Source organism: Aotus nancymaae, unplaced genomic scaffold, assembly GCF_030222135.1.
Source record: "Aotus nancymaae isolate 86718 unplaced genomic scaffold, 86718_ANA_hifiasm-v0.15.2.pri h1tg000001l, whole genome shotgun sequence".
In the NCBI taxonomy this organism is placed as follows: Eukaryota; Metazoa; Chordata; class Mammalia; order Primates; family Aotidae; genus Aotus; species Aotus nancymaae.
This window is the reverse complement of record NW_026988412.1, coordinates 1,827,324-1,899,412: the sequence shown is the minus strand read 5'-3', so window position 1 is coordinate 1,899,412 and position 72,089 is coordinate 1,827,324. Positions and strand designations below refer to the sequence as shown.

The 72,089-nt window shown below is 44.0% G+C and overlaps 1 protein-coding gene across 1 annotated transcript; it reads left to right on the top strand.

Annotated features, from left to right (window-relative positions):
* The first annotated feature begins 32,766 nt into the window (after positions 1-32,766).
* LOC105728318 (protein strawberry notch homolog 1-like) lies at positions 32,767-33,927 on the top strand. Its single transcript, XM_064376692.1, is given in 3 exon segments — positions 32,767-32,837; positions 33,166-33,380; positions 33,383-33,927. Coding segments are annotated over 3 exon segments (831 nt in total).
* The last annotated feature ends 38,162 nt before the right edge of the window (positions 33,928-72,089 follow it).

Genomic DNA, 72,089 nt, shown 5'->3' with positions numbered 1-72,089 from the left:
GGAGGTGAGCGAATAGTCCCTGGAAGGAGGGCATGTTGATAAGCCAATTACCACCATCACCTGGAGCTTAATCACTCGGGGATACCTAGGAAAGGTATAGATTTTACCACACCTGGGAAGTCTCTCATCAGACAGTATTACGGGTAAGACGAAGTCCAGACAAAAGATGTGAAATTCTAGCCCTGCTACCTGTGAGTGTGACTTATTTGGAAACAGAGTCTTTGCAGTTGCAATCAAGTTCGATGGCATCAACAGAGTGAGCCAAATCCAAGAACTGCTGTCTTTATAGGAAAGCATGACCCTGATGTTGATGAGAAGAGAAGTCTGTGAAACAGAGACACAGATGGAAGCAGGCCGTGTGATGTGGCCATAAGCCTAAGCCGGAAGAGGCAAGGAAGGAACCCCCAGAGGCTTTGGGGCAGCACAGCTCTGACAACTCCTTACTTGTGGACTTTCAGCCTCTAGATTGAGAGATGTGAGTGTCTATTGTTTAAGCCGCCCACGCATAGCACTCTGTTACAGAGGGCTGTGCTGTGTGGGCTGTCTATTCCTAGCTCCCCGGTCCTTGGTTGATGGCTTCTATTGAGAGAATGCTCATTTCCAGGCACCTCTGGGCTCAGGCCCAGGGCAAGGCCTCTGAGGTTCTAGAAGGAGCTTCCTGGCATAGAGATGCATCCAGTGGCCACTGTAAGTTGACAGAGCACAGAAAGGGTCTGGGAGACATGGGCAGGGCATGGGTAGGAGCTGCTGTCCCTCCTTGACCAGGCCCAAAGGATGTGGTCCTTGAGCCAAGCATTTGGGATGAGAGACAAGGTCTCAGGGAGCAAAGAAAAGAGGGATTTGTGGGAATGGGAATGGGTGCAAATCAGTTACTACTTGAATATTTACCCTTAAGAGACTTCCACCCCAACATCCTGCCCCCAAGTCTCCAGGTGGTCAGTTGTCCCTGCCCTTTGCTCCTGAATCTCTCCCCAGCCCCCAGCACATGCCATTGCATTGCAGTCATCTGTATTCCTGATGCCTTCCCCTCTCGAATTGTCATGCAGGGGTGAATGCACACCTCATCTTTTTGCTCCCACATTGTTAGGCATTGGTATCTATTTTACTATTTCAATTTCAGGGCAACAAACACCCAGTCAGTGAAATGCAGGGACCCACGGAGGGCCGTGCAGTTGATCAGGCTCAAGGTGCTTAGGGAGAGGATGGTGGCCAGGGCTGCTCCCACAGGAAAATGGGTGCTGTGCCTGTACATGGTGCTCCTGGTGTCCCAGGCTGCATGGCTGCCTGTTCCTCTTTCCTGTCCTGTCCTTCCTCAGTGAGGATGAGGAGCAGCTAACCCAGCTCCATGTAAGTAGCTCAAGGCCTGTTCTCCCTGTTGCACTGAAGCAGAATTTTTCTCAACCCCTTTGCTGGGCTCCCAGCAGGAGATGCCCCATCGACTCAGCCCGCCTAGCCATGCCTAAAGGCAAGCCTCTGGTGTGGATCTTGTGCTGCCACAACTGTGTGCTCAGCCTCTGGCTGGAGGGAACATGTCAGCGAAGGAGTATGGGGTCTGGCCAGCCACTCTGAGCACAGACACAGGAGCAGGCTCTTTGCAAGGCTCACACCAGACCAGGTGTGTCACCTCGAGGGGAACGTGGTGGTGCCCAGGCAGGGGTGCCCGTGACCCCAAAGCCCCAGAGGAGGTGTTACAGTGTGCTAATTAGCTATTTTAGTTCCACTGTCCACAGCCTGATGAATGGCATGGTGTTAGCAGCTCAGTCAGACCCTTTCCCCACTCTGGCCCGCCACTCTGGGACTGGCTCGGCCACACTGCTGTTTCTGTTGTATGGGGCAGCTGTCCTCCACTGTGAGGAGAGAGGAACACAGTGCTACAGCCTTTCTGGGTACCCATGTTTGGTGGGTCCCAGGCTCTTGTCCCTCATCCAAGAAGAATGAGGTCATGTCAACAGTTGAAAGGTGTTGAGGGCGGAGAGTTTTATTGAGCAACAAAAAGTTCTCAGTGGAGAGGGAGCAGAGAGATTGTCTCTCATCCGAAATCAGGTTGTCTGCCCAGTGTGGCTGAGTCTGGGGCTTTTATAGACACAGGATAGAGGAGGCATGGGCTGAGGCTAGCATTGGAAAAGGCAACATTTGATTGGTTAAAAAGCATTATTCAGAAAGCACCAACTGGGGAAGGGTGGGCAAACAGGAACTGAAGTTCTCACTCCGGGTCGTGGGTTTCATCCGGAACCAGCAGTCCAGGGTGTTTTGGCTTGAAGGTGCAATTTCACCAGGGAGCCACCCCTATCTGCCTAGACATTTGACTGCCTGCTGTCACTATCAGCACTGGTACCTGAATAGGCCATCCTCCTGCAGTCAGAGCCACCCTCCTGCCTGCACTGGAACCAAGAAAGTTTCCACAAAGATTTAGTCTTGATTTTTATTTTTCTCTTTCCCATTCAAATCATGAAGTTATCTTTTTAAGACCACTTAGCTTCTAAGTCTCAAGATAAAATATCTCTTCCTAAAGCACAAACCCCATCACTTCTCTTCCTCCTAACCCCAGAGAACACCCTCATCAGTGATATACCACTCTGCTGGGTTTCATAAGGAGGTATCCCTGGAATGCATCTGGGGGAGTTGTGTACATTCTAACCTTTCCTTCCATTTTTTTTTCCTATTTCACAATTGCTATTTTTTTATTTTTATTCATTATAAAAATTAACATTCGCACAAGCAGGCATGCATCTAAAATCCAATAGCCTTCAGAAACACAGCACACTGTAGTCACACGGTCTTTGGTCTGGGGTCTGACACCCTGTGGGAAAGCCTGTCCCCACCTCTGGCTGCCATGTGACCCTGAGCAAATCACCCCCATCCCTCCCCAGCTTCTTTGCCTGTTGGTGGGTGGGGTGGTGTACATCCCATTCACTTCATTCTGAAGATCAAAGGAGAGGTCCTATGTAGCAGGAATTTCAGCTGTCTGGCATTTGGTGCTTCAGTAAACATCACCTAGAAGATTAGACACGGCCAGCATTATACATAAATTCACTCCACTCCACACATGTGGGTAGGTCCTGAGAGACCGAGGGGCATGCAAACCCTTACCTACATGAAACCTTTAACTATCCAGAGCATATTTAATCAAGTGAAGCAAGACCTTTTTCACATGTTGTCTCTGCCTTGCAATTTACTGCTATCTGAATAAAAGTTTATAAATTTTACATGGCTAACAGCAAGAGCCTTAAAGAAATCTCTCTTTGCAATAGCTGCTTTGGCCCTTGGACATCAACACAACAGACGATGCCGAATGAGGTAGAATCGTTAGTACTGAGGGTCCTGACATCCAGCAGTGTCAGGCAGTCGTGGACTTTATTGATCCTTTTTGCCACTAGCTCTGGGACCTCAAGCAAGTCACTTCATTTTTCTTTCCCTCAATTTTCACAGCTGTAAGATGGGATCAATACCAGCTCCTGCCTGACAAAGTAAAGTGGGAAGTTCTCTGAGCTTAAGTATCAAGGAAATACACCATAGGCTGTCCCAAGAGCACCTCACAGAATCATCCCTCCCATTTGCCTCCATCACCAGACTATGAGCTCCCTCCCACCTCACCTGAGAGCCGTGAGGGTGGGGCCATGTCCTGGGGTATGGCTCCCCACAGTCCCTGGAGTAGGTCTTCGCACACAGCCTCAAGACCCTCCTTGGCTGCCCTCCTCCCTGGCACTCCGTCCTGTGCTGGGGCCTTCTCCTCCCAGCTGCACACATCTGCTGGCCCCAGCATTTCTCCTGCAAGGAGATTCAGGTCTTTCCCCAGCAGGGTTACTCTGACAGCCTGTGAATGCACACCTGTGGTCTAAATTCTCCTGACAATTCTGCTAATCCTCCTTTGCTTCTGGGATTCTGCAGGTAGATTTGGATCCAGACCCTGTCTACTTGGCTCCTTCCTCACCAAGGCAGTGGAATGAAGTTGACCTTCTTGGGAAGTCAATCTGCCAAGAGAGAGCAGATTGTTGAAGATGGGAGCAGATGGTGATGCAGAATGTACCAGACCCACAAGTGCCAGGGGCCAGTCCTTATCTGGGCTGAATTCCAGGAGAGATGGCTTGTGGGCCAGAGGTACATGGTCTGGGATGGGCTCACTGGTCAGCCCCAAACAGGCCTCCTCAGAGAGTGCCCTCTGGACCAGCACTGCGCCCATGACAGCTGCCCTCTCCTCCTCCCTAAGTCAAAAATGTCAGCCAGCCCACCCCAAAATAGGAAGAAGCCAGTTTTCTTAAAAAGGTGACTTGCCTTCTTCTACAGTTTTCTTCCAATACTGTTCAGAGAGCCATCAAGTCCTGCTGAACCCAGATTCCTGCCATGAAAAGCCTTCACTTTCGCCCCCACATATGACCTTCAAAAGACAGTGTGGCTGTTTTGTAAGTGAAGACTTAGCTTGGAGGGTGTTTGAATAATACTAAACATAAAATGGCAACATCAATAGTAAGAATGACAGTGGCCAGGGCTGCCCTCCTGTGTGGCCTCCTCTGAGCCTGGCACACATGCCAGTCCCTTTGAGTGCCCCAGTCCCTGAGGTGAGTCTTGTGCTCACTGTCTCCCGCTCATAGGACATCCCAGGATGCAGCAGGACCTAGCCAGGGTGTGAGTGCGGGCTGGTGTCCCAGGCAACCTCCTACCACACACACGTTCCAGGCCTCGGGGGCTAATGGCTCATGGGGGCACTCACTGAAGAGGACTTGAGGGGGCCCTGCCTCTGTGCCAGGTGCAATCTGTTCCTGTCCCACCTCCTACCCCTCAGCCAGCAGCATTCACAGGAAGCTGGGATGGACTGTCCCCCCTCTGCTGACCGAACCCCCCTCAATGTGCCTCTCTGCCTTGCTACTGGGGAGCCTCCTCTGCACAGGTGTAAACTCGCTTAGCCGAAGTGCAAAGCACCTGGATTTTATGTGCTGGAGAAAACCTTCAACTGAGGTTAAGCGGGAGTCCTTGGATAAATCAACATGCCTTCCTCGTCTTGTTGGGACAATTTTGAGCTGCATCCTATGCAGTTCCTCAGAGGTCCCAGCAGAGTTGGGCCCCATTGCCCATGGCAGTAACAGGTTCACCAACACAGCCTTCCCTTCTCACTCTGCCCACCCCTCATTCCCAGGATTCCCCAACCCCCCCCCCTTGCCCTCACCGCCAAGAAACTATCTGCTCATACATCCTGGTGTCTGCTTTTAGGGGATAAATTTTACATAGATAAATTAAGACATCTGTCTCTGTAAAACATGGTCTGGTTATGATATTAGAATTGTGTGTGACTATTTTCCCTATAGCTGACTTGCATTTAAATAGCCAACTGTCATAGGTTCTGATGTCTATAAAGACATTAAAAGTCCCTACTTCCATGGTCATCCATTACGCTTAGTATCATGGAGCTAGAATGTTTCCTAGACATAATTTGGTTTAGTGATGTTTAATCTTGTCTGAGCTTCATATCTCTTATAGAAATTTAAGGAAAGCTACAGACCCACCCTTGGAAAATTGGCGATGCATACAACACTGCCTTCAATTTCAAGGTGTTCTTGGAACATTTAGATCCAAGCAGCGGTGTATCTGTGCTTGATTCCCCTGACTCTGGTCCAATGGCTCAGTACACAGATGGGTAAACTGAGGTCTGGGTTGGAGAAGAGCCTGCCCACACCACCCAGTCAGTGAGCTGATGTGAAGTCTCTTGACTCCCAATCTAGCCATCTTTCCACCCCACAGCATCCACATCGCCACCTTTATTTCTGTCTGTTGCGTTCTTACAATCCAGTGAGCCAGGCACTGTAGTAGTCCCAGCTACTTGGGAGGCGGAGAAAGAGGACTTCTTAAGCCCCTGAGTTCAAGGCCAGCCGGGTGCATGTAGTGAGACCTCCCCCATCTCTAAAAATAAAAATAAAAACAACTAACTGCACAACCATAAGGCAGTTTCAGCATCATCAATATAAGTTTATTACACTTTATTGATCATGATAAATATATGCATATTCTCTGCCCAACTTCCCTGTTCAGTGTGCACTTCAGCTCCTGAGCAGTATTTCACACCTCAGCCATTATCTTATAATCCTTACAGTCCCGCCCGCATTCACTCTCATCCTTCCTGCCCCGATTAGCCCCACAGGCCTGTTCTTTACCTGCTCAATTATTCAGCTCTTAGCTCTGCTTAGATACATTTTCAGGGTGTTTTTATCTCCACCCTCCACATTTTCTGCTCTTCTGGGGACATCTTTTTTATTTTTTTAAAAAGTTAGTGTCTGTTATTTATAACCCACCCTCCTGGCAATTTCAGGATGGTTTTTCTTTGCAATGATGAAAACTTAGATTAGGATACTGAGGAAACTCATTTTTCACCCTTCTTAAAAACTGTCTCTGGGAATATTTTTCTCTGAATGAGTTTGCTCTCCAAGCATCTAAGTCAGACCTTGTTTTCTACAAAGACGATTGCTTTTTATAAATCACTAATTATATTACTTGTCATGTCATTGCTATTCATGTTTCTTGTTTTTGTTCTTGATTTTGAGCAGTCCTCCTCTGCTGATGTGTATAAAGTGTTATTTTACCTTAAGAGCCCGATGCATGATGGGTGACAATTAGACATTCTTCATCGCCTACTGAGGCAGGTGAGGAGGGTCGCCCCACCGCACTGGCTCACATTGAACTAATTCCCTTGGGAACTTCAGGGCAATGTTAGACAGTGTTTTCCAAAGGTGAGATGGGGAAGGCATGAGAGAAGGAGGTTAGGAATGGAAGTCGTATCTGTGTGGATGGGAACGCTTGGCAGTCAGCAACTTGTATAGCACCGGGTCATGGAATTCTGCCTCACCCAGCGATGCAGTGACTTTGTAACTTTGGCCCACAGAGCTTGATCATGGAGTCTTGGAGCTGGAAAGGAAATTGGAACTCCTGCCACCCGCTGGATTCTTGCAACCTCTCTAGAACTCTCTGCTAGCAGACTAGCCAATCAGCTCGTGTTTGAACCGTTTCAGGTGGCCTTGGACCTTTGATGTGTTGGAAACAGAGGGAGTCAGAGCAGACCAATAGCAAGGACATGATACAGACTGCTAATCAGAAGGGCAGAGAACTCCCATCCCCCAAGACAAGGGAAAAGAGGTAAGGAGGGGAGGACTGTGGGTAAGGCTTCAGGTCCAGAGGGGGGCGGGGGGGCTGGAAGTTGAGGACGTTAATGCCTGGGTGTCTCAACTCCGTAGCGAATTCTGAGTCACAGTTGACCACTGAGAATTAATTGATCCTAGTTAGCAGGAGGCTAGAGGGAAAAAAATGAATATTTAAAAATAAAAGAGAAATCTCAATAAGAAAAGAGAAAAATGAACAGATAGCTTTAGAGAACCGACTGAAGTTGGGGTGATTTTGTGGCTCTACCCTGTACAGTTATGGGCTTTTCTCCAAAATTAGTGACCATAACCCAGGGTAGGGATTTTTTAGGGGCAGAAGGAAAATGGTACAAAGGGAATCAAAAATGCTTAATTTAAATGACTGACTTCAGTAGAGTTTAGATAAGAAAAGAAAGTCCTGGAGCATTTGAAGATGGAAAACCCAAGATAGTGAGTAACCAGATACCCCAATGAGATCACAGAAAACTTGTACAAGAATGTGAGAGAGAAAAAGCCCGGAAGATAGATGCTTCTTCAAAGAGCCGAACTTGGGTTTATGATACCTTCAGCAGAGCCATGCTGAGTGAGAACAGGTCTTGCCTTTATTTGTGTCACTCAGTGTAAATATATTTGGTCCTTTTTTTTTTTTCAAAAGAATAACATTCCCAATCGGTTTTTTTTTTTTTAGTTTATTTATTTTGCCTTTTGAAAATTGTCTTTCCAACACTGTTTGATACCTATTTGGAAAAGTGTTACCCATGAAAGTGTTAGAAATCACATGTATAGGAAATAGTAACAACAGAAATCATAATGACATCTAGGTGAAATGAATCCCTGCCCTGAATGGAATTCTGAAGCGGTCACTTCCTGCTGAACAAGGGGAGGGGAGACATACGCTGCAGCTCGCGCCACCTTACACTTGGTACAGCAGGGAAAACACGACAGCAATTCAATGAAGACAAGCAAACTCTGGTTCCTGTTCACTGAGAACAAAAACAAAAACGAAACCCTGGCACCCCAGCCTTCCTGCAGCATCCCCTCCCATCTGTTCAAGTCGGACTACGTGCTGACTAGCAGCCAGGACAGGTCATCTCCCGGCCCTTCCCTTCTACGACCTGAAGCTTGGAGCTGGCTCCTGCACTGCACTAAAGGTTCTCCTGCTCTGGCCCCCGGGTCACCACAGGGAGTGCAGCTGCTGGAAAGCACTGCTTCTCTGCTCATCCTCCTCAGTGCAGATTCACCTGATGGGCTCAGACTTTTCCATCTCTTGCTTTTGTTTCACTTTCTTTTCCTCCATAGTCCATGTTCCCAGAGAATTTACCAAACTTTCTAGAGCCTATTTCTGGACAATCTAAATTAAGCTGCACCCAACCCTGCACCCAAGAAAATCCCATTGCTCTTGTGAAAATCCAGCCAGTCTCAAAAACCAAGTCTAGACTGCCGGATGTGATTCTCTTCCCCCGAGGGTGAATTCACTCCCTTCACAAGCACAGTGGCAGTCTGGCCAGAGTCCTTTTCCTGAAAACCTGACTCTGAATAGGCGTTGGTTCTGAAGCCCATTCATCAGCTTCACCGGGTGCAGCCATCTTGACATAAAGATCAGTTTCAGAGCACACCTGTGAACTGTGCTGCTGTGAAGCTTCCTGAAAACGTACACACACCTCTTTTCTATTTGTTGGCAATGGCCTGGATAAAGGCTAGAAGAGAACTAGTACTTTCCCGAAGTCTCACCTGATCCAGGATTTTAAGAACGATTTCCATACATTCTAGAGCACTTGACGCAGCCCCGGAGCCACGGCTGTGGTCCTTCACAGGGGAAGCAGACAGGGCTGCTCAGAGACTGTGGCTGGCTCCCCTGGTTTCAGTGGTCATGTTGACATTCTTCAGTCTTCTCAGCATTACTTCTTGCCTCCACTGCTGCTCACGTGACCACAGTCTCCAACTGACCGCCCAGGTGCACACTTGAGCTGGGTCAAGTGCCTCTCACTTCTTCCCCCAGCCCCCAGGTTCTCTGATCCAGCTGCATGGAATGTACAGAATGTACAGGACACCCACTAGACCCTCAGTGCACTCAATGCAGAAGTGCTAGGCTGTGTTCCAGTCACTACAGCTGCGTAACAATTATCTCAAGGCATAGCAGCTTAAAGTAACCACCTTCCTTTTGATCAAGGGCCTGCAGTCTAGCAGCTGATGCAGCAGTCGGCAGGGACCTCAGCTGGGGACGCCTCTCAGAACACCTACACCTGGCCTCTCCTTGCTTGGGCTTCCTCACAGCATGGTGGCTGGGCTCCCAGGGTGGGGAGAGAAAGAGAGGAAGGCATATACCTTTTATGAACTGGCCTCACAAGCCACCCAGCATCATTTCCACAGCATTCCATTGGCCAAAGCTGCCACAAAGTCCCACCAAGTTTTGAGGGAAGGAACATAGGCCTGACGTTTCTTGATGGGGAGTAGCGAGGTTTTGAAAGAGCAAGTGGATCTAGAAATTTTGCTGTGTCACTTTTAGAAAATAAAATCTACCGCAAGGAGGTAACACATGATGATGTAACTCTTGATCAACGGGGAGCAAAAGCAATGGAAAATCTGTTTCCTCATCTTCTCCTGGAAGGCCGTCCTGAGGAAGCGATTCCGCAGCGTCCACCCATGGTAGTAGCCGTCCCTTGAATGGTGAATCTTGGCATTAGTCTCTCCCCCTTCCATGCCCAATACTTCTGACACTCCATTCTAAGGTCATACTTCCAGATAAAGTAGTCACACATAAGCCTTTGTCCCAAACATTGATTTTGGGGAATCATAAGCTCAGGCAATTGGTACCACGTGCGTCCCTGGAGAACAGTCTCAGGGTTAGTTTTGTTTTTCTTTGAGACAGAGTCTTCCACTGTAGTCCAGGCTGCAGTGCAGTGGTGCAATCTTGGCTCACTGCAACCTCCACCACTCGGGTCCCAGTTCAAGTCATTCTCCCGCCTCAGCCTCCCGAGCAGCTGGAATTATAGGCATGTGCCACCATGCCCAGTTAATTTTTGTATATTTAGTAGAGATGGAGTTTCATCATGTTGGCCGGGCTGGTCTTGAGCTCCTGACCTCGTGATCCACCTTCCTTGGCCTCCCAAAGTGCTGGGATTACAGACATGAGCCACTGCTCCCGGCCAGGATTAGTTTTTAAGGCTGGGTAAGTCAACACGCATCACTAAGGACCCTGTTCGTAGTTATTGGCTGTGATAACTTTGGCACAGGCAGCATCAGTTAGTAAGGCTATGGTTGATGGACATGAGGTGCAGATTGAAGGTAAAATTTGGGGAGTCAGTTGGCTTTTGAAACTGAGTTAATAACCTTGGAAGAGAGAGGCTCAGATACCCCCTCTGTCAACTCCAGGCATGTTTGAAGGACTGAGGGCTCATCCCCTGAAGCTGCAAGGTACACACCCCCTTATTTCTCCTGGGTTAAATGTCAGGGCACTTGTAGAGATGAATGGGAACTGAAAACACAGAGCAGAAACTTGATGTGAATGAGCCTGGAAATCCAACCTCTAGAGCTCCCTGAATCCTTTGTGCTGGTAGATGAAGACCACAGTTCTGACGGAAGAGAACAGCCTCTTCTGTGGCAGTGGAGAGGGGAGGACTCGTCAATATGCAGTCCTTACCCCTGGCAGGAACTGAACTTCAGTGAGGGACCCTGTGCAGTCCTTACCCCTGGGCAGGAACTGAACTTCAGTGAGGGACCCTGTGCTGGGACAAGGCAAGAGGATATGCACGGGTATGAGGTGGAGGTGTGGAAACTGACCTGGCACAGACGCAAGGAAGGCTTTAGACATCCAGAGAGCACTCCCTCCACTGAGCAGCAGGGGAGCCTGCGAGCGGACACTGGTGTGGCACTGGCTGTCCTGGGAGGCTGGGGTCAATGGGGAGAGATGCTGCCGAGGGCAAGTGAAACGGTTTGTGGAGTAACCAAGGCCAGAGGTGAGAAGGGAATGATTTACCACAATGGGAAGTGAAGCCAGAAAGAGAACTAGGAATGCTGACCAGCAAAGATCAGTGGTGACAGCTCACAGGGGATAGAAGGGAAATTAACTATTTCCTCACTGATCAGTTCGCAGACCCAGAGCCCAGCATGGAAGGGAATGGCAGGCCCCTTAAGGCAGGACCTGCAGAGCCTCCCAGGCGTAGGTGGTGGCTACCCCGGCAGTCCATCCGCACTGTGCATGGGTGTTTTAAGGACTGTTGCCCATCAGAGATCTGAGTTGTCATCACACACCCCTCCAGTTGGAGGGGAGGTTCACAGAGTTCAGGTGACAGGTGGATACCTACCTGCTGGAGCTCACCCCGCACAGGGTCTGCTGACTGCAGCCACTTCCCACACCCCAGAATGAAAGGATGATGATGAGTACACTCAGGACCCGACAGAACTTCACATCCATCCCCTGTCCTGTGGAGGAAGGGTCAGAAGAAATGGAAAGATGAAACGGAAACCCACAAACCACCACCAGGCCCTCATTTGGGTCCAAAGTAAATCAGAATTTAAATCATATTCTGAGGGTGTCCAAAACGATGTGAGGGAAACAGGAAGCAGGAGGAGGGAGACGCTGGCCTGTGATGCTTCGGCACTGAGGCCTCGACTGACACAGGGTCCTGATTCCACAGAGGCAAAGGGCCCTGGCCTCGAACGCTGCCTCCAGGAGGTGGGGCATGCGGGACTCCCGCAGAGAGAGGCCTGAAGGCAGTCCCAGAAGGCCTCAGCTGTGAGCCGTGGGCAGCCACCCGGTCCAGCTGCTGGGCCTGCGTTTGGAAGAGGGTCTGAGTGACAGCCAGCATCCAGGACCCATGCAAATGCCTGGAAGTCCCTGGGGAGAGGGAAGCAGGTGAACCTCGGCTCCAGCCTTGGTTGTAGGGTCCGTGGCAACTTGACCCCGTTGGGCTTCCAGAATGGACTAGGGCATGATGTGCATTGGAACTGTGATCCGTTTTGATGCTCAATAAATGGTAACTCATTACTAATGTTTTCATTATTATCACTCATATAAAAAACTCCAGCGGAGGGCCAAGGAACCCGGAGCAGGCTCTCATCTTCTGCAGCAGCCAGAGCAGGGTGAAGCACCTGGGCTGCCGATGTGGCTGAGGAAGGGTCCCCAGTTCCCTCCTGCTGGATCTTTCTGGAAACACACACAGGCACACACACGCTCTCACACACACACACTCTTCCTCTCTCTTCTTACTTTTACTTTGATTCATTCTGTCAAAAATTGGCAAGGAAAAGGAAGATGAAAACAGCTTGAGTTTTGTGATGCACCAGAGTGCCCGTTAGGAGCTGTTAGGGGTCTTCTCTTTCCCAATACGTTTCCCAATCTAAGAAGACAGTCTGCAAACCATGTCTCTGACCACAGCTATCCTGGAGGACTTGGGCTCTGACAGCTGCTGTGTAGGGTCTGCAGCCCTTTCTCCAAACATAACATCCTGACAGGGCTTGACGGGGTCCCCTGACTCACACTTGCTCCCATTCTCCTTCATCCTGCTATCTCTTTGCCACTCCTTCTTCCCTTCAGTCTCTCAGCAAATTGCATTACGTGTGTATAGAATATGTCCATGTAGCTCCCCACACTCTCACCATTACACGTCGGGGTCTTTCTCCTGGGTGGGGTCCAGGGCAGCCCAGAAGTTTCAAAAGTCCTCAGGCAGTGACAGTGGGGAGAGGGCGGGTCAACTCTGAGACTGTTCCAGGCTGCTTCCTGGGAGCCCAGTGGGAATGAGGCTGGCTGCCCCTGTGAGCACGCTCTTTCACCCTCCTGCCCTTCCCTGGCTCCCCGTACCCCGTGCCTGTGCTCTCTGGGACCAGCTCCCAAAGACACCCCCAGCTTTACATCCTCATACCAGGTTCTGCTTCATATCACACCAAACCAAGACAGAAGTGTTTGGGACAAATTCACGCATGGATATTGGCCTTAATTTTAAATAGCCTGAAGTGTAGAAAGTAGATAAGAAGGCACAAAGGCATCTATAATGTAAAACAAACCCTGATTAAAAATAATAGTCTAAAACAAGACAAAATCCCCACAGTTGTAGTTACCTGGGACTTTTTTCAAACCAGAGAAAAAACTGAACACCATAAATTGACAGAGTGTCTTGCGAACATATAATAATGCTCACCTTGTGTACCAAGACAGCACAGTTTTCACAACGATTTCACACCTTCAAATGATTTGGATCTTTACAAAAGCTTGGACAAGTAGGGTGGATATTATGGAGCCCATTTCACAGAGGAAGAAATGGAGAACCAAAGTCACAAGGAAAGATGGAGGCCCAGCCGGACCTGGACTCCATGGGCCGTCACCCGACCCAGCCACTTGTGTGGTCTAGTTCCAGCTACCTCCTCCAGGAAAGCAGCCCATCCCCCAGGATAACACGTTCTCCAAACCTTTCCACCTTTGTGTCTACACTGCTATTTAGGCACTTTCATTCTCTCTTTTTTTTTTTTAATGATGAACACATCTCTTTCAGGAGTATCTTGGCAGGATATTTCCCACTTAATAACTGCAGGGACTCATGTTAGCTGCCCAGCACCTGGTCCTGCTTCTTGGGGTGCATTGGCAGATGAAGAGGCTCATTCCCTGTTGATCCTGCGCTGCCCATGCCTGGCCTGTTCCCCAACCACATAGGTCCTGGCCTGGGCTTTTTAGACTCTCACCTCTTCCACCCTTTCTCCTCCTTGCCCTGCTCTGCAAACCCTCCCTTCTTTTGTTACTCAAAGTAGCAGAAATGCGTGACATTGGAGGTCATGGAAGTGGGTTAGACTACATACAGAACAGGAAAATAACAGAACGTGTGCACCAGCATCACCGTTCTATAAAATTCCTCAACGCTGCGAGCTGTGGGGATTTTCCAGGCTACAAGGTACAGTGGCATGCCTTCCCACGGATGGGCCCGACTTCTTTTGCTAAAGCCCTCTTCTGCCTCCTGCAAAGCTTTTCCTCTCAAGCTGCTTGGAGACCATTTTCAATTTAACATAATTTTCTTTTTCACAGCCAATCACCTGTGTGTGTGTCTCACTCTTCTCCCTCCTGCTGGCACCCACACGCTCTTTCCTGTTACAGCGTCAAAAGCTCTGCAGGGGCCGGGCACAGTGGCTCACGCCTGTAATCCCAGCACTTTGGGAGGTCGAGGCGAGTGGATCACGAGGTCAAGAGATCGAGACCATCCTATCCTGGTCAACATGGTGAAACCCCGTCTCTACTGAAAATACAAAAAATTAGCTGGGCATGGTGGTGCATGCCTGTGATCCCAGCTACTCAGGAGGCTGAGGTGGGAGAATTGCCTGAACCCAGGAGGCGGAGGTTGCGGTGAGCTGAGATCGCACCATTGCACTCCAGCCTGGGTAACAAGAGCGAAACTCCGTCTCAAAAAAAAAAAAAAAAAAAAAAAGCTCTGCAGGGGCTCACTAAATGCAAGGAGAGGTGCTCTTGCTAAGAGGAGACCTGCAGTCCTTCAGGACTGTTCACACTGCAACCAGTTTTCCAGAGCCAAGTGTGGGCTGCACTGTCCCATCAGATCCCTCCCAACTGTCTTGCACCATCAGGGTGCACACCTGAGCCTTGGACCAACTCCCATCCAGACCCCGATGCACTCATGCACTGCCTTCTTCTCACACTGCACTCAGGACTTCCTGTTGTCACCTGCTGTCATCAAGGTAAGCTCTGATCTTACCTTGTCTGGTATGAGCTGTCCCCACAGCTCAGGTCCTGGTGGTCTTCCTTGTTTGTCTTCTTGTGGGCAGGGTATACAGGGTTTACCATTGGCCCTTAGAATGCCTGCCAGGCACTGCGCACCCACAGCAAGATGAAGTGATGTAGTGGGACTATGAATCTCAACCCGAGTGGAGCGCTGAGTCTCCAAAGATCACACTGCATGCCATTCCACGTGATTCCTCACAAGCCACTGGTTACCATTCTCCACAGTGTTTTGGAAATTTCTGCAAGAGGTTTTACCTTAATATCTGCAATAATCTTTTACACCAAAAAATTTTGAATTGCCATTTTCTCTCCTCCCTTTAAAGAAATACGAGCTCTCTAAGATCCCACTGAAAAGTGATACAACACCCGTACCCCTAACATGGAGCCTGTTTCTCATGCATATGACACTTAGGGGCAGATTGGAAAAATAATAACCAAAATTCCTTTGGGAAAACATCAAAGCCTTCGAAAGCAAAATATACATTTTAATCTCTGCTAGCAATGTCACTAGTTCTCTGCAGTCCAAATGTATAACGCTGGGGCAATAACACACACAATGCAATCACCCAGTCCTCGAGGTTCTCTCCAGGGTGCTGATATAACAATAGACATCGTTTGATCCAGTAGAAAAAGGGAGGTGAGGATTTTTTCACTCAGGCATCTGAACTCCACACATCTCCAAAGGAAGTAAAGCAACATCCTATCCTCATACCATTAAACCCCAAGCAAGGGAAGCCCAAGGAGCTTGTGATGGGAGCTTCTTAGGGGTGGACATCCATGCAACAGGCACCACCAAAGCAGACAGGTCCACAACCCCGGGGAGTCTCCCGTTTCTCATTTTTTATATACTGAGATCACACATACGGCATTCATGAGTCCCGACGTCCCAAGTATAAAGAAAATATCTAGGTCTATATTTATATCTATCCATCCATCAAAAATGACCATTATGTATTCTATTCATTTGTGACAGTTTCACTTGAAACTATGGCTGTGAACACTGAGTCGTGGCATCGTTTAGCCAAACGGTAAGGAGAATGGTTTACCTAAAGCTTGCAGCAAGGGCTGCTACATTGTTAGTCTTACTTTGGGGGTCTTCAAGATACTGGAAAAGGACAGATAGATTGTTGGGGTTTTCAAGGTAGCAGATGGCACCTGTTGAGGGAGCACTAACTAGGGGCCTTGAAGGGGCGGGTGGCAGTTGGTAATTGGAGGCTTTTGTGTGTCTGTTTCTGCAGACACTGTGCAACAGAGGTGCATGTGTGTCTCCAGGGAGAGGTTGGAACAGGATTATGTTCTCCAGAGGAAGTTCCAGTAGAGGCTGAAAGTGTTCAGATACGGAAAGGAGGGTGACACTCAAGTGGAAATAAGGTACACTGAGATGGTGACCCAGGGCCACAGGCAAAGACCACAATCACTGAACATTTCAAAACTGTCTCTTTCTTTCTTTTTTTTTTGAGACAGTCTTGCTCTGTAGCCCAGGCTGGAGTGCAGTGGCATGATCTTGGCTCACTCTGCCTCCCAGGTTTCAGCGATTCTCCTGCCTCAGTCTCCTGAGTAGCTGGGACTAAAGACGTGCACCACCACGCCTGGCTAATTTTCTGTATTATTAGTAGAGATGGGGTTTCACTGTGTTAGCCAGGATGATCGCGATCTCCTGACCTCGTGATTCACCTGCCTCAGCCTCTCAAAGTGCTGGGATTATAGGCATAAGCCACCACACCCAGCCTCAAAACTGCCTCATTTGTGTTGCTCATTCATGTATTCTTGGAGACAGCCTGCTTTTCTTTGATGTGCAATCTCCCTATCACTGATAATTTAAAGGATCCTGAAGGACTCCTTTAGATGGATCAGTGCCTCTCATGAGTCATTAGATCACCCACTGATACTGATACACTGTCTGTGTCTGGGGTCTCCTTAAAGTCATGTTTTAACTCTCTTCTAGCAGAGGTCTCTATTAAGGAATTTGGGTTGTTTTGGAAAGTCAATTCAGAGATATAGAAATGGGAGGAAAATGGGACGTATGTTACAACATGACACAATTCGGAGGGCAGCTCCTTGGGGCTGGTCTTGAGTTTTTCTATCATGTGCTTCTACAATGAAGATGGATGCCAAGGAACCAAAGAATTCTACCCAAGGCTCTGTGGCCGAGGCTCTGGGTCTTTTCTATGTCATTCCACAACTGCAAGGAGAACAAGGTCAGCAGGTGAGTGCTGGGGTATGATTTTTAATGCGCCCATGCATCTAAGTTCTTGTGTTGAGCAACTGAAGATAGGGAAGAGACAGGAGATCTTGCCATGTCCCAGAGCAGTTCTTTAAGGCACCACACCAACACAGCCATTTTTAAAGGCTGCATTGAAAACATACAAAAATTAGGCACAGAAATGACAGCTCTGCAATACATTTAAAAATCTAGCATTCCTTTAAGACTTTAAGCCTCAGCCTGATGTTTCCTTAATCTTTGAACCTTGTAGCACTCTTGGCTCTAGAATGAATATTCTTATACATATAGGCATTGTTTGGCCAAGAGGAATCCTCCCTCAGTCATACCCAGTTTCTTCTAGTTTGATGAATGTGAAAGGATACAAATAGGACATTTCAACAATCTTGCAGGAAAGAGTATCAAGGCTGATGAGTGACAAACAGCGTGGGCACAGGAGCATGGGTGTGATTACACATAGGCCCGAAGTCTCTTCCATTTCTAGTGAGCAGCACTGGAGTCTGAATTGGGACACCAGGCTCTATGCTAGGTTGTGTCATTTATAAACTGTGTGACTTCGGGAAGAACTCACAAACTCTCTGAAATCCTTCTTTTCTACCTAAAATGAGCTCTTGAATATCTCTACCAATTCTAAATGTCTCTGACTGTAATTCCATCAAGTTTGTGTCATTCTCCTCTCTCCATGGAAAGAGCTTTAAAAGCATCCTTATTTCCTAATGGAATCATTAGGCTGAGTGTATCAAGAGCAAAATTTTGAATGTCTTTTGGTTACTAAGAAAAGTAAAACTAATGACATCTCCTTAAGGCAACTGGATCCAGGCCAAATTTAAAAATTAGGACGGATCATTTTCTAACAGCCATTCAAAACCATATATGGTTAATTCAGAAACAAATATTCTGAATTCTAAATAAATTAAAAATGTCAGGATACCCTGCCTGCACTGTTGGCATGGAAAACTGGCATGGAGCTTCTGGGGAAGGAAGGAAATATTGAAAGAGAATGAGAGAAAGAAAAAAAAGGAAAGGAGGAAGGGAAGAAATGTAGGCTCAGAGGAAAAAAAAATGAAACAGCTAAGCAGCTACTCAGTAATCCCTCCAGGGAACTGAAAAATGCTCAGAGTTCATTTGAGTTTCTTGCAAAGCTTGGGTAAATTCTTGGAGAATACTTCTAATATAGCATTGGCAAGAAGTCTCAGTTACCAACCTGCCACATTAACACACCATCCCCTCCCAAATGACGCACGGTCAGTCACATGCAAAAGAAATACATACAACTGTCCATTCCGAGTGTTCCTTATAGCTGACCATATTGGCCGGTTATTGTCATAATTATTCCATGTAACAAATGCTCCAAAATTCCGCAGCTGAAAACAATCACTGTTATTACTACTGCATGTATGGGACAGTGGGGGTCTGGCTGATCTAGGCTGGGCTTGCTTCAGCGTTCTGGAGCAGGGGCTGCTTGATTTCAGATCATACTGTGGGTCATTTGGGGTGGCTCTGCCACACATAATTTCCAGCCTTCTTGTACCAGCAGTCTGGCAGGGGCATATTCTTTCCTGTACCAGAGGCATGAAGGTAAGTGAAAAATGAATAAGGTCACAAAACAGGCCATTTTACCACTTCCCATAGGCTGAAGCGAATCCCATCGTGAACACGCATGCTGTTACGTCTACCCACTTCCCATTGGCTGAAGCCAATCCCATGGTGAATGCGCATGCTGTCACTTCTACCCACTTCCCATAGGCTGAAGCCAATCCCATGGTGTGCATGCGTGCTGTCACTTCTACCCACTTCCCATTGGCTGAAGCCAATCCCATGGTGTGCATGCACACTGTCACTTCTACCCACTTCCCATAGGCTGAAGCCAATCCCATGGTGTGCACGCACACTGTCACTTCCACTCACTTCCCATAGGCTGAAGCCAATCCCATGGTGTGCACGCACACTGTCACTTCCACTCACTTCCCATAGGCTGAAGCCAATCCCATGGTGTGCACGCACACTGTCACTTCTACCCACTTCCCATTGGCTGAAGCCAATCCCATGGTGTGCATGCACGCTGTCACTTCTACCCACTTCCCATAGGCTGAAGCCAATCCCATGGTGTGCACGCACACTGTCACTTCCACTCACTTCCCATAGGCTGAAGCCAATCCCATGGTGTGCACGCACACTGTCACTTCTACCCACTTCCCATTGGCTGAAGCGAATCCCATGGAGTGCATGCGTGCTGTCACTTCTACCCACTTCCCATTGGCTGAAGCAAATCCCATGGTGTGCATGCACGCTGTCACTTCTACCCACTTCCCATTGGCTGAAGCGAATCCCCATGGTGTGCACGCACACTGTCACTTCTACCCACTTCCCATTGGCTGAAGCGAATCCCATGGTGTGCATGCGTGCTGTCACTTCTACCCACTTCCCATTGGCTGAAGCCAATCCCATGGTGTGCATGCACGCTGTCACTTCTACCCACTTCCCATTGGCTGAAGCCAATCCCATGGTGTGCATGCACGCTGTCACTTCTACCCACTTCCCATAGGCTGAAGCCAATCCCATGGTGTGCACGCACACTGTCACTTCCACTCACTTCCCATAGGCTGAAGCCAATCCCATGGTGTGCACGCACACTGTCACTTCCACTCACTTCCCATAGGCTGAAGCCAATCCCATGGTGTGCATGCACACTGTCACTTCTACCCACTTCCCATTGGCTGAAGCCAATCCCATGGTGTGCATGCACGCTGTCACTTCTACCCACTTCCCATAGGCTGAAGCCAATCCCATGGTGTGCACGCACACTGTCACTTCCACTCACTTCCCATAGGCTGAAGCCAATCCCATGGTGTGCACGCACACTGTCACTTCTACCCACTTCCCATTGGCTGAAGCGAATCCCATGGTGTGCATGCGTGCTGTCACTTCTACCCACTTCCCATTGGCTGAAGCAAATCCCATGGTGTGCATGCGTGCTGTCACTTCTACCCACTTCCCATTGGCTGAAGCGAATCCCATGGTGTGCACGCACACTGTCACTTCTACCCACTTCCCATTGGCTGAAGCGAATCCCATGGTGTGCATGCGTGCTGTCACTTCTACCCACTTCCCACTGGCTGAAGCGCATGTCTACCCACTTCCCACTGGCTGAAGCGCATCCCATGGTGTGCATGCATGCTGTCACTTCTACCCACGTCCCATTGGCTGAAGCAAATCCCATGGTGTGCATGCGTGCTGTCACTTCTACCCACTTCCCATTGGCTGAAGCGAATCCCATGGTGTGCATGCACGCTGTCACTTCTACCCACTTCCCATTGGCTGAAACGAATCCCATGGTGTGCATGCGTGCTGTCACTTCTACCCACTTCCCATTGTCTGAAGCGAATCCCATGGTGTGCATGCACGCTGTCACTTCTACCCACTTCCCATTGGCTGAAGCGAATCCCATGGTGTGCATGCGTGCTGTCACTTCTACCCACTTCCCATAGGCTGAAGTGAATCCCATGGTGTGCATGCACGCTGTCACTTCTACCCACTTCCCATTGGCTGAAGCGAATCCCATGGTGTGCATGCACGCTGTCACTTCTACCCACTTCCCATTGGCTGAAGCGAATCCCATGGTGTGCATGCATGCAGTCACTTCTACCCACTTCCCACTGGCTGAAGCGCATCCCATGGTGTGCATGCATGCTGTCACTTCTACCCACTTCCCTTGGCTAAAATGAGTCATGAAGACGAACACAAAATCCAAGAGTGAAAAATGCATCCTGTTTAGTTTAGTTTAGCAGAAGAAACTTTATTTATTATTTGTACACATTTATAGGGTATATGTAGAATTTTATTACATGCCTAAATTGTGTGATGGTCAAGTCAGGGCTTTTAGGGCACCCATTCCCCAGATAACATACATTGTACCCATTAACTAATTTCTCAGTATCCATTAGCCTCCCATTCCCTTTGTCTTTTGAGTCTCCATTATCTAGCTGATCAAAAGAATTCTGCAGTTGTTGAGTAGAATGTACGGTAAATATCTGTTAGTTCCATTTGGTCTGAAAGCAAATTGAAGTCCAAAGTCTCTGTTGACTTTCTGACCTGCTGATCTGTCTAATGCTGTGAATGGGGTGTTGAAGCCCCCCCTTGTATTGCATTGCTGTCTATCTCTCTCTTAGGTCCAGAAGTATATGTTTTAGGAATCTGGGTGCTCCAGTGCTGGGTGTATATATATTTAGAATTGTTATATTGTTATATTTTCTTGCTGAAATGACTAGTTGTCTTTTTTCAAGTGTTTTTTACTTAAAGCCTGTTCTGTCTGATACAAGTATAGCTACTCCAGCAGAAGAAACTTTAATTCATATGACAAAAGCATGAATAAAGGGATAAATGAGGAATCAGGACCACTAATGCCATTATTTTTTGACTTCATTATATGACTGAATCTTCTGGGAGCCTTCTGCTCTGGTCCCAGATCAACCTTGGTATCCTCATTTATATCTTTCCCTGGGTTCAAGTCATCCACCTAAACTCCAACTTACTGATTATTGGTCTGTTTCTGGGACTCAGGACTGTTTCCTCAGATCTAGCACTACACACAAGCATTCCTGGTGAGCTCAGTCTGACAATTCCCCACTCAGAGAGCTGGCATCTTCCCAGGGGCTCCCACTGCCGAAGCAAGGCTTCTCCAGCCTCTCAGTGATAGGAAATGATTGATGGCAGCCATTCTGGGACAGAAATCAAATGCAACAGGCAGAGAAGAGATTGATGCCACCTGCTCTCATTTATTGAACAGTAATTGCCAATCTTTTAGATGGGTTAATTTCATGTGCTTTTCGTATCTTTTATGTTTCTATGGAGGCTTTTAACCTACTTGGAGATCATAAGAGGAGATTCTATTTCAGAAAGCAAAGTAAGAAGTTCAGGCCATCTGCTGGCACATGCTTCAGCAAATAGTGTATTCGTGTGCTGACTTTGCTTCACATCCACCTCCATTTGCCTCTGCCGTTTTATCCTAGGATCACGGTTAATGCTGAAAGAAGCGTGATTCCCATCAGTCATCAGCTCTGCTCAGATAAAGAAAGGTGAAGTCAATTAGAAAATGAGCTCCACAACATGAATAAAATTTAAATAAAGTCAAAGTAAACAGTATTTTGTATGGTTACTTTGCATTTTCTTTTGTATTAATAGCCAATCTTCCTTCAGCAAGACAAAACTATCTCTCAGGCTCTTCTTCCCATCTTTGCCTTTTGGTTATTTTGCATTTAATACATTTCAGAAATTACTGCCAGATATTCTCACATTTTGCTTATAGTGCTGTGCCTTGAAAAACAGATTCTGTTTTTCCACCATGCATATACGGTAGATGTGGGATAGAGAGGACACCTGTGGGTGTTAGTGAAGTCCCTCAATTATGTCTCCAGTGGTCAACAGGCCTGGTGCACTCTTTCAAACCAAGTACCAAGGCCTCTCTTTGGATCAGACTGACTCATGCAGTTTTTAAGGGGTTGCCTCCAGGTGGAACTGACTCACTGGTGCTTTGTTCTCTAAGAACAGAACTAAAGCAATTCGAGCTCCAGAGTTTTCACTGGACTAGGCTGATGCTGGTCTGCAGCAGACACCGTCATCCAGCTCCTTCCCTTTCTTGTCCTGCTTCTGTTGCTCCCGTGAGAGCCTTCCCTCAACAACCCATCGCCCAAGAGCACCTGTCTCAGGCTCTGCTGCTAGAAAAATTGTCCCCAAAGCAGTTAGGTGTTATCTTCTTTGCTGATAGGCAATTAGTTTAGGTAAACGGCTTTTCCACAGTCATACAAGTAGACAGTGGTAGAATAGGTCCTCTGCTTATACATCTGTTCTGCTTTCAACCCTCCGCCATGCCTGTCACAATCTATTACATGGGCTGCTCCCTGCAAGGCAGCCAGGGGCACTGGGCTTAATCCAAGGGAGCTGGGCTCTGAGCAGGCCAGACCCCGATACATGCAGGGCCCAGACCAGGAGCACAAATGGAAACCCACAGGCCTGAGTTCAAATATTTTAAAATTATAAATAAAACAAACAAATTGCTAAATAAAATATATTCTACCTTCTTGCCTGGTTAAATACACCTTTACAAAAATCTAAAAAGCCAGGTTTAATTTAGAATTCTCAGACTGCTTGGAGTTCCACAGCAAAAGAGATGGAGAGGGGCAAGCTGGCTCAGCTCCTTATCACTTACCATGCTGGCTTTAGCCCTGTCTTACAACGTGAAGAACTTGTATACACATACTGACACTCTAAATTTTCACACCTGCCAAAGGCAGCCATACCTTGGTCACACCTTGGCATGAGAATGCATGCAGAAGTGGATATGGGTCACTGGGCAGAGAATTCTAGGGTTCTGGGTACCTGGAAGGTGTGCACAGACTCCAGATGGGCAGGTCCCTTGGGCTGATGGATTTCATAACTTGCAGAATGGGACAGTCACAGCTGGAGGGTCCTCTAGATGATGGAGCCCAGGACAGGACTTCCTTTGCCCCTGGCCGAGGTGATACTGCTCCTCTAGCTACATCCTCATGGCCAAGTCACCCTCCTTGGTGGCCAGTTTCCACATCTGTAAGCAAGGGCATTGGATTATACAACCTCAAGGTCTTTTCTTGCCATGCAGGAATGTGATTCTGTAGCCCACCTAGACATGAGTCTGGCTATGTAAGAAGAACAATCACTCCCTAAACAAACTTATATAAACAAAAGCAATGGGGGAAGCTCTCGCAGTCAGTAAGTAGATGACTTAGAGGAGAGCCACCCAGTTGTGAACTTCCTGTGTATGTAATCAGTCCAGCATCTTGGGGTGAGCGCTGCTTCTTGTTTCCAAAACATGTTTCACGTTGAGCAGCTGCTGCCCAACTTCTGTCCTGAGGAGGGAGCATGTGAGCATTTGGCTCCATGTGTCCCTGGATGGGATCAGAGTTGGAGGCGTGGTTTGAAATAGGAGTGCTTGTTTCAAAACAGAACTAAAACGCAGTATTGTGGTAGAGTGATGCACTTTAATATTAAAGGCACGCCCATCATGTTAATACACTAATTAATATTTAAACCTGTTAAGTTAATCCTCGAGTATCATTTTTATTTTCGTCAAAGATTCCTCAATGTTGATGTATTTGCTTTATTAAAGTTGATCATACACGTCAGCAAAAACCTTGCCAATGTTACTGGGAAATTACATCAGTAGGACCATTAGCCAGGGAGGAAAACGTGGTGAGTCTCTGAGCACTGGGACTGTTCTTGAAATCCAGGAGCATGAATGTACAAGAGAGGAATGGAAAGAATCAAGTGTGGCATGCAAGAGCCACTAATCTGTGGCTGCTGTGGTCACCTGTGGCCACTTATCAGATAAATGGCCTGCAAGTGGCCTGAGGAACACAGGTGCCTGTACTCTAAATTGAATGCATAACATTGCCTTGCCCCCTTTGCAAAGTCCCAGTTCTGTTCTGGATGAAGGGGCTGCATAAGGGACAGCTTTATTGAACAGAAAACAGTGGAAAGGCATTTGGAATAATACAGTTCAGTGGTATTCAAACCCTCCTCCAGAAAGCTGCCTCCAGAGCAGGGTCAAGGAACAGGGAGTATAGGGTGTCTGTGATGGAGGAGAGGGCATTAGAGTAGCCATATGTGTGCAAGCAATGCCACTCCATTTGCATCAGTTTTAAATATCGGACATTCTGGCAGGGGACATTGTTCAGAAGAAAGAGCTTCTACTGCTTGAAATGAAAGGTTGAAGTTCTCTGCCTTTTTTTTTTTAATGTTCTTACAAGGCAATTGAATCTTATAGAAGGGAAATAAATGGCTGGTTACGTAGCAAGTAGTGGGTTAGAAAGCCTGATCATAAGTGGAAAGGTCTGAGCCTAATGAGAGAGATTTTGTACATTCCTATATGTTTCTAAGTATGTGTGTATAAAAGTATGTGTGATCCTGTCCACCATTGAGTTTTTCCTTCTGCAAGACTGTTGGTTTCTTAGCCTCTGCACAGAGGTGCAGCAAAAATTGGAGGATATGATGGGCAATCTCATTAACAGTGCATTTTCATTACCATCTGTATTTAGGTGTCTGTAGAGACTCTGCAAGCTGGACAGAGCTTAAGGAGGCCTCTGGGTCCAACCTACTTCTGAGCCATGGCAGTCAAGTGTGGGCAGTCTTATCCTTAATCACCTCCAGGGCTGAGGGGCCGCAGCCAAGGTCAGGGCTCACTAGACTCCTTTAGATACAGGTAACCTCGTTTTACTGGGCTTCACTTTCTTGACCTACATTGACATTGCCTTTTTTGTTTGTTTGTTTACAAATTGAAGGCTTGTGGCAGCCCTGCATCGAGCAAGTGTAAGTATATCCAAGTATATCCACACCATTTACCAGTAGCAGGTGCTCCCTTCCTAACTCTCTATCACATTTTAGTAATTATCACAATACTTCAAACTTTTTCACCATTCTTATACCTGTTATTGTGATCTGTGATCATTAATATTTGACATTACTCTTATAATTGTTGTTGGGCACCACAAACCACACCCATGTGAGATGGCAAACTCATATCGTTAACGTTAGGAGTGTTCTTCCTGCTTCACTGACTGGCTTTTCCCCCATCTCTCTCCCTCTCCTCAGGGCTGTCAATTCCCTGAGACCCAACGACATGAAAATCAGGCCAGTGAATAACCCTACAATGGTCTCTAAGTGTTCAAGCAAAAGGAAGAGTCGTATGTCTCTCACTTTAGATCAAAAGCTAGAAATGGTTATGCTTAGTAAAGAAGGTAGGTTGAAAGCTGGGATAGGCCAAAAGTTAAGCCTCTTGCACCAAATTAGCTACACTGTACATGCAAAGGAAAATTCTTGGAGAAAACTGAAAATGCTACTCCAGGGAACATCTGAATGGTAAGAAGGCAAAACAGCCATATTGCTGACATGGAGAAAGTTTTAGTAGCCTGGATAGAAAATCAAACCAGCCACAACATTCCCTTAAGCCGGAGCTTAATCCTGAGCAAGACCCTAACTCTCTTCAACTCTGTGAAGGCTGAGAGAGGTAAGGAAGCTGCAGAGGAAAAGTTGGAAGCTAGCAGAAGTAAGTTCATGAAGTTTAAGGAAGACGTCATCTCCATGACATAAAAGTGCAAGATGAAGCCATAAGTACTGGTATAGACGCTGCAGCAAGTTATCCAGAAGATCTAGCTAAAATAAATGATGAAGGTGGCTGCATTAAACAACAGATTTTCAATGTAAATGAAACAGCCTTCTCTGGCAAGAAAATACCATCTAAGACTTTCATAGCTAGAGAGGAGAAGTCAAATATTCAAAGAACAGACTGACTCTCTTGTTGGGGTCTAATGCTGCTGGTGGCTTTAAGTTGAAGCCAATGCTCATTTACCACTCAGAAAATCCTAAGGCCCTTAAGAATGATGCTAACTTTGCCAGTGCTTTACAAATGAAACAACAAAGTTTGGATGACAGCATGTCTGTTTACAGAATCATCTACTAAAAATTTGAAGTCCACTTTTGAGACCTCCTGCTCAGAAAAAACTAAAATTCCTTTCAAACTGTTACTGACCATAGACCAGAGTACCTGGTCACCCAAGAGCTTTGATGGAGATGCACAAGGTGATTAACACTGTTTTCACGCCCGGTAACACAACCCATTTTGCAGTCAAAAACTGACTTCAACTTTCGAGTCTTACTATTTAAAAAATATATTTTGTAAGGCTATAGCTGCCATAGGTAGTGATTCTTTTGATGCATCTGGGCAAAGTAAGTTGAAACTCTTCTGGAAAGGATTCATTATTCTAGATGCTATTCAGAACATTCATGACTGAAGGGAGGAGATCAAATATCAACATTCACAGAAGATTGGAAGAAGTCGATTTCAACCTTCATGGATGACTTTGAGGAGTTCATGATTTCAGTGGAGGAAGTCACTGCAGATGTGCTGGAAATAACAAGAGAACTAGAATTAGAAGTGGATCCTGAAAATGTAACTCAATTGTTGCAACCTCATGATAAAAGTTGAATGGATGAGGAGTTTCATTTTAGGAAAGAGCAAAGAACAGTTTCTTGAGATGCAAACTATTCCTGGTGAAGATGCTGTGAACATTGCTGAAATGACAACAAAGCATTCAGAATATGCCATAAACTTAGCTGATAAGGCAGTGGCAGGGTTTTAGAGGATTAACTTCAGTTTTGTAAAAAGTTCTGCTGTAGGTAGATGCTATCAAAATGTTATCAAACCGCATCATATGCCACAGAGAAATCTTTTGTGGAAAAAAGTCAATTGATGTGGCAAACTTCATTACCTTATTTCAAAAAATTGTCACAGTCACCTCAACCTTCAGCAGCCGCCACCCTGATGAGTCAGCAGCCATCAACACTGAGGCAAGACCCTCACCAGCAAAGATTGACTTGCTCAAGGCCCAGATAATTGTTAGCAATTTTCTTTTAGCAATAACGTATTTTTAAACTAAGACATATACATTGTTGTTTTAGAAAAATGTGACTGCACACCATGTAGGCTACAGTATAATACAAACATAACTTTTAAGGGCACTGAGAAACAAAAATAAATCCTGTGGGACTCTCTTTACCCCACCTGGCCTAGGCTTGCCTGTCCCGGGCTGGGGCTCTTTGCCGCTGCTGCTGGAATTCATCAGGGGCATTTCCTTGTTGAATGAAGGGTTAGAATTTCAATCTTCTATTCCAGGACACTGAAGACTTCAGGAAAAGCAAAATAAATGCATTCCTGATAAACTGCTTCCCACTGAGGGTAGGCTGGGATTATGTGTTTTTTGTGTTTTCAGTATTTCACAAAAACAAGACAGGTTACAGATAGAAAGTAATTTCCACTGTTGCATTTGTATATGCAATGGTTTTTCTTTCGTGTTGAAAGAACTTTGCAGAGTTGCCCTCCAAGACCAGCTTGATGCTGCAAGCTTCTAGAACCATCCCTGCCTAGACACCCAGTGATCACTGCCTGGTTTGGATTGAGCATTCACAATTTTCTCTGCCCCAGTTGGGAGATTATAGGCTGTGCAGTTCATAAGAAAGTTTTGATTTCTGATACTTTAATTTTCCTTGAGTTTCAGGAAAATAAATGTGATGTGAATGAGTATAAACATATACCCTCATTGGCACAGTCAGAGAGATGAAACTCTTGCACGAAGCTTGCCCCATGTGTCAGTACTCCATGACTTCAGTTTAATAACTGGGTCTAAAAAACACACGATCAGCCACATGGCGGCAGAAAATAAAATGCTAATATTTAGGCTTTCTCACCTCACCTCATCTCCTGTTTGCTAGAGATGGAAGGAATTGGGGGACGGGGAGGCAGGAAAACAAAGAAGCAAAATGTTATAAACTTGGCCATTTATCTCTAATCACAGTCTAGGCCCAAAGCAGACTCAGGGGATAGTTCCTTACAGGAAGCGTCATCAAAGAGAAACTGGACTCAGTTACCGAGCAGGGGTGAAAAGTCACAGGGTGGAGAAGTGGGGACGTTTCACGATAAGGGAGCTTATTTTGCCTGGAAAAGAAAAGCTTGAGAGGAGATCATTTTTCATTTCGACATTTCCCGGGGATATAGTACTGGCCTGGTATTGTTTCATTTCAGAGCTTGACTAGAATAGAAAACAGACAAAAGAAATGAACCAAAAAATGGAAAGAAAGAAACCAAATAAGCTCAGGCCCCAGAGATAAGATCTGCATCAGGCCTGCAGCACGGTCAGTCTCCGGCCTCCCGCAATCTCTTCCGTGAGGCTGCCTGCAGGTCCAGCCAGTTGGCCTGGGTGCCTAGAACACCCAAAAGGACACTCCAAGGCAGTGTTCTCAAGTTGGTCCATCAGGGTAAACGAAGTAATAAAATATCTGTTTTTGTTTTTATCTCAACCTTTTAAATATGTTGTTGTAATGCATATTTCATAAGGTATTTGAGTACAAGGTATGCAGGGTACAGGAGTTTGTGACCATCATTTATAAAGCACCAAGTCCATACATGGTGTATGTTTCATCATAGCGGGACGTGACCAAACAGAGTCCCTGGTTTGTACAATCACCTGTGACAAAGATTCTCTACTTGACCAAATTTTAGTCAGGCTTTGGAACCTTCTCTGTACACTTCCTTGTGACATCCGTTTTAGCAATCCCTGCTTTGTCAGTTTAGCAAGGACTCCCTGCCCCTCATCTCTCATCCCCCTCGGTGACATCTGATCAGGCTCCCCATGCTCCACCATCCCCCATGATGTCCTATCTCCCTGGCCTGCCTTCAGCAGGAATTCTGTGAGGTGGTTCAGCCAGAATCCCCCAGGCCCCTGAAGTGTCCTCTTAGTAACTGTCTATCCACTGACCCCTCCCCCTGGTCATTGGCTATAAATTCCCACTTGCCCGTGCTGTTTTTGAAGTTGAATTCAGTCTCTCACCCATTGCAAGACCCTTTGCTATTGTCCCTGTGCCTGCCGTGACAGTCCTGAACAAAGTCTACCTTACTGTGCTTTAACAGATGCTGTTGGATATTTTTCTTCTTTAACAACTGGAAAGTAGTGTGTGGTTCCCAGTGTTTCCCCATTAGCCTGGAGCTGTTTGTAATCAGGAAAGTATAAGATTGCCACTACTAGGCCTGGCAACAGAGGCTCAAATATAAAAAGATGGAGGGATTGGAAAACTCCAGGAGGCAGGATTCCCGCAGGGCATAGGGCCTCACCTGGGGCGGGCAGGAAAAACCATGGTGATCAACACATTGGTTGAGCAAATATGGTTCTCCACTACTAGTCCTTCAGGCCATCATCTTACAAACGAACAAAAAAAAACAGTGAATGTCAGTAGGAGCTGTTGGCCATCCGTGATTGGACTGAGAAGCAATGTGAAGTCAAGTCAGTCTGCCTCTGCAACCTGCCCAAGTGCTTTCGGTACCCACTGCCTTATCACTGTCTCCTCCTGGCCCCTGGTGCCTCAGAGTGTGGCCTCCCAGGAGTATGCTGCATATAGCTGACTTCTGACCCAGAAGCTCAGGGTCCTGAAGGAGCCATTCTCCTGGGAGGCAGATGCTGGGAGGAAAGGTCCCTGAGGCCACAGTGCGACCCTCCACGAAAAGGTTGGTTGCTGTTCTCAGCCTGAAGCCTCTAACCTTTTCCTTCACAAGCTCACTGAGCAGCAGCCCTGGCAGGAGGCTGCATCTGGCATTTGAGAGTGAAAGGAAAATAAATGGGGCCATGTGGAACCACACACACACACCAGAAGGAAGCAAGCCTCCCGGGGAGGAGGGAGCCTTTGTTGTGAAACAGTAGGGATGGAAGGCTATTTCAGTCTATTTCCTTAACCTGCTGCCATGGACTTGCTTTTCTGAGGCCTCCAGCCCACTCCTACCTGGATAGGTCACTGGGTGGGAATGGCCCTGTCTAGCACCCGTCAATCCTCAAGACCTTCTCCAATGGCTCATCTACAGACCTCTCCATGCACTTACACCAGCCTTCACACCCAGAGCACATGCGCCGCCCTCCGTTCTTCCACATGTGGCAGCTGCGGTGTGTTTCTCACCAGCTCTGTGTATCGCAAAGGCAGGAACTTGGTCTTGCTCATCTGCTTACCATCTGAGCCTTGCACAACGTGTGGCACAAGATATCCAGGTCTTCAGCCCACATTTGGTAAGTGAATGAATTGTCCACACGTGACCTCAAAAAATTACTTTAAAAGGTTTAGAATAATGAGAGAAAGAGCAGCCATGAGGTCAGTGCAAGTTCCAAGTGGGGTGGTCACCAGGATGGAAAGTCTCAAAGCAGTGAGGCTGAGGAAGGGCAGAACCCTGGTGAAGCTGGAGGGACAAATTCTCTCAGCACTTCCCATGCTCCTGCACATAGGCAGCCACACTCACAGTGGGAACACGTGGGGTGTCCTGACTTTCTTCCCCAGAAAGTAACTCACAATCATGCTGCTTTCCCTGATGCATACCTCATTTGGGGTTCTAATTTTTTGTGCACGGTAAGATGTATACAGGAAAGTGCAAAATCCAGAGTGAGCTTGATGTGAACAAAGTGAATGCATTCAGTTTACAGCACAGGGATAAAGAAAAAAATTGATACCACCTGCTCCAAGCCCCCTCTAAGGGGTATCCTTGCTTCTCTCCACAGTGATTAATTTCAACTGTTAATCTTCAAGTTCTATGAACAGAGGACTATGCAGATATGCTCTCTTGGGCTTCTTTAGCCCAATAATATGTCTATGACTCATGCCTTTTGTTTCATGTGAATGTTGATTGATTGTTCATTCTCTTGCTGTCTCATATTCACTGAGCAAATATACCATTGGCAATTCATTCATTCTCCTATGATGGAGTATTGGGGGTTTTCCACGTTCGGATATTTACAGTTAAGGCTGCAGAGCTCTTCTAGGCACATGTGAACACATCTCTGGTGGGTGTGCATCTAGAAACAAATTGCTAGTGTATACATTTCAGCTTTATAGACACTGCCAAACATTTAACAAGGTGTGATATCCTTGTTAATTAACCCTAGAGAAATGTCAACTGACCCTAGAGAAAGGTACATTACCCTTTCTCTGGCACTGCATAAGAATGACATTATTCCATATTTTTGCCACTCCTTGGATTTTCCATCTTTTTCATTTTAGCCATTCTAATTATTTTCACATTAAATTTTATTTTGAAATAATTACAGGTTCACATGCAATTATAAGAAATAATGCACAGATATCCTGTATATCCTTTACTTAATTTCACTTAAAAGTAACATCTTGCAAAATGATAGTGCAATATTACATGAGGATATTGACATTGATGCAGTCAAGATGCAAGACGTTTTCATCATGCAGAGACCCCTAATGTGGCCTTTCTGTGTAGCCACATCTACTTCCTTCCATCCCTCGTCCCTCTTCAATGCTTCACAACCACAATCTGTCATCCATTTCTATAATTTTGTCATTTCAAGAATGTTAAGTAAATAAAATAATACAATGTGGAATACTTTAGAATTGTTTTTTTCTTTTCCATTCAGTATAACTTTCTGACGACTCATCCAGGTTGGTTCATGTATCAGCACTTTGTTCCTTTTTATTGCTGAGTAGTATTTCATAGTACGGATGTACCAGAGTTTAAGCATTCATCCATGAAAGCATATCTTATGAGTCAAGACCTGAACATGATGTTTCCGTGAAAATACTAAACATCACAGAAAAACAACAATTTCTGGGTGGAGATAAGAATATTGCTATCATGTCAGAAGCTGCCAGTTTGGGTATTTCATTAGAAGCAGATAGGAGAGCTAAAAATCAAAGGCGCAGAGTTCATACGACTTTAGAATTACCCTGGAGTGCTGCCGGCGCAACTCATAGATCAAACCAAGTTGCTGCTCCTGAATATGTCTTCTTGATTTCTGAACTGGCAGGAGAACTAAGATTTGCATCTATTGTTGTTAAAAGACTTGAGAGCTCGGGGGCACTTATACGTGGTGACAGAAGAGGCACAGAATCTAAGGGTCTGAGCAGGGTCATCTTTGACAATAAGGATGGAAAAAATGCTTTAGAAATTATCATGAAATCCATTTGAACTTGAATTCTCCTGTGGTTTCACCACCTCCAGACTATCCTGGAGAAGTTTTAAAGGTGTTCAACAAGGATTGACAGGGGTCAGACTGATAAATGTAGACGATCACTCGTCTTACTCTCTGTAAAGATTATAACAACATAGGAAAATTCCTAAATAGATGGAGGTGCATCAGCAGAATTCATTATTTCAGTATTTTGCAGACATACTTACTGCAGTTGTCCAAAATGCCAAATATATATATATAGAGAGAGAGAGAGAGGCCAGGCGCAGTGGCTCATGCCTGTAATCCCAGCACTTTGGGAGGCCGAAGCAAGTGGATCACAAAATAAAGAAATCAAGACCATCCTAGCCAACATGGTGAAACTCTGTCTCTACTAAATATACAAAAATTAGCTGGGTGTGGTGGCACATGCCTGTAATCCCAGCTACTCAGGAGGCTGAGGCAGGAGAATCGCTTGAACCTGGGAGGCAGAGGTTGTAGTGAGCCGAGATCGTGCCGCAGCACTCCAGCCTGATGACAGAGCAAGACATCATCTCAAAAAAAAAAAAAAAAAAAGAAAAAAAAAGGAAGATATGACATAGGAATCTTAAACCTTGGTTCTGGAGATGAAAAGGTGAGGAAAAGTAATGTTAAAAAGTTTCTAACTCCAGGATATTCAACCTGTGGCCACGTAGAATTATACACAATTAGTGTAGAGAGGGGAATGTCGTGGGAGGAAGCCACCAAGATTTGGGTGGAGCGGACAGGACCAGACGATGGCTTTTACTTGTCATGCAAAGAAGGAACAACAAGAAAACTACTATCTTACTTAAAGAAAAGAGACTTTTCTTAGTTTATCAACCAAATACTGGGAAGTAGCTCAAATTAGAAATTTGCGCTGACCTAAAACAGAAATATAAAAAGGTTGAATCAGATGATGCCCTGATGCACTGGTTAGATCAGTATAATTCGTCTGCAGACACTTGTACTCATGCTCATTGGCATGGCAATTGCAAAAAAGCAAGCTTGGGGTTAGTATGTGAAATGGGTCTCCGTTGCCCTACATATTATGTATTGTGTGGTTCAGTGCTGAGTGTCGGGACAAAAGTTGAGTGTGTTCCAACATCTGTCAGTGGCACAAACGTGAAGATACAGGTCATCTTGCGTCTAAGAACCAAAGATGGACAACGGACAGTAGGTTTGATCATTCCGGCAAATGGTGTGTCCCCTCTTGTAAATCTTCTAACTTCAGAGCAGTCTCAACAGCTTGCGGTCCAACAGAAACGGCTATGGCGACAGCATCACCCTCAGAGCATCACCAGCTTGAGCAACGCATAAAGAACAGACAGGTTTCAACACGAACGTATCGGAAATGCTGTTGAAGCATATCATTTGCATAAAAATCAGGGACGGTTTCTAAAGAATTGCGTATTTTTTTCAGTTGTGCTCTCTCTTGTTAGTTTTTCTGGGAGTAAGGGCAAACCTGGAACAGATAGCAAGACTGACAATCAGCAGTGCTGCTGGTGGTACACAGTCTCTCCTTTCGCTTCTCCCCTGGTACTTCCCATCTGTTTTTACTGTGGGTGAGCAGAGGGGAATGTGTGCGTGCGTTTGTGTCAGGCTCTTTGTGAGTGTGTTAAAGGCTACAGACCACAGTTGGTTTAAAATGCTTGGAACTTCCCAAACGGGTTTCACTTTTATGTTTATACAGTGTTCAGGGTTAACACAGTACGTCTATGTCATCAATGTGTTTTGAGTTTATAAATATAGAAAATATATATTGGTTTCTTTCTCCAACTTAATAGGTTTATTAAAGCATGACATGAAAGATTGCATATCGTGCATTCAAGTTATTTTCTCATTTTTGTTCTAACCCTGCAATCCCCTCCTGCCCCTTCTCCTCTCTGCCCTAGGTTTCTGGTCAAGGTAATGAGTACATATGTTTTCCTATGATAAAACTCTTAAAAGTTAATTTTAATTTATTAATAGTATTCCTAATATTCCATTACTCCTAATATTCCAATATTCCAGAAATGGCTATAAGTGTCTTAAATTTACATTTTCACTGAAAGGTAGTTTTAGAAGGAAGTACAAATTGGCATTCATCTTGCAAACAATTTTTTTTTTACTTCACTACCTTAATTTGGTTTGTTGCTCATAAAAAGGAAACCGTACTTGAGCTGTAGACAGTGAGGAAACACTTGAGGCTTCTGCTCTATGTTTTTTTGTCATCATTGTTATTGTTGTTACTCAGTGACTTCAATACTGTTTAATGTGTTGTAAGACACTGGAGAGTTTACTCAAGCTGTTAAAAATGGTAATGTACAAATGTGAATAGACACTTATCTATATAATATGGGTATGTTTTGTTTCATCTATAATAGATGTTTATAAAAACAAGCGAGGGGACAACAAAATAGGCACAGTAATAGATTAACAACAATAACTAATAATATTATCCTTGTGCTGACTGCTAGGTGTGCATTGGCATCCTCTGTTTCAGTCCTTATACTGATAAACTGTCTGTTTGTCTTTGTCAGTCTTGCTACAAGTTTATCAATTTTACCAGTCTTTTAAAACAACTAGCTTTTTGCTTCATTGATTTTCTCTACTGTGTATTGTGTTTTTTGATTTTCATATTCTTCTGTTTCTTATGGTACCATTATTATTTCACTTCTACTGATTGCTTTGGGTTGGTTTTGCTCTTATTTTCTTGAAGTTTGGCTTGGGAGATTTGATTATTGATTTGAAACTTTTCCACTTATCTAATACATGCATTTAGTGCTAGAAGCTTCCTTTTTATCACTGTTGTAACTGGTTTCACATTGTTGATATGTTGTATTTTTATTTTTACTCAATTCAATGTACTTTTTATTTCCTTTGAGACATTCTCTGACCAATTGAGTATTTAGAAGTATATTGTTTATTTTCCAAGTGTTTAGAGATTTTCCTGTCATCTTTCTGTTATTGATTTCTAGTTTGATTTAATTGTGGTTCAAATAAAATGCTTTGTTAGATCTTAATTCTCTTCCATTTGTTGAGATTTTTTTAAAATTATACTTTAAGTTCTGGGGTACATGTGCAGATTGTGCAGGAATGTTACATAGGTATACATGTGCCATGGTGCCTTGCTGCCTCCAGCCCCCCATCACCTACATTTGGTATTTCTACCAATGTTATCCCTCCCCAATGTCTCCACCCCCAGCTATCCCTCCCCTAGACTCCCATCCCCCAACAGACCCAGTGGGTGATATTTCCCTCCTATGTCCATGTGTTCTCATCGTTCAACATCCACCTATAAGTGAAAATATGCAGTGTTTGGTTTTCTGTTCTTGTGTCAGTTTGCTGAGAATGATGGTTTCCAGATTCAGCCATGTCCTTGCAAAGGATATGAACTCATCCTTTTTTATGGCTGCACAGTGTTCCATGATGTATATGTGCCACATTTTCTTTATCCAGTCTATCATTGATGGGCATTTGTTGGTTCCAGGTCTTTGCTATTGTAAACAGTGCCACAGTGAACATACGTGTGCATGTGTCTTTGTAATAGAATGACTTATAATCCTTTGGGTATATACCCAGTAATGGGATTGCTGGATCAAACGGTATTCCTATTTCTAGATCCTTGAGGAATCGCCACACTGTCTTCCACAATGGTTGAACTAGTTTACACTCCAACCAACAGCGTAAAAATGTTCCTATTTCTCCACATCCTCTCCAGCATCTGTCTCATGATACAAAATCAATGTTCATTCCTATACACCGATAACAGACAAACAGAGAGCCAAATCATGAGTGAACTCCCATTCACGATTGCTACAAAGAGAATAAAATACCTAGGAATACAACTAACAAAGGACATGAAGGACCTCTTCAAGGAGAATCACAAACCACTGCTCAAGTAGATAAGAGAGGACACAAACAGATGGAAAAACATTCCATGCTCATGGTTAGGAAGAATGAATATCGTGAAAATGGCCATACTGCCCAAAGTAATTTATAGATTCAATGCTATCCCCAACAACCTACCACTGACCTTCTTCACAGAACTGGAAAAAACCACCTTAAACTTCATATGGAACCAAAAGAGAGCCCACATAGCCAAGACAATCCTAAGCAAAAAGAACAAAGCTGGAGGCATCACTCTACCTGAGTTCAAACTATACTACAAGGCTACAGTAATCAAAACAGCATGGTACTGGTATCAAAATAGAGATATAGACCAATGGAACAGAACAGAGGCCTCAGAAGTAATGCCACACATCTACAACCATATGATCTTTGACAAACCTGACAAAAACAAGCAATGGGGAAAGGATTTCCTGTTTAATAAATGGTGTTGAGAAAACTGGCTAACCATGTGCAGAAAGCAGAAACTGGACCCCTTTCTTACACCTTATACAAAAATTAACTCCAGATGAATTAGAGATTTAAACATAAGACCTAACACCATAAAAATCCTAGAAGAAAACTTAGGCAATACCATTCAGGACATAGGCATAGGAAAGGACTTCATGACTAAAACACCAAAAGCAATGGCAACAAAAGCCAAAATAGACAAATGGGATCTAATTAAACTTAAGATCTTCTGCACAGCAAAAGAAACAATCATTAGAGTGAGCTGGCAACCAACAGAATGGGAAAAAATATTTTCAATCTACCCATCTGACAAAGGGCTAATATCCAGAATCTACAAAAAAAACTAAAACAAATTTACAAGAAAAAATGGGTGAAGGATATGAACAGACATTTTTCAAAAGAAAACATTTATGCAGCCAATAAACATATGAAAAAATGTTCATCATCACTAGTCACTAGAGAAATGCAAATCAAAATCACATTGAGATACAATCTCATGCCAGTTAGAATGGCGATCATTAAACAATCTGTTGAGATTTGTTTTATGGTCCAGGACATAGTTCATCTTGGAATATGTTCCATGAGCTGTTGGAAAGAATGTGTATTCTGCTGCTGTTGTGTGGAATATTCCACAAATGTTGATTCAACTCTGTTGATTGATTGTATTGTTAAATTATTCTATATGTACTTGATTTTCTGTCTAGTATGTTTGTCATTTGTAGAGAAAAGGATATTAAAGTCTTCAGCTATAATTGTGGACTTGTCTTTTTCTCCTTTCATTTCTATCAGGTTTTATTTGACATATTTTGTAGTTTTTGGTTTGGTACATACACACTTAAGATTACTATGTTTTACGTGAAGAGTTGCCTTTTTATCATTATGCACAGTTCCTGTCTCTAGCCTAGTTACTCCTGCTTTTCTTTGATTACTGCTTGAATAATATATCTTTACAAAAATCTTTTACTTTCAACTTGAATTTCTTTTAGAAAGCATGCATTTATGTAACTTTAAAAAATCGTGGCTGTCATTTTATGTCTTTTAGTTTTGTCTGTTATATTTAGACCATTTACATTTAATGTAATTATTAATATTAGGGGCTTAAACTTGACATTTCAATTTCTGTTTTTTATTTGTTCTCTCTTTTTTGTTTGTTTTCTTTTTCATGTCTTCCTATGGATTACTTATATATTTTGGGGTGTGCCATTTTATCTATATATCTGTAGTATATCCGAGAGTATCTCTTTGTATAATGTTTTTAGAGGTTATTCTAGGTATTGTATTTATTACAATGCAGGTACATACCTTATTTAGTCTAATAGTGTCATTGAGTGAAGTAATATGATATATTTGTGTGAACAAAGTATAGAAATCATCGCTGTCTTTATATGCCTTTTCTTTTTTTATAATAGAGTTGCCTTAAATATTTCTCTATACACATTTAGAGAACTACATAAGACAACATTATAACTTTTTGCTTCAAACATAAAATGCAATTTCAAAAACCCTAGTGAAAAAGAAAAATGCATTTATTTACCATGTTTTTAACTACTTTTATTGTTTTCCTTTCTTTCTTCCAAGGTTTCATGGTTTCTCTTTTAATCATTTTTTTCTGTTTGAAGAATTTCCTTAGTCATTCTTTTAGGGTAATTCTGCTGGTGACAAATTATATTACTTTATTTTCATCTGAAAATCTTAAATTTTCCTTCACTTTTTAAGAATATATTAATTGGTATAAGATTCTTGGTTTATAATTATTTCCTTTAAGAACCTAAAAAATGTGCTACTGCATTCCGACTTCTATGATTTCTGATGAGAAATACACTGTCGTTCCAGTTGTTTCTTGCTGCTTTAAAGATTTTTCTTTGTCATTAGTTTTCACATTAAATTTGATGTGTCTTAATGTAGGTTTTTGGTTTATGCTGCTCTGGAGTTCATTTAACTTCTTGAATTTGTAGGTCTATGACTTTTGCCGAATTTGGGAAATTTTGGTCATTATTTCTTAGAGTAATTTTTCAGCTTTCCTTTTTCTCCTTTCCTTCTAAGAGACTGATGATATCAAAGGTAGCTCTTCTATTGCCTTAGTTTTACAAGTTTTGGAGGTAATGGTTTTGTTTGTTTACTTGTTTTTTTGGGGGGAGGGATCTTTTTTATTTCTGTTGTTTAGATTGGTTAATTTTTTTTGTTCTGCTATCCAATTTTCTGACTCTTTCCTCTGTCCTTTCCATTATGCTGTTGGGCTGATTTACTGAGCTTTTTATGTTATTGTATTTCTTAGTTCTAAAATTGTCATTTGATTCTTTAGTTTCTTTGCTGAGGCTTTCTTTCACTTGCTTCAAGCATGTTTATAAATACTGGTTGAAGCATTTTTTAAATTTGCTGCTTTAAAATTTTGGTCAATTTAATGGCTCTGTCATCTTGGTGTTGGGATCTACTGATTGTATTTTCATTTAGCTTAAGATCTCCTACTTCACAGTATGCTATGTGAATTTATTTGAAACTTGAACATTTTGTTCCTATGTTATGAGATTCCGTATTTTATTTAAATATTCTGGTTTAGATGGCTTTCTCTGAAATCATTCCTGCAGGGAAAGGTTTGTGCTTCTACGTCCCTGCTGGGGGACTGTTGAGATCTGGGCTCCACACTGACCCTGTAGGGAGTTGAGGGTGGTTACCACCTAGCAGAGATGAAAGCTTCAGCTCTTTACTCACACTTTTCCAACCCCATCCTTGTGGAAGGGGTGGGGTGGGGGTCCTTCAGCCTGGCAAGCATGGAAGTCAAGGCTTCCCACAAGCCTATCTTTGCATGGGTGGGGGTGGGGCCTCAGTTCTGCTATGATGTCTGGCTGTAGTAGAGTGGTTATTGCCTTGTAAAGTCCTTTCTTTTCAACATCTTTGGCTAGAGAGAGTAAGCTTTATGAAAAATATGTAATTGTGGTAAAATGCACGTAACAAAAATATAACATATTAATTACTTTCATGTGTACTGTTTAGTAGTGTTAAGTGTATTTACACTTTTGTATAGCCAATCTCTAGCACTTGCAAACATCTTACAAAACTGGAACTCCATTCCCTTTAAACAATTCCCCAGTCATCCTTACAGCAAGTCCATAATGGCTACGATTCTTCTTTCTGTTCCTATGAATTTGACTATTTTAGATACTTTATATAAGTGCAATAATATAGTATTTGTCTTTTGTGACTGGCTTGTTTCACTCGGCATAATATTCTCAAGATTCATTTATGTTGTAGCATGTGTTAGACTATCATTCCTTTTTAAGACTGAATAATGTTCCACTCTTCTTACATGTCACATTCGATTTATTCATTCCTCTGTTATTAGACAGAAGGCAGACTTTTGTTGGCTTTATTCTTGACTGTGCTGATTGGCATTTCTGGGTTGCTAACTTCTTCAGCTCCAAGTCTGGAGTCTTATAGCCAAAAGGAAAAGCAGGGGAACTTGCCGCCATGTAATTCTTGGTCCTGAGATCCTTAATCAGTTTGTCTTATTCTCCCCACTTTAGGTCTTCTTATGTTTGTCTCATTCATAATATCCAGGGTTTTATCTGTACTTCTTGAAAGAAATAGGGTCAAGTATATCTGTTCTGTTTTTTAAGTAGAAGTCCTGCAGTTGAATTTTATGTTAGTTTATAATAAGTATGCTACTCTTTTTGAAAATGTTTTAAGATATCCCAAAAATCTAATTTTTTACTAAATCAGACAAGACCTTTTTTTAATTTAAAGTGCATACAATTTTGCTTCTTGGGACTTAAATTCTTAATAGTTCCACAGTTCTTATTTTGAAGATATTAAATTTTATTTTAAAGGGATTGTAGCAAAAAGGCCTATCTCTTTCCTCTATTTATAAATCTTGGTTTCTTCTGTTAATGTCAACTATCTGGTGAGTGTCTCAGAGCCCTTATGTGTGTTGAATTTGAAACCACAGACACAAAACTGTTTCTGGACTGTGGCTTACAGAATGGGATAAATTCTTTCAAGAATCTCCTAGATTGCTTACAGCTATAACTTTTATTGACTTTTGAACACTTCATAAATTTTGAACTTACTGAGGAAGCAATTTGTCATAGATCTTTATATAAAGAACAGAGGTAGGGTCTCATATTTTGCTACCAACCTGCAAAGCCTCTGGATGAGCAATGGAAGTGAGAATGATATCTTTTTGAGGGACCAACAGAATTTACTCTAAGTGAAAAATCTTCCATTTGAAGGATAGTATGTATAAATAAAACTTGAATTTATAGACTCTTTTTCATAAAATTCACTTTTTAAAAAAAAACCCTTCTGCATTGAAACATATAATTCATAAGGATACTGTAAAACAGTTTGAGGCATTACTGAACCACAAGGATTTGCTCATCTTCTTGAATAGAACGTTATGATAGAACCACAAGGTAACAGACATTGCAACAGCTCAAATGAACAACTGTCTGGCTCCAAGGGAAAGATGAAAATTAAACTAAATCATGGAAGCTTTTTCTTGCTTCATGTCTTCTTCTAAAATTTAAAAAATTTAAAATAAAAAATCCGGAGTGGCTTAACTTTTATTCCCGCGGGACTGATGTGAAAGGCAGAAGCTACTAGAAGTCCAGGCACCTGATTGTGAGTGCAATGTCCCTTCTCAGCACAGAATTCAATACTCATTTCAAATAATTTAATACTCATTTTAAAACAAGATGGCCTTGAACAATGAGGCCTGGTGATAGAAAATAGCAAATAGGTGTAAATCCCAATGCTTTGGTGTATGGAGTTAACATTAGAACCCTTTATGATTTGTAGAATCACCACTAAGTGTCCTGCCTGAATGACTGCATTCTCGAGCTAAGATTTCAGCAACTTAAATGAATCACTTCAAGACACTGGTTAGTTATCTCTTGCATAACAAACTGCACCCACACTTACAGCATAAAACAACCATTTGATTATATCTCACAGTTTTGTGGAGCAGGAATTCAGGCAAGTCTCAGCAGAAAGACTCTTTTGCTCCACCTGCAGTGACTGGGGCACTTGGGGTACTCAACTCATCAAGTGGCTGATCTGAAGGGTGCAGATCAGATTTATTCACATGCCCAACCCCTTGGTACACATGTCTAGAAGACTCTTTTTTTACTCCAGGTAACCCCAGGGCCTCTTCTCGTTTCTCTGAAGCAGAGCCATTGAATTTCTTACATGGAAACTCCTGGGATGTGTGTTCTTGGATACTTCCATGTAAGAAGTCCAATTGAAAACATGTAAGAAGTCTACTGAGAACAGCCACACTGCTGGGGAGGAGACTGGGCTACGGGTGCCACCACTACACGTTTACTGGTCCCAGCTCCTGCTACTGACTGTTTATTAAATGTTAACTGTAAAATGGCTGCTACAAAAACCATAAAACCTGACTCAGTGCTAAGTGCCTCATCTGTCTCTTAAAGTCTCCATACCACTCCAATGGGGTTGGTCAAGCTCTGGGGTGACTCCCTTCCAGGCTTGCACTCAGCTGCCTTCTCACTCTGTCCTCCCATGGTGAAGAGAACCCTGATGTCTTTTTCTTTTCCCATAAGCCTGCTAATCCCATCATGGGACTCTGCTCTCTTCATGTCATCTAATATTAGTTAATATCTTAATATCTTCCTTAAGGCGCCACTTTCTAACACGATTACATTGGAGGTTAGGGTTTCAACAGACAAATTTGGAGGGAACAGAGACATTCAGTCCATCTGTTAATGCATCTTGTTATGTGTCTCTTATCCCTTGAGGTGGCCATCAGTGAATATTGATTGAATGAATGAATGAATGAATGAATGAATGAGACACAAAGCATCTACTAAAAGTAATTGAAAACATCCAGATTGCAGTATTGATGGCCAGTTGAGATGAGTGGTATGGTGGCTGAATCCCTAAATTTGCCTTGTGCTTGATATGTGACCTCAGGCCAGCCCTGTGTGTGGCCCCAAACACAGCTGTTCTACCTGTGAAGTGATGACATTGCGGAGATCTGTTTGTTAAGTGTCTTTTAGTGCCTGTGTGGTGAAGGCTAAGGAAACACAAAGACCATGGAGAAGTACTCATTTTAAGGAACATTTCACAGCTTTTGTTATTTCAAAAAGAGTCCCTGAACTTGTCTTTACATCATGTATATAATCTGGGCGGGGTAGAAAGTTCTGCTTCCCTGGAGTCCCTGACACCCAGCATAGAGTTTCAGAGACTATGCAGCCACACCATTTGAACATTTTATGGAGCCTTAAGAAAATCCAATTTTATTATTAACAAAAAGTTTGATTTTAGTAGCTATCTATCTATTTCGAAAATGTCAATAGTATTCTAAAGGAAATGAGAGCAGAATTTGTCTTCCCTGAAATTGAATTCTTGTTTAATAGATAAACCTTTATTGATGCTGCAGCCTCTGAGGAAGCACAAGGTTTATGAGACCTGGATGGTGATGAGGAGCTCAAAGACAGAAGGGATGAATAAGGACAAATTTGCTCCTTGGCAACTAACACTGAGACTGGGGAATACAAATGGCCCAGGAGTCAAAGTTTCTGCTGAGACCTTCTTGTAAGGATTGTAGCCATAACTCAGAATGGTTTGGAGCTAGGGAGAATGTTTCATAGAGTCTGGTGACCAGAGTATGTGTGCCTTTTGCACCTTACAGACACAACCCCATGAAGGTTTTAGGAGAGTCAGGACCATGATGGAAACTTGTAATCTGAAGGAGACTGATATGCAAAGAGATCCCAGTTGTTGGGGTCTGTGGCACATGCATGTCTGTCTGACACTCAGCTTCAAACTCAGTTGGTATTCATAGGCAGCTTCCTGGACACTCAGGTCCCTTCTGGACCAGTCAAAAAGCAGCCTTTCTGAGGTCCCCATTCATTCTCCCACTCATGTTTAGCCCGTCCACAACAGATTGGAAGTACATAGTCATGTGCATTGAAGAGGAGACCTTCCTTTATGTCTAGTAACTAATCCTGGCCTACACCCCTTCCAACTTTGAGGTCTTTGCGTGTCCTCATTTTTGTGCTGGACGTGATCTATGCATGCAATCCAGTATGGACTAACAGCATTAGCAGAGCCTGGCACATAGTAAATTCTCAGTAAATTTAACCAGGATGTGCCAATAAATGGGAACAGGGGTGCCTGTGTCCATTATAAACTTAGGCCAAGAATAACAATAATAGATTAAACAATAAGTGTAACCAACATATGACTAAGAAGTAGAGCACACTGTGGTGGGGGCCTTCTTAGCTCCCACAATAAACCTGAAAGATGAATAAATATGCTGGATAGCCCAAGATTTCTCAGACCTAGATAGGATTTTATAGCACAAGTCTTGTCATGGACAAGCAGAGTCTTATTTGTAGCTCCTCCTCCGACTTTTCCTGATTACAGTAGTAAGTCCCTCTTCTTTGAAACCTTCTTCTATAAAACACAGATACTTTGACTTTGCTTGTGTGTGCTATCTGTCTACACTGTAGACAGACTGTTAGTGTAGGTGAGTTCATATTATCTGTGACTTAGAAAATTGTTTATTTGCCCCTTAGGTTCAAACCATGATATGATGATTGCATTAGTTTAATTATTTCAATATTTTTGGTCCTCCATTTTTCTCAATTAAGTCTTATTTTTAATGAGATGTATCTTGAATTTTGTCTCTTTTCCCTTATCTATTCTCTCTTCGGCCACCACAATCTGACCTTCCTCAATGTCTTGGCAGGATCACCAATGAATTGCCCACAGCCCACTGCATTGCCCCTTCCTAGAACTCCTTGTTTCCAACCTATCCATGGGCATCAGACTGGGCCTGCCCAACAGATATTTGAGTCCCCATCACTCTTAAATCAGCTCCTTACCCTGTCTTCTCCATTTCAATAAAGGATGAACCATTTGCCCATTTGCTCCAGCCCAAACTCTAGGAGTCTTTAATTCCTCTCTCTCATACCCCACATCTAATACAAAACTAAGTCATATGGTTTCAAACTTTAAAATGTTTCCCAAACTTGAAACTTCCTGCCATTTCCACAGGCACAACCTAATTCTACCCATAGTCATTTTTTTCCTGGAAAACATCAGCAGCTTCTTGTCTTTCTTCTCTACAGTCAGCTTTGCACACACCATTGAGAGTGATCTTCTGAAACTGTGAATATGATTATGTCACCTCCCTATCCAGACCTTCCAAGGATTCCCATTGCAATTGCTCTAAAATCCTCACTCCTTCTTATGGTCCCAAGCCCCTAAGTTATCTAGCCACCTGGACTGGACTGTGTTTCTCAAAGGTGGTCAAACCTACCTATTTATCTGAGCCCACATGCTCTCTCAATGTGGCTGATGCTCCTCGCACATCATCAGTCTCTGCAGGTCTCTACAGACAGTCTCTACAGGTCTGGGCTTTGACTGGTAGAGTACAGAAGAATTCAGACTGGTTGAATTATAAGGCTATGTTGTATAAAGGATGCAACTTCCTCCTAGATCACTCTCTCTTTCCCTACTCACCTTTAGAACTCAGCTACCATGTTTTGAGGAACTGAAGCCCACAGCCAACAGTCAGCATAAACTCGCCACCCTGGGAGGGAGCTCCCTTAGCAGTGGCTCCCCAGCCCTGGTCAAGCCTTCAGATGATGGACGTCCAGCTTACTTGTGACACAAGAGACTCTGAGCCAGAACCACAGATGAGCCCCTCCTGAACTGTTGACCAACAGAATTCACGAGAGATAATAAGTTACTGTTATTGCTATATGCCACCGAGTACTGGGCTGACTTCTTATGCAACGTTTAACAACTAGCAGTTATCTAATTTCTCTGATTCTGCTTCAGCTTCTCTGGGTTGCTCAAAAAGTCAAGGCTTACTTCTGCCTCAGGGACTTTGTGTTTCTTACTCTTTCCAGATAAATTTTTTCTTTCTCATATTTCACATGGTAACTTCCTTACCTCATTAAAACATCCATTCAAATGTTGTCTACCAGGAGAGCCTCCCTCAGCACTTAAACAACAAAAAAGTGTTGCCCGCTGCCTCCACAGTCATTTTCTAGTCTATGACCTCATGACCTTTTCTTCACGGAACATTACTGTAGTAGCTGAGACTATATGTTGATGTACTTATTTAATTATCTGTCTTCTCATTAAAATATAAGCCTCAAGAAGGCAGGAATTTTATGTCTTATTCAACAGATTCACCAGAGCCTGAGAAAAATGCATAGCACGTAGAAAACAAACCAAGAAAACTCAAAGTGTGTTAAATAGATATTGAAATAACTCAATCATTTCCTGGGTTCTTTTCTAGGGTTCTTCCAGGGAACCCTAGTCAACACCATATGGGGCAAAAGAACCACCTGGCTGAGCCCAGCCAGAACTCCTGACCCACTGATTGTAGCAAAATGGAGCAGGTAGTTTTGTCTCTATGTTTTGGGAGTGTTTATAATAAAATAATAGCTTACATGAACAAAAGACTTCCACTCTTATTGTTAATATCAGTTCTTGGTCCCCTTCCCTGAAATACTCCTAATCATCCATTTCAGGGGCTTCATCCCAAGGACAGCCCCAAGAAACCCTGATGGAAACTTTTTCTGCCTAGCAGAAACCGTAGATACATCAAGAAATAATTAAAGTCACAATCTCAATTCTTAACTTCTTTTAATTGAGATCATCAAAGAGAAACGGATTTCATTACATGCACAGCATGTGGGCTACATTCTCTGGAGTTCATGTGTTATTCATTCAAATGATTTCATTTCACTCAGTGTTTTGTTGCAAATAAGTGACTTAAATTGAAAAAGAAGAGAGGACAGAATAATTTAAACCGAAAAGTAAAATCTAATATTTGGAAGATTGTTCTGTCAGGAGTGAGACTTTAAAACTAAATTTTTAATGGCCAATCTAAAAATTTAATGTACAGTATGTACCTCTGGAGGGATGATATATTTAGTTAAAGTCAGACAGCCAAGACAACATTCACTGTGGAGACACACATCTCTCCAAATGGAAGTATGCCTTTGCAACAGTTTTTCTATTCCATTGTTTAAGGATGTTTCCCTTTCATTTTTAATAACATTATCTTTGTAATGTATTTTACTGTTATCTCCAGCACTTCTATTGTTAGAAATGTTAGCGATTGCTGAACTCTATAATGAAGAAAGAGATTAATCTACATTCTAGCACATTGTTTTAACCACAATTAACATTTTTCTTTCTGTTATATTTCTATATCTATTTGTGTACATTCCCTTTCTAAGACTTGAAGAATGCATGTATTGTCGTATACATAAACCAACAACATCACTGGCTTTTGCTGTGATTATTCTTTTCTGTTGATGAAATACATATTTATTCTATTAGACACCAGAATAGTTCAAGGTGATAACTTTTCCTGAGATGGTAACCTGAGATGCCTGGACTGGACTGACCAGCTGGCATAGACCAAGCTCTGTTGACCTTTTATGTCATCAACGACTATTTAGGCATGTGCTCTGCAAGGTAACTTAAGGAATAGAAATTCATATAAAATCTGGCACTTGCCATTAAATGATTGATGAGTCAGTAGGGAAACACTGGCTACAATATGAGGATTTTATTCTAATATGAGAAACGCATAAATAAAAATATGTCTCAGGTAACAAAGGAGTGGGAGGAGAGATCGTTTACTGCCTTTGGTACTGTTAGAGTTAGAGCATCCTGGCTAAATTATATTAATTGTCTATAAATAAAAGAAATAATTATTCCAAAAAAGTTCAAACTGGAAAACAAATGATCCTTAGATCAAAAAACAAGGCAGGACCAGACATGGTTGTTCACACCTGTAATCTCAGCACTTTGAGAGGCCAAGGCGGGCAGATCACTTGAGGTCAGGAGTTTGAGACCAGCCTGGCCAACATGGCGAAAACCTGTCTCTACTAAAAATACAAAAAATTAGCTGGGCATCATGTTGTGTGCCTGTTATCTCAGCTACTTGGGAGGCTGAAACAAGAGAATCACTTGAACCTGGGAGGTGGAGGTTGCAGTGAGCCGATATCATGTCACTGCATTCCAGCCTGGGTGACAGACTGAGACTCCATTTCAAAAAAAGAAAAAGGAAAAATAAGGCAAAGAGAGATAGAATGTGAAACACCACCCAAGACAAGGTTAATATCCCAAGGATCCACATAAATTCCTGTCCACCTGCTGCAGGTCAGCCACACTGAGGTTCTACTTTGGATCAGTCAGTGAACATGACTGCTTATATTATTACAAGCTCTTATGCTGTATGCATAAACCAGCTGCTCTAGAGAAATGCAATATTTTTCCTGACAACTGAATAGGGATCAATTGGGATTATACACTTTAATATACAAATCATTCCATGTTCAACCTACACCAAAAATCTCAACTCGTGTCAGGATTTAGATTGTATTTTTGCTACCAGAAATTGCCTGAAAATTGAAATGCAAATTGACATTTAAAGTTCATTTTTTTATTTAAATGGCCACTTCAGGGATTGACTATGTCCATAAAAGCTCTTCAGAACTTAAGGATGTTCTTTGGCTGAGGAGAATGGCTTCAGGTATCAGCTTGGGGCTTCTGAAGTAGCCCCACAGGGCTGAGTGGACTTCGAGGACGTATGTTGGCATCTGCCCTTAGTGACTGTTCCCAGAAGAACCCTTGTTGGAATCTGGGCTTGGAGATCTCTAACCTAAGGCAGCCACCTCCTAGTGCTGCCTTGGCATCAGGCACTCTTGTTCCCCACTCAGATCCCCATGGAAGTCTTGAAAGTTCTGTACACCCATCCTCCAGGTTCCTTGTTCATTGCTGCTAATGACTCGCACCTGTGTCTTTCTCCAGAGCCCTGCATGTGAGCTGGTGGAGCTGCCTGGAGGTTCATAGCAGTATGGAATCCCTAACCTGTGGCTTCAAGATGAGCCGGACAAACCCTGGAGTATACATCATAATTTACCCACCGAATCAGGCTGAACCTGGGTTTTCACTCAAAACTGCATCCCTTCTCTACTGGGCCTTATCCCAAGCACAATGGGAACATGTCCTTAACAAAACACTCGCTGCTGGATTCTGGGCTCAGACTGGGCTGGGGGAAGAATCCTAGGTCTGCTCCTTCAGGTTCACCCCTGATGGGGCTCATTTCTAAGGTTCTCCTAAAATCCTCTGCCTCCCCATCCTTCTCCCTCCCTTGTTCAGAGCAAAGGTGCTCTCATAAAGAGAATGAGTTTTTTCTCCAAAGCCAGATCTCCTGACTCAACAGTTCACAGAAAAGGCATTGATAAATGAAGGTATTTCTTTATTGTTAGTTTTTATTTGAATCTTATCAATAAATCACATAATTTCAGAGCTGGAAGTAAACTAAATAACAACAAAATAATAAAACATCTAAGATTTTTAAGAGTCTGCTACATGCAAGACATTTACCTAGTTGAACGAATTCAAGTAATATTTTCCAAACCCCCAATCCTGCAAGACAACACCCCAGGGGGTTGAGAATGAGAGAGTAAGAAGAAGGAATTGCAGCCTCTGTGTTTATCCAGCTTGCCATGCTGCAAGTTGCTCACCTGTGCTACAACTCAACTGTGTGGTAACCTTGAAGAGCGCTATTGTCTTCCTCACTTTGCAACCGAGGAAACACTCTTCCCAAGATCACTTTCCTGGTGGTCATCCACTCAGAAGGCACCCCCAGGTGTGGTGGCTCTCAGTGCCCACCGTCCCCCACCATGCCGTTTGCGTCTCACGTTTACTGACAGCCAGCTGAGGCTTCCCCCTCAGTCCACCATCGGCAGCCACTGCCCTCAGCCAGGTGTGGAGAAGTGAGCCTCCGAGCGGGAGTGTGTCCTGGGCAGAGAGGCGGTGCTCGGCCCTCTGTCCCCATCCCAGTCCTGTCCAACGGGAACATGAAGCCTTGCTTCCGAAAGGACCTGTTTTGTGTCATGTCTCCTCAATAAATTTTTACAAATTCTGGAGGATGAGGAAAAAGTTTCACTTATTTTGTTTCTTCCTCGGTCCCATAAATGTAATAAGCACTTAAAATGTAAGTTAGATGTGGGAGTGAATGAATGAAAGCATCTGTTATTGGCTTAATTTGTCCTTGATAGAAAGTGAACTCCAAACCAGGAGAGGACTTATTAAGACACCAAAGACCTGTCATCAGAAACCCATCTTGCACTTCCTTTCTGAATGATCCAATATAACCATGGGGGAAACTGAGGCAGCTGAGAATGTTCTTGTCGTGTGATGGTGTCCCCAGACTACCTTCTAACTGTAATAAACTGTTCTTAGCAGTAGGGGATTCTGATGGGAAGGCCAGGACAGCCAGAAGCTTCCTGAACCTGCTAGCCAGAAAAACACCTTGCCTACAATAGTGCAAATATTCCCTTCTGTGACCCCTTCTGGAGTACTCCTAATTGAGCCTGAGGCCACACAGCTCCTTGCTGGGACGTTGACACGCTTCATTGGTTGCATCTGCATTTGGTGCACTGGGTGTTCCCACCCTAACTTCATTACTATTTAATTAGTTGTGTGTTTAAAAGAAGCTTCCTCTCCCCACAGAGCCTCTTGTGGTCACAGAGAGGGTGCTACGAACCACACTCTGGAAGCTTCTAGCTGCCTGTATTGCTGAGACCACCCACCCCGATCATCAGGCTTCTGCGTTGAACCTCATGTGGATTAGGTGTTTCTTAACACATACCTGTCATTGATACACTAATCCAAAGAAAAAAATGAAATGATGTACATTTCAGACGCCAAATCAGGCAGATGCAGGAGATAATGGTGGCAAAGAGTCCTGCAGGGTCTTGGAAATCAAATCTCCCCTTGAAAGTGATCAATCTGCTAACATAATTGACTCTAGCATGTGCTCAGCCCTGTTCAAACATTAAGAAACTTAATCTTCCCATATGAATTTATGAAGTTTGTACAATTGTTATCCCCATTTTATAGCTGAGCAAACAGAGGCACAAGCCATACAATTAACCCAAGATACACCAGTATTGTGTAGCAGAGCCAGGCTTTGAAGATAAACTGTCCCAGAGACTAAGGCACTGAGTGGGCACAGAGGCTGAACCCACACAGATTCCCTCATGTGAGCCACCATGCACATGAAGCACCTACTGTATGCCTAGTACCCAATGATGGATTCAAAATTATAACATACACTGTCCCTGCCCTGTGCTGGTCTCAGGAATTCTACATACTTATTAGGAATTAAAGATGTGCATATATTAGCAAATTCCACAGACACATCTAAAATTGATAGCATGAAGAGATGATTGTTCGGTTATAGAAGGAGAACATTGTGAGAGTGAGAAATTTTATTCAACAGAATAAAATCTCTTTAGTAGCCACTTACAGTCTAACAGATATCTCAATAATCCATTTTGATGTGGGAAATATTTTGAACCACAAACCTTAGAATATTATTCAAAAGGTAATGAGAATTTGAGACCCTAAATAAATCCCAAGATGGCATTTTTTGAGTTTGTTATATGATCCTTTAGCTTAGAACCTCTTTAGAAAATCACAGTGGGGCTTGGCATGGTGGCTCATGCCTGTAATCCTGGCACTTTAGGAGGCCAAGGCAAGAGGACTGCTTGAGTCCAGGAGTTCAAGACCACCCTTCTCTACCAAAAATTTAAAAACTAGCCGATTGTTGTGGCACATGCCTGTAGTCCCAGCTACTTGGGAGGCTGAGGGGAGAGGATCACTTGAGCCAGGAGTTCCAGGTTGCAATGAGCTATGATCACACCATTGCAGTTTAGCCTAGGTGACAGAGTGAGAAGCTGTCTCACAAAAAAAAAAAAGAAGAAAGAAAATCACGATGTTGAATGAAGTGATTGAGCCAACTGCTGTGCTGAGTCGATGCAAAACAAACAATCACGGGACAATTCATGTCCCAACCAATGAATATCCTCAATATCACCCACTCTGGCATTATTCAATTAGCACATCTCTTTCCTATCTTTTATGACCAATCGAGAGTAAATTAAATATTCCCAGAGGCTCCCAGAAGTGGTGAAGCTACAGATGTGAAAACACATTAGGCCAGTACTCACTGTCTGAAATGTCTCAAAGGCAAGGGCAGATGGCCACCAAGGAAAGAGGCGCTTTGTTTGTTTTAAAAACGAATCATCTCCACGGCAATAATGCTGTTGGCAAATGTTCTCTTTCACAATTCCATATTTAAGAATATTACTTTAGAAGTTATAAAGTGCCGGTTATTATTTGATTATCTCAGCTTGGAGTTTGCTACGTAATGACTTCCTCAGTAGGACGCCGAGCTGCTAATTCATAACCTCCTTCTGAAAAAGCTTTTCAGGAAATTAGTAACAAATCCATTAAATTAAAATGAATTTGTGCTATATTGAGAAGTCACTGAACCATATGGGGCCAATCCAAATGACATTCTTCCCATTTTTTTTCTCCAACCCAAAGAACATTCATTCCATTTACTTCTCTTGAGTGAGGAGGCATATGCTGTTTTTAAGGGTCAGGATCTTCATGATTCTTGCAGAGGGAAATCACATCTCGTTATGAGATCCATTAAAAAGTTTTCTCTCTTGTTAGTTATGGGTCCGATTACAGTCTGTCACGCTTTGTATAGAGTGCAAACTGAAAATACTTCAAAAGTGCATTTACGAATTGGAGTTACCACTCTAAAGGGCAGCAGTTTGCAACCCTGGTTGTACCTGGGGAGCTGTTAAACACCCGAATGTGTGGGCTACACAATTAAATCAGAGCCTCTAGTGGGGGGCCACACATCAGTGTTTTAAAAGCTCGTCAGTTGCTTCACATACGCAATGGGGGAGTGGTTTCCACACTTGGCTGACTGCATCCGTGTTACGTGGAGAACTTGGTGAAATACAGACTGCTGCTCTCTCAGCCCTCATTTCTGATTGAGTAGGGTTTAGATGGAGCTGAGAATCTGCTGCTTGTCTGGGGATCACACTCCCTAGTGGGAAGACCTCGGGCCTGTTCGGAAGACCCAGGTCCAAATCCCAGTAGCTATAAACACATAAGACTCATTTTCAGCATCTGCAAAATAGGGCAAAGTAATTAATCTTTCAATCCTTCTGAGAGAATTAATTGTAAATAAGGTTTGCAAACACCTTTGATAAAACTTAAGGTTTGCAATATTTGGGTTCTTTTAGGTTACAATGAATAAAAAAATTCTTAGGGGATAATATTCAAAAAGAAAAAGATCATGACTTTAATGAAAATAAAAATGTGTCAATGATTTTATTTAATTTATTAACTAATGATCTAAGACACAAAAATAGGTTCAAGGAAGTACTGGGCTACCAAGAGACTGAGATGATTTGTTAATAGATGCAAAACGGGGTAATATTTTAGGCACTCAAACGTAATGTTTGGGGAAAAAATGAAAGGTGTGGATTATCCTTCCCACAGCCCAGAAGTCAATTCCACCTCCATGAGGGGAAAAATATTAGCATTGCCCTGAAAGGAACGGCTTGCATCACAATGGACACCAAATGTCTGCATCTCCCTTGGCCCTCCAAGGGTATTTCCCCTTCCTTCCTCCCTCCCTCCGTCCTCCGTCCCCTCGTCCCTCCCTCCCTCCATCCCTCCCTTCCTTCCTTCTTTCCTTCTCCTTCCTTCCTTCCTTCTTTCCTTCCATCCTTCCCTCCTTCCTTTCTTCCTTCCTCCCTCCCTCCATCCCTCCCTTTCTTCCTTCTTTCCTTCCTTCTCCTTCCTTCCTCCTTCCCTCCTCCCTTCCCATTCCCCTTCCCCTTCCCCTTCTGCTTCCCTTCCCTTCCTTTTTTTTTTCTTCCCCCAGTGTTTCATTCTTGTTGCCCAGGCTGGAGGGCTGGAGTGCAATGGCACAACCTCAGCTCACTGCAACCTCTGCCTCCTGGGTTCAAGTGATTCTCCTGGCTCAGCCTCCAGAGGAGCTGTGAGTACAGGCATCTGCCACCATGCTTGGCTAATTTTTTTTTTTTTTTTTTTTTTTTTTTTTGAGACAAAGTCTCACTCCGTCACCAGGCGCCAGGCTGGAGTGCTGTGGTGTGACCTCAGCTCACTGCAACCTCTGCTTCCTGGGTTTAAGTGATTCTCTTGCCTCAGCCTTTCCAGTAGCTGGGATTATAGGCATGTGCCACCACGCCCGACTAATTTTGTATTTCTAGTAGAGACAGGGTTTATCCCTGTTGGTTAGGCTGGTCTTGAACCCCTGACCTCAGGTGATCCACCTGCCTCAGCCTCCCAAAGTGCTGGGATTACAGTTTGGAATGGTGTGAGCCGTCACGCCCACCATATTACCAACTCTTGTAAATTTCTCTTCATTTTAAAAAATCTATATAGAATTAGTTTCCTCCTTTCCAGTTGACAACTTCTATTCATTACTATATGCAAACCTCGAGTTCAATGTTGAATAAAGATAGTAGTGGGTGTCCTTATTATGCTCTTTATTTTAAAATAAATACATCTAAAATTTCTTCATTTAAAGCAATGTTTGCTGGATGCTTTAGGAAAATACTTTTTATAGGCTAAGAGAATTTTCCCCTATTTTTCAGTTAGTAAGAGTTTTTATCATGAAGAGATCTCAAATTTTATCAAATACATTTTCTATATATATTGAAGTGATGATTAGAATTTTCTTTAATGTGTTAATGTGGTGAATTTCGTTTATAAATTTTTATAAGGTTAATTTCCTGCATTTTTTGAGTAAGTTCAACTCAATTATAACATTTTAACTTTTTAATAAATTACTCTATTTGGTTATTTTATATATTGCTTAAAGGCTTTGAGTTTATGTTCATAATCATGTTTAAGCAATAATGTCTTGTTCTTATACTTTTCTTTTTAGATTATGATATTATGGTTACCATTGTTGAGTAATGATCCTTATTTTTCTTTCCTGTTTTATCACGTTGGGATGGGTTTTATCATGTTGAAATGATCTGGTCTTTAAAAGACAGATTCAACCTTTATGTAAAATGGCTTGGTGTGCTTGGGATTTGTTTGTGTGTGTGTGTGTGTGTGTGTGTGTGTGTGTAAAGATTTTGAAATACTGATCCACGTATTGCTAATTTGAAAGCCAACCTTTCTTTCAGAACTTTTAAACATCATAATTAGTTTAAGCCAACACGATTTGGCACTGTGCATAGGCCTGAAGCAGTGAAGTGCACACTATCTTCCCTTTAAATAAGGTAAAGCTGCCACATCTCTCAGGTAGGGTATGTGTGTTCATGGCAAACACTTGGGGAAAAAAACGCTGTCACTCAGATGACAGGTCTTCACTTTCCTCTGTCCACACTCGTCCAGCAATCTGCAGTCAACCGTGGATCTCACTGTCAGTGAAAAACCCCAGACTCTCCATCATCTGCCTGCCTGTCAATTAGACTTGTCCAGTGGGGCCATCACAGGTATTTGGGAGGACTGGCTGAGACTGACAGACAACTACAAAGAGAGTCAGACACAGATACTAGTATGTGCAATGCACTATCCCAAGCGCAGACACACAGGGATCTGTTTCTTAAATGCAGCCCAAGCCAGCGAGTGTCCTTATGTGCTGGTCTGTGTACCGGGCACTGCCTACCTGCTCAGTGTCTCACAACAGCCAGCAAGGTGAGGTGCACCCTTCTCTCTCAGAAAACCAGCTTCCTACAGATAAGTTCCTGGGAGATGAGAGGGCAAGGAACTGGCTTGGAGAGAAGGTCTTCTGGCACCAAAGCCTGTCTGTCCTTCTATTACAAACCACCTGCCATGCTGCAACACTGGGGCCTGAGCATGGCAGTCTAACCCTAGTACCCGGGGCTTTAGCCCCCAGATGGACCGCAGCTATCCCACAGGACACAGAAGCCTGGCTTCCCCAAACAGGAGGCGGGAACTGAATCAGTCAGGATTGGTTCAGTTACAAAAGACAGGCAGATTTATCAGTGGGTCAAACAAGGCATAAGAGTGTTCCACTCTCACATGAACATCCGGTGGTCCGAGACAGCCATGGCCCTCCACTGTGCCAGCGACCCACCTTCCCTATTCCATTCCTCTGCTGTGCACGACCTCAAACTTAGGGTCCATGGCAGTCCTTTTATTTTCCAGGCAGTAGGATTGAGGGGAGAAGGAACACAGTAGAAAAATCACAAAGGCCCTCATCAGCTGTGTCTTCCGGAAGGCCTTGAATGCTGCTGCCATGGCATGACTGTGCTTTTAAAACCCCTGGACACGCCTGACTGCAAGGGAAGCTGGGAAGTGTAGTCTTCCCTCCATATGGCCAGGGGCTACTACAAGCTTTAATACAACAGGAAAAATGGAGGATGGGTACTGAGGAGTGATCAGCAGGCTCTGCCATGACAACCACCAGGGAGGGTGGATCTCCACTTGCAACTCTAAGAGACCCTGCAAGAGACGCACCTTCCCCTCCTCTGCCTCATGGACTATGAAACTGTCTTTATGCATATGGGCATCTGTTTAATTGTTACCTGGTCTGTACAATGAATAACAGTGACTCCTTTCTGAATAACTGGTAAAACAGAGGAATGGCAGGGTAGGGTTTGTGGGCTTTGGGCCAAATTGCTTGGAGGCTGCTCTCTTTTTGATGGTATTGGTGATCAGTTTGGTTGAGAACTTACATCACATGGAAGTTGAGGTCTGGGATTCATTTGTTTCCTGGAGATAGAAAAAGGAAGGAAACATATAGAACACATCCAGCCACCCACAGATTTGGGGACCCAGCTGACCACCACCTAGCCCTCCTCTTCTGTAAGACTAGGAGGCAAATGAGAACCCAAGAGACTCTTGGATGAGGGCCCAGTTGGATAGTTAAAGGGAACATTCGCATCAGCAGACACATACCCTGCCTTGAAACAAGCATCCCAGAGGAAAACTGGTCCACTCCTCTGTCTTTCCTTCAACAGCTAATCAGACGAGAAGCCCTGGGTGCTTGGGCCATGTCACCCACCTCGGGTTCTGCTCGTATGGGTGCTGGTGTCCTAGGAGATGTTAGTAAGCTTTCTCTAGGGAAAAGATGATCCTCTATATCATTTTCTTAAACAGTCACATATCCTTGGGATGAGAGTCTATGTTTCTCAAGAGCACTTCATACCGCATTTAAAAATACAGTATGCTGCTGGGCACGGTGGCTCATGCCTGTAATCCCAGCATTTTGAGAGGCCGAGGTGGGCAGGTCATGAGGTCAGGTGTTCGAGACCAGCCTCACCGACAAGGTAAAATCCCATCTCTACCAAAAATACAAATATTAGCCAGGCAGGGTGATGGGCGCCTGCCTGTAACCTCAGCTATCAGGGAGGCTGCAGCAGGAGAATCCTTTGAAACCAGAAGGCAGAGGTTGCAGTGAGCCAAGATCGAACCACTGCACTCCAACCTGGGCAACAGAGTGAGACTCCATCTCAAAAACAACAACAATAACAAAACCAGTATGCCTCAAAATGCAATGGACCCCTTCACTGCCCTGCAGGGCAAGGAATTCTTGCTTCAATATGGATGTCTTAATATATAGTCAAGTGTTACTTAATTGATGAGAATATGTTCTGAGAAATGCATCACTAGGCAATTTTGTCATTGTGCAAACATCATAGAGTGACTTACACAAACCTACGTGGTTAGCCTACTACACACATAGGCTATGTGGTAGAGCCTTTCTTTGCTCCTAGGCTACAAACCTGCACAGTGTGATACTGTACTGAATACTGCAGGCAACTGAAACACGGCGGTAAGTACACATGTATCTAAACATCAAAAGGTACAGTAAAAATATGGTATAACCTTATGTGATCACTGTCATTTACGCAGTTTGTCATTGGCCCACACACTATGTGGAACGTGACTGGAAACATTCCAGACCCTCACTGCTGAGTAGGATTTATTTAAAGCAAGAACTGAGCCATGGAGACTCTGTTTCTGTTCATCCCAGTGAACACAGGTACCAAAGGCCCAGAGAATGTTGTAAGTGTTGGCAGCTGATTTCTGTGGGTTAAGTACAAGCACAGGTAAAGGATGTCTATGCACTTTGTATGTCTAGAAGCAATAGACGAAATCTCACAGGGAAAGCTAGAAATCTTACCTTACTCAAACCACGCAATGCTTCATTTTCCTATCATAGGGCCTACTGAATCGTTCGTGCCCATGTGGAGATGAGTTTTTTTTTTTTTTTTTTTTTTTTTTGAGACGGAGTTTCGCTCTTGTTACCCAGGCTGGAGTGCAATGGTGCTATCTCGGCTCACCACAACCTCCGCCTCCTGGGTTCAGGCAATTCTCCTGCCTCAGCCTCCTGAGTAGCTGGGATTACAGGCACGCGCCACCATGCCCAGCTAATTTTTTGTATTTTTAGTAGAGACGGGGTTTCACCATGTTGACCAGGATGGTCTCGATCTCTTGACCTCGTGATCCACCCGCCTCGGCCTCCCAAGAGATGAGTTTTGAGTTTTATGCTAACATCACCTCTACTTCATTTTCTTTTCTCTGTGGCAGGTAACTTGGAGGGCTCACTGATTGTGTCATGGCACACAAAAGCACAGCTAGTGTATTTATTTATTTATTTATTTATTTATTTATTTATTTATTTATTTAAGATGGTGTCTCGCTCTGTGCAGTGGTACAATCTCCACTCACTGCAATCTCTACCTCCTGGGTTCAAGCGATTTGGTGCCTCAGCCTCCTGAGTAGCTGGAATTACAGGTGTGCACCACCACACCGGGCTACTTTTTGTATTTTTAGTTGAGATGAAGTTTCACCATGTTGTCCAGACTAGGCTTGAATCCTGACCTCAAGCTACGTGTCTGCCTCGGACTCCGAAAGTGCTGGGATTACAGGCATGAGCCACTGTGCCCAGCTGGCGACAACACTTTTCAAAGGAAGCCAGGGATGCCCCCTTCTGAGACATGGGGATCGACTCTCTACAGTCAACTTGCATGCCCACCATGCTCCACTGGGGAACTGGCACAGTGACCTGGACCCCAGCACTGCCCACATTGCAGTGCCCACGTGCTCGTCACACACCCAGAGGGAGGGCCGAATCACAAAGCAGCCCCCAAACCCAGGTGGCCAACCCCTCCTCCACTCTCATCCTGAACTGCTCCTAATATTAGGCTGCTTCAGCCCAGCCTGGGTTATGCTAAGTGTCCCGCCTAGAATGAACCTTTGGCTCCTGAGGTGGTTCTGAGACTGCCCCTTCCCCTTCCTGGCTCCAAACTCTGGCTCTCCCTCAGGGGCCCCTCCCATTTTCATCAGCAGCCAAACGAGAAGCAAGAGTAAGGTGGACGGTGGACGCAGATGCACTCTTGAGTTTCCTTTGTTTTATTCTTAATACTTTCTGTGTGTTTCCTTGGCAGCTATTTAGGGCTATTGGGATGGAAAAAGCTGCTGCAAAGCAAGGAGGGACTCAGAAAACGCACCCTCCCTGCCTGTTGGCCTTTGATGAACATAACACAGCCCCCTTCCTTAGCTTTGTGCTTGCTCTGGGACCTGGGACCCAGGTTTTTCCCCTAAATCCACTCCCCGCTTCTTGAAGACATGCCTGGCTTACAGGAATTCTAGAATGAACACAGATTAGACTCTAGCCGGGTCCTCTGCGGCATGAGACTGGACACACACTTATACACCCAGCAGAATGCACAGCCAGGAGGCTGCGCCGGCTTCACATGGAATCTCATGGAAAGTCACTGTTGATTGTACAGCATGTGAGTCAGACGGGACATGTGAAAGCATCTCCAAAATATGAGCATGTCAGATCAATAGACTCCATTTAAAATAAATAATAAAGTCCAACTCCAGTCCTCTAACAGAGAGCTCATTTCAACAGATAAAAACGAGCTGCTAAGCAGGTTATTTTGTGGCAGCTCTCCTCCTTCAAGGACCTTGAATGCAGAGGCCGGCATCACAGCCGGGCATGTTAACGAGTCCCTCAGGCAGATGGGAAATGATTCTGCAGGAGTAGGAGTTGATATTCAGGCTCCGTCTTTATTTCCTCTGACTGATGGGGCTCATGGCTGCTGTTTTCAGACTGAGGTCCCAGCTATTAGTTAATGGTGGGCTGTAAAACATCAGCAAATATGCCATGCTAAATAAGATGAGAAAAATCAATATTTGTTCCTAGTACATTTGTTTGGGTCTGCATATGAGTAATTTTAATTTTTAAAACATACAGCTTTAATAGGGGAATAACCAAATACTGCACACTTGCTGATTTTGGACATCAAGATGGAGAGTAGACAAGCAGCTTCAGAATCCTGAATTATTTAAATACAAATGGCCCTTCTTTTCCCCTGATGCGTGTAGAAGTAACGCCACAAAACAGACAAACGGGAAACTACAGACCCATTATTAATAGCAACAGCAGCAGACTTTGAAACCAGGAAATGCATGTGTTTCACGGCTAAAGGGAATTTCAGGGAAGCTTTGATTTCTGTACTCTTCTCTCAGTGCATCCAGGAAGTTGGGTTAGTTTATCCGCTGCAGTGATGCAGGTGTGAGGTCAAGGTGCCCAGCCCATTAGGGGCAGGAGGGAGCATGAAGGAAGCAGGACCAAGGCTCAAGGCAACCTGGGGGAACCAAAGACAGCGCGTGGCTAAGCCATAAACACCAAGAGGAGTAGATAAAGAAGGAGGCAAGGAAGTCTAGAAACAGCTTCAGTATTCATGGCCTCAGAGCATCCCGGCGCTTCCCCTGAGAAATGACATTAAGCGTCCTGTCCTGTTGTCTGTGCTGAGACTTGAAGCTTGCAGCCTCGTCCCGACCTCACTCAGACGCAGATCCTCGGACTTGGCAGATGTGAAAGCTCTTGGTGCCTTTATTGTCTCTTTTAATCATCTGTAGGACTCACAGTCTGCAGGAGCCTTGAACTTTATGCTGGGCTCTGGTTCTAATGAAAATACATCACGATAAAGACAAGACCATTAACTCAGCAAAGAATGGATTTACACGACCCAGAAAGCTTGTTGACAGCCATAAGCTCGAGGGTTTAGTTAAGTCAGAACACATGAGCCTTCACGTCCTAGGAACATTGCTCTTCTCAGTCTGAGAGGTCTGGCTAGAGTCCTGGCGCTGCAGTCCAAGGTGAGCAGAGGCCTTTGGCATCCTGTGTGATGTCTTTCCATTCAAATGATCAGAGATTGTGTTTCTAGTGAACTGCAAATCAGAAAAACTTTATCTCCAGGGCCTGAAAGAGAGGAGCAAAAAGGACAGGGGAGGAGAGAGGGTGCTTAGCTGAAAGACGAGCTTGGCGATCACTTCCTCCTTCAGAGCTTTGACTGGGGCATTGCGCCTCAACTAGAAATCAGTCTGACTCTGATGAGCATTTGCTGGGTAACGCTGCCAAGGCCATGCAGCAGGTGGCATGAGAAGAGCTGTTCCAGGGACCTCACAAACAGGTGCAGATACAAGCAGGACTTTCCGCAAGGCCTTCTTTCAAATACAGGCACAGTCTTAGGGAGGCCCGAATGCTCTTTGAGTTTGCCCTTGAAGTAGCAGCAGAATTCTGATGAGGAGACAGGAGATCTATCAGACAAGAACCTTGTGAAATGGTTTGGTGGTGAGAGTGGGGAGGCAGGGGGAGTGGGCAGAGAGACCATCCCTTCCCTCCGTTCCTTGGTCCTTCACATAACACCTATTTTTCAGAAGCTCTGGGCCACTGACCTCTCTCCACCCGTCTGGGGGGTTCTTGTGGAATGAGGAAAGACCTCTGTGATTGGTGATCTGGTGAATCTTTTCCCCATAGGGGCCAGATGTGTGCCCTGGAAAGTCAGTGGGTTAAAGGTCATCATTTTCTCACACCCTTTATGTCCAGGACTCTGCGTTCTATGAGGTTTAGGGCAGCTCAAATCTTTCATGAAGCTCAGCCCACAAGCAGGTGATGGAAGGGTGTCCCTGCCCCTACCTAACTCTGGTGTGAACTTCTTACTTTCTCCGAACACTGAGCACTAAGTGGTAAGTACAGTGGAAAGCTGTTCAGCATGGTCACCAGCAGGGTAGCCAGGAGGACAGCCCTAGACAGCATCGGAAAGTAAACATCTGCACAAATCCCGTGATGGATCTCCATGTCCTGGAGCAAATCTAAAACTTTTCCAGTTGGAAGGGGGGTGTTGGGAAGAAGCTAGTTGCTTCCAAAAGACAAAGCTCATGGTAGTGTGGAGATACAGTCAGGGGTGGCGTCAGGCCTCCAGACACAGAGCACTCAACTGCCAAGAAGGCAGGCACAGGCACAGAAAGATGGTGGCTCCAGATGTGAACGTTCAGATGAAGAGTTCAGGGTCAGAGAGGACCCAGTAGGAAGGCAGATTTGATGCATTTGTATAGTTTATGCATCAAATTGACTTGATCAAGCCACGGAGTGCCCAAATGTTTGGTAACAAAATATTATTCCAGATGCATCTGTGAGGGTGTTTCCATGGGGTTAAAATCTGGATCAGTGGACTGAGTAAAGCAGTTGGCTCTCCCCAGTGTGGATGGGCCTCATCCAATCCACTGAGGGCAGAAAGAGACAGGAAAGTTCATGCTCACCAGCATTTCCTATAATTCCCCTACAAATCCTTCTAATGAGTCCCCTGATAGATTGATGGAAAAATGGTCCTATTTCCCCACCCCTCCTTGTATCTGTGCCCTCAGCAGCTCCTCCCACTGAGATGTGGAGTTTATCTCCCCAACCCTCCAGTTTCGGGTTCCTCATGACGCTCTCATTCTATTGATTCTCATGATTCTCCTCATTCTATTGGCCAATAGAATGAGGCAGAAGCCACGCTGTGCCCTCTGCATGACTGCTTTGGGACCCCTGTTCTGCCAGTGGTATATGCTATTTTCAGTCACTGTTACATTGCTATGGCAATAAGGGCAGCTGAAATTTGAAGCAGCTTGAATCGCTTTCTGGCTTTTTGCTCCCAGGTGGTCCTCAGAGAAGACCTGAGCTCCTTCCTATATCTTTCTGCACAGAGCTGATTGGCTGGGCCAGGGTGGATGGGCTCTCTGATTCTGCTGCCCTGTATAGTTGCACCCGCTATCAATGTGTCCCTGAAATGCCTTAAATTGAGCCCCCTTATCCTCTGGGTGTGGTGGGCAAAAATACTAGCCCCCCTGTGAAGCCGCTAATCCTTGATCACTCACTGTTGAAATGTCTCAGCTCTCATCTGCAAGCATGAGTCATCACCATTCTCCTGAATAACATGCAGTTCCATTCTGTTTCCATTTCTACAGATAGGGCAAGGTGACCACAGCAAGCCAGGTTTCCTGACAATTTCTGTCACTTGTTGAGAAAAATCAGATGGTTTGGTGAAGAAATCAGGTTTCCTGTTTTCTGGCAGTTCTTCCCACACAGCGCTCTGGCATCTCAACTGAACTCCACCCAACCCTTCTTTGGGGCAGGAACACTTCTTCCCCCAGACCCCACTCTGAAGGCTTGAAGAGCCAGGCAGGATCAGTTAATACAAAATCTTATTTCAGAAACTTATTGAGCTTCATGTGCTCATCATACCACATGTCTAGGAATGTTTTCTGTCATGGGTTATGGTGAGAAATATAAAATATATGTATACCCCCGTGGAAACACCTACAACAGTACCTGAACTCAGTAAATGTTGCATCCTAGTTCCCTTCCTAAAGCATGAAAAAAACCGGGCAGAATGAAGAAAAGGGTTAAAGAGCAAACCTCAGGTTTTGAAGGTCAACTTGGGCTCTGGGTTTCGTGGTAAACCAGAATCACTAACTTAGTTAAGATAGAAGAGATGTGTGTGTGTGTGTGCGTGCGTGCATGTGTGTGTGTGACCTCCTAAGGCAAGGCTTGGACCCGGGTAATTTATTTGAGAACTAGACCTTAGGGGCAGAGGTGCAGGGCAAGGAGCTAAGAAAGAGGCTGATTCCCTATGTGTGAGCCCCCACGTGGGTGCACCATGCCAGTGCCATCATCTGAGGAACTTATGAAAGGAGTGTCAGAACTGTTCATATGGAAAAAGAAAAGAGAGGGAAGTTTCTCCTCACACCCATCCTGAAGCCAGGGGGGCCTCTGCTCTTCTAGGATATGCTTGTTTCTGGTTTCTTCCCACCCGAGCAGATGAACACAACATAAGTTTCTCAGAGCCAAGGGCAGAGTCCCGGAGTTGGTCAGAGTAGAAAGAGATGTGAACCAGTATCCTAATTCAGTAAAATTGAGACAGGGATTAAACTGTAGGGAAGAGCACCAGCCTGGATGAAAATGAAGTTTTCCTCCTCAAAATGAAAAACATAAAGCTTCTTGATTCCAATGAGGAGTTAAACTAAACTAGGTGAGATCTCGGTTTTCAATTCCCCAGATACTACATCACTGTTTCTATGGAACTTTGGAATCCTGGCATCTTTGCAGGTCCTCTGCCATTTGCCCCTGCCTTTGTCTGACTGTCATCTAACACCCCAGAAAGCTCATGTGGTAACTGATTGATTGAGACACACAACTGGGCAATGAATTTCAGCTCCATTCTTGAGGGAGCAGGAACAGGCAGACAAGCACAGTGAAGCCACCCACACCAGGTAAGTGCTGTACTGGGCCAGCTTCACTTACCTCCCCACAGCCGCTCAGCCCACCTACCCCATGCTGCTTCTTTAATACAGAGCCCAGGTTGCTACCCCACCTTTTGCTTTCTCCCCAAGCACCAGCCGTGTGTCCTTGAAGTGAGAGCAGAGCTCTGGCATGGCCTCCATTGTGCCCACAATGGCATAAACCACAGCAGCCCCAGTGCCTTTGCACAATCCCAGCCGACTGTGGCAATTCTGGCTTCTCCTGTGGCTTCACAATCCACGTGAGTTCCTTTACCAGGAGATAGGGTTCTGGCTTTGTCAGTAGCTATGGGAGTGGCTGCTGATGCTAACTGGAAGGGGCTCGGGAAGACAATCCCTCATGATGAGAACATGGTCCTGGAAACGCAGGAGCAGGAGGGAGCAGACAGATGAATCCTTTTCTCTGTTTTCCTCTGGCATACCCTTCTTCCTGGGCTGTTTATACATGTCTCATGTGACAAGAAATTAGAACTTAGTCATATTTCCTGTAAAGTTATTGCCACTCTCCTCATTTTTGGTGCTGTAGGATTGCACTGCCCCATGAAGTGGTAAGCCATGAGCTTTGCCTCTGTTTTACTCTATTCGTGCTACCGTAAGAAAATACTGTACACTGGGTAATTTACAAAGAACAGAAATCTATTTTCTCACGGTTCTGGAGGCTGGGAAATCCAAGATCAAGGCATCGGCCAGCAGATGTGGTTGTCTTGTGAGGACTGCTCTCTGCTTCCAAAATGGTGCTGACAACCAAAACAGGTGACAATGGCAGGTGTCTCAACCAATCAAGGTGTCCTGAGCCACCCTGAGGGTGTGCCCAGAAGACGAGTCACAGACACAAAATCAATACTATTCTTTCCAAAGGGGTTCTCAGCAGGCTTAGTACTTCCACACTTTTCTTACAAAGCAGGGGAGGTGGTGAGGAGAATGGTTGCACACTTGAGAGACTTCAGTTCCCAATAAATCTATATTTTACATAAGATAAGGTGAACCTTTGAAGAAAAAAGGAATAGAGGAATAAAACAATTGTGTAGCCAACTCAGGGAGGGGTGAAGGAATTAGTAATCTCATGTTGCCTTTGTTCTGCACCTGGGGAGATAAGCTAGTAATTGACATTATCAGTGTGGAGCCTTAGGAGCTAGATTTGGATTGTAGACCTAAACTTACAATTGGCATGGCCTTGCTTATGGGAGGTCAGCAAAGAATTTTGTGGGGGCAGACTTCCCAGGTGCCTGAAGCCTTTTGCTTTTCCTTTGGGATCTGGAGGGTGAATACTGCTAGTAACAGCTGCTTACTTTTTTTTTTTTTTTTTTTTTTGAGATGGAGTCTTGCTCTGTCACCAGGCTGGAGTGCAGTGTGGCGATCTTGGCCCACTGCAACATATGCCTCTCAGGTTCAAGTGATTCTCCTGCCTCAGCCTCCCGAGTAGCCAGGATTACAGGCACATGCCACCACGCCCAGCTAATTTTTGTGTTTTTAGGAGAGACGGGGTTTCACCATGTTGGCTGGGATGATCTTGATCTCTTGACCTTGTGATTCACCTGCCTCAGCCTCTCAAAGTGCTGGGATTACAGGCATAAGCCACTGCAACTCCCACTGCTCACTGTCTCAGGTGAACAGAGGAAGAACTTTTTGTTCTGTCCTTTGTCCCATGCCTGTGAAGATAGGCTGTTAATGTATATCATCAGGGCGAAAATTAACTGAACCACTTTAGGGTAAAGATCTTGGGGCCCATAGGAAATTTTCTTGTGAGCAAAACGTGAGGAAGGCACGTAGTCATCTATTTAGGAACAAAATAGGAGGCAGGTTTGCATGACTCAGCTCCCAGCTTGACTTCTGACTTTGGCTTAGTGAGTTTGAGGTCCTGAGGTTGTATTTTTGTTTTACCAGGAGAGCACTGAAGCCACAGGCCCGTTCCCCTATGCCTCACCCTGTGCACCTTTTCATCTTTATCCTCTGTAACGTCCTTTATGATAAACTAGTAAATGTAAGTGTTTCCCAGAGTTCTGTGAGTTGCTCTAGGAAATTAGTCTAACATAAGGAGGGGGTCATGGGAGTCCCAATTTATAGCCAGTTGGCCAGAAGGCTCATGTCCACAGCAGAGTTGCTTGCTTGCTTGCTGGTGGGGAGAAATGCTGGCATATTTGGTCGCAGAAATTGTCTGTATTGATCTTGTGGTGTGAGAGCAGAGAAAAAAAATTTGTGTCTTTTTTTCATTCACAGTATATTAGGTCATAAAATAAGTCATAATATTTCGAGTATCAAATCATACAAATTTTTTTTTCCAGAATGGAATGAAACTACAAATAAGTTACAGAAGGAAAACTAGAAAGAGGATAATATAGTGAATTGCAATTTACCACAACAGAAAGCCCTGAGCATCAATCCTTGTGGGAACCAATGCGGGGACAGGAAATCCTGAACTATAATTGGCAAATACTATCCCTTTAGTGGGATAGTATTAAAACGTAAGGCCTTTGAAAGGTGATTAGGCCATGAGGGCTGCTCCCCTGTGAATGAGATTAACGTCTTTATTAAAGAGGCTGTATGCAGTGTTCAGTGCACTTGCCCTTCTGCTTTCTACCATATGAGGACATGGTGCTTCTCCTCTATGGAGGGTGTGGCATTTCAGGCACCATCTTGGAAGCAGAGCCCAGGTCCCCGCCAGGCAACCAAACCTGCTGGCACCTTGGTGGTGGACTTTCCAGCCTCCAGAACCGTGGGAAATTAATTTCTGTTCTGTATAATTGATCTGGTCTTAGGTACTCTGGTATAGAAACACAAGTGGACTAAGATACCATCCTCATGTGAGTTTTAACTTCTGGAATTTTACTAGATCCTCATAGTGAATATCACAGAAAAGCTCCCTCATGCTTCTGGCAGGGAGAGGGGAAAGGAATCATTTTAAACTATGCTAAAGCATTCTGTTTTCTTTCTTTCTTTTTTTTTTTTTTTTGAGACAGAGTTTCGATCTTGTTACCCAGGCTGCTGGAGTGCAATGGCGCGATCTCGGCTCATGGTAACCTCTGCCTCCTGGGTTCAGGCAATTCTCCTATCTCAGCCTCCTGAGTAGCTGGGATTACAGGCACACACCACCATGCCCAGCTAATTTTTTGTATTTTTAGTAGAGACGGGGTTTCACCATGTTGACCAGGATGGTCTCGATCTCTTGACCTCGTGATCCACCTGCCTCGGCCTCCCAAAGTGCTGGGATTACAGACGTGAGCCACCGCGCCCGGCCTGCATTCTGTTTTCTTAATAAGGTCTACCCTCAGGAGAAAACTATTCAACCAGAGCCTAACCCGATGAGGTTTTATAAGAGCCTAAGTGTCCTGGTGACAAGGAAATACCCCAGCAGCCACTGTGTCCCATCTAATCGTGGGGGAAGGGATTGAGAAGCACATGTGAAGTTCACAATACAGAGGCACAGACTCTCTAAAAGACTGACACCCTATCATCTAACCATAAGGCTACTGAATGTCGCCCCTCCTTTGCATATGACCACCACATTGCTAAAAGTCTGTTTACTGCAGTTTCTTTTATCAAGTATATTATTTACGGTTACCAATTAAAAATTGCAAGACACAGTAAGAGGCAAAAAACACAGTTTGATGAGACAGAGCAAGCATCAAAACCATAATCAGATATAGCAGAGGTGTTGGAATTAGCAGACTGAAAATTTAAAGCAACTGGAATGAATATGTGGAGCTCTAATGAATAAATTTATGGGCATGCAAGAGTGGCTGGGAAGTGTAAGCAGAGAGATGGAAATCCTAAGAAAGAATCAAAAAGACATGCTGGATATCAAAAACACTGTAACAGAAATGGAAAATGCCTTTTTATAAAAATGTATTTTTATAAAAAGGCATTTTTAGGCATATTAGTAGACTGGGCATGGACAAAGCTGAGAAAAGTCTGTTTGCAGTGGAAGGATATATAGTAGAAACCTCCAATACTGCGAAGCAAAGAGAAAAAGAGAAGAGAAACAAAACAGAACATCTGGGAACTGCAGGACAACTACAAAACTATAAATATGTGTAATAGAAACTATAGAAGAAGAAAAAGAGAGAGAAAAGAACAGAAGAATTAGTTGAATAGTATAACGACTGAGAATTTCTCCCAAATCAATGTTTGGCACCAAACCACAGATCCAGGACCTAATAGACATCTACAGAACTCTCCACTCCAAATCAACAGAATGTGCATTCTTCTCAGCACCACACAGCACTTATTCTAAAATTAACCACATAATTGGAAGTAAAACATGCCTCAGCAAATGTAAAAGAACAGAAATCATAACAAACAGTCTTTCAGACCACAGTGCAATCAAATTAGAATTCAGGATTAAGAAACTCACTCAAAGTTGCACAACTACAAGGAAACTGAACAACCTGCTTTGGAATGACTACTGGGTACATAACAAAATTAAGGCAGAAACAAATAAGTTCTTCAAAGCCAATGAGAACAAAGGCACAACCAGAATCTCTGGGACACAGCTAAAGCAGTGTTTAGAGGGAAATTTATAGCATTAAATGAACATATGAGAAAGCGTAAAGATCTAAAATCAACACCCTAACATCACAATTAAAAGAAACTAGAGAATCAAGAGCAAACAAATTCAAAAGCTAGCAGAAGACAGGAGATAACCAAAATCAGAGCAGAACTGAAGGAGATAGAGACATGAAAATTCCCTCTTTTTAATCAGGTTCTCACTTGGGTGAGAGTGTGACCAAAACTTAGGGCTCTAGCATCACTCTCATTACCATCATTTTGGGTTTCTGGTCTCAGCATGTCATTCATAGGCTACGGTGTCCTCAAGGTCACACATTTCTTTCAGGTCTTGTCATTCCAATTGAAGAGAGACCATTTGACATTCCAGAGATGACTGCATGCAGACATTTAAAACTTTTGAGAGAATACAGTGCACCAAGGGAGACTACTATGATGATTATATCGAGAGTTTGGAGTATGCTACTTACCCAGGATCCCCATAAACCGAATAATCTAAAATGAAATAGATCAAAGAATGAGCTAGATAGTCTACTCACTTAACTAAGCAGTTTCTTTGCTAATTCCCTACAACTGAATCTCTGTAATACCCAATGTTTCCTCCGTGAGCCACAAGTGCCAGCAGCTACACAGATGCTTCTGTTTAGCCAGGAAGTAATCCAGAGCAAATATATTATTTAGCATAGCTTTCACAAGGTAATTTAAAGTCTTTTATGTAACCACAGCCTTTACAGTAGAATTTTCTATAGAGCCTATCATGAGAGATACATTTTTAATCATTGCCTCTTTTACTCCAAACCGTGGAAAAAGGACCTAAGAGGTGATGCCCTTCTAGAACACTGAAGGACTCCTAGCAATGTTCTTTTTAACCCACTATGGGGGTTAAGAAGAGTGAACCAATGTTCTGTTTCTGACTGACTATGAGGCAACATATGTACAATTAAAGTTTCTCACTTACACTGGGCCTTCATCTTTCATCTACCAAGGTATAAGTTTACCTGTGCATAAGGTTGGCTGCAAAATCCTCTGCAAATAAAAATATACCCCATAAGTGCACACAACAGACCCTCTTTTCACTTCGGTTGTTCATAGAGGCACAAGCAAGGGAAAAATATTCAAAGATAAGAGTCTCATGATAGTATAGAAGTCTTGCTCTGTGATCTTAGAAAAAGCTGTTCACATCAAGGATGTCATCTTCTTTTGGGGAGAAACTTCTCAGGTTAGCTTTACCTTAAGGGTTCCAATTGGTGTACAGTTCCAAGAGTGTGGAGGGATCCTATTCAGCTGTGAAATTATGAACCCAAGGTTCAAGGTCCTGAAGTTTTGTTGCAGTGTGAATGACAAGGGCAGTCTTTTCTCAGAAGGGCCAATGTTTGGGTTTTAGATTGTGACTGAGGTTGATTGTCCTCAGTCCGTGAGCCTTAAAAAGCTCTCTTTATCCAGTGAAAGTACACTGTGGCATAATAATCTACTGCTATAGCATTAGCCCTCTTGCATGGGAAAGCTTTGATATAACCAGAAAACATGCACTGAAAATGACAGTGGAATGAAATTCTTCTATGAATGTTTAAATGGCTCATCAGATAACTGAATGTGCCTGCAGCTTTGATTGTCTTCCCAGGAATATGGGTTTGGCAAACCAAACATTGGTCATAACTACTTTAGCAGTTTAGAAGTCACCACACCAATATATATTTAATTTCACTCCTTTTATCTTTTCCAGGGTGACTCATGTAATGCAGAATTGTTAATGACAAAAGCTACAAGCACTTAGGAAGGACAAGGAAGGAGTGCTGGTTCTAATGAGTCCATGCTTAATTAACATACAAGCACTCAGGAAGGAGAAGGAAGGGGTGCTGGTTCTAATGAATACGTGCTTAATTGACATACAAGCACTCAGGAAGGACAAGGAGGTGGTGCTGGTTCTAATGAGTCCATGCTTAATTAACATACAAACACTCAGGAAGGACAAGGAGGTGGTGCTGGTTCTAATGAGTCCATGCTTAATTAACATACAAACACTCAGGAAGGACAAGGAAGGAGTGCTGGTTCTAATAAGTCCATGCTTAATTAACATACCAACACTCAGGAAGGACAAGGAAGGGGTGCTGGTTCTAATGAGTCCATGCTTAATTAACATACAAACAGGAAGGACAAGGAAGGGGTGCTGGTTCTAATGAGTCCATGCTTAATTAACATACCAACACTCAGGAAGGACAAGGAAGGGGTGCTGGTTCTAATGAGTCCATGCTTAATTAACATACAAACAGGAAGGACAAGGAAGGGGTGCTGGTTCTAATGAGTCCATGCTTAATTAACATACAAACACTCAGGAAGGACAAGGAGGTGGTGCTGGTTCTAATGAATACGTACTTAATTGACATACAAGCACTCAGGAAGGACAAGGAAGTGGTGCTGGTTCTAATGAGTCCACGCTTAGTTAACACACAAGCACTCAGGAAGAACATGGAAGTGGTGCTGGTTCTAATGAATCCATGCTTAATTAACATACAAGCACTCAGGAAGGAGAAGGAAGGGGTGCTGGTTCTAATGAATACGTGCTTAATTGACATACAAGCACTCAGGAAGGACAAGGAAGTGGTGCTGGTTCTAATGAGTCCACGCTTAGTTAACACACAAGCACTCAGGAAGGACAAGGAAGGGGTGCTGGTTCTAATGAGTCCATGCTTAATTAACATATAAGCACTCAGGAAGGACAAGGAGGTGGTGCTGGTTCTAATGAATACGTGCTTAATTAACATACAAGCACTCAGGAAGGACAAGGAGGTGGTGCTGGTTCTAATGAATACGTGCTTAATTAACATACAAGCACTCAGGAAGGACAAGGAGGTGGTGCTGGTTCTAATGAATACGTGCTTAATTAACATACAAGCACTCAGGAAGGACAAGGAAGGAGTGCTGGTTCTAATGAGTCCACGCTTAGTTAACACACAAGCACTCAGGAAGGACAAGGAAGGAGTGCTGGTTCTAATGAGTCCACGCTTAATTAACATACAAGCACTCAGGAAGGACAAGGAAGGAGTGCTGGTTCTAATGAGTCCATGCTTAATTAACATACAAGCACTCAGGAAGGAGAAGAAAGGAGTGCTGGTTCTAATGAATACGTGCTTAATTGACATACAAGCACTCAGGAAGGACAAGGAAGTGGTGCTGGTTCTAAT